Consider the following 72089-nt stretch of genomic DNA (forward strand, 5'->3'; position numbering starts at 1 on the left):
TAAATTTAAGAAAATTGAAATCATATCAAATATCTTTTCCAACCACAACGCTATGAGATTAGAAATAAATCACAGGAAAAAAACTGTAAAAAATACAAACACATGGAAGCTAAACAATATGCTACTAAATAACCAAGAGATCACTGAAGAAATCAAAGAGGAAATCAAAAAACTTAGAAACAAATGACAATGAAAACACGATGACCCAAAACCTGTGAGATGCAGCAAAAGCAGTTCCAAGAGGGAAGTTTATAGCAATACAATCTTACCTCAAGGAGCAAGAAAAATCTCAGATAAACAACCTAACCTTACACCTAAAGCAGTTAGAGAAAGAAGAACAAAAACCCCCCAAAGTCAGCAGAAGGAAAGAAATCATAAAGATCAGATCAGAAATAAATGAAAAAGAAATGAAGGAAACCATAGCAAAGATCAATAAAAGTAAAAGCTGGTTCTTTGAGAAGATAAACAAAATTGATAAGCCATTAGCGAAACTCATCAAGAAAAAGATGGAGAAGACTCAAATCAACAGAATTAGAAATGAAAAAGAAGTAACAACTGACACGGCAGAAGTACAAAGGATCATGAGAGACTACTACAAGCAACTATATCCCAATAAAATGGACAAGCTGGAAGAAATGGACAAATTCTTAGAAAAGTACAACCTTCCAAGACTGAACCAGGAAGAAATAGAAAATATGAACAGACCAATCACAAGCACTGAAATTGAAACTATGATTAAAAATCTTCCAACAAACAAAACCCAGGATCAGATGGCTCCACAGGTCAATTCTATCAAACATTTAGAGAAGAGCTAACACCTATCCTTCTCAAACTCTTCCAAAATATAGCAGAGGAAAGAACACTTTCAAACTCATTCTACGAGACCACCATCACCCTGATACCAAAACCAGAAAACAACATCACAAAAAAAGAAAACTACAGGTCAATATCACTGATGAACATAGATGCAAAAATCCTCAACAAAATACTAGCAAACAGAACCCAACAACACATTATTAGGATCATACACCATGATCAAGTGGGGTTTATCCCAGGAATGCAAGGATTCTTCAACATATGCAAATCAATCAATGTGATACACCATATTAACAAACTGAAGGATAAAATCCATATGATAATCTCAATAGATGCAGAAAAAGCTTTTGGCAAAATTCAACACCAGTTTATGATTAAAAAAAACTCTCCAGAAAGTGGGCATAGAGGGAACCTACCTCAACATAATAAAGGCCATATATGACAAACCCACAGCCAACATCATTCTCAATGGTGAAAAACTGAAAGCATTTCCTCTAAGATCAGGAACAAGACAAAGGTGACCACTCTCACCACTATTATTCAACATAGTTTTGGAAGTTTTAGCCACAGCAATCAGAGAAGAAAAAGAAATAAATGGAATCCAAATTGGAAAAGAAGAATTAAAACTGTCACTGTTTGCAGATGACATGATACTATACATAGAGAATCCTAAAGATGCTACCAGAAAACTACTAGAGCTAATCAATGAATTTGGTAAAGTAGCAGGATAGAAAATTAATGCACAGAAATCTCTGGCATTCCTATACACTAATGACCAAAAATCTGAAAGAGAAATTAAGGAAACACTCCCATTTACCATTTCAGCATAAAGAATAAAATATCTAGGAATAAACCTACCTAAGGAGACAAAAGACCTGTATGCAGAAAACTATAAGACACTGATGAAAGAAATTAAAGATGATACAAACAGATGGAGAGATACACCATGTTCTTGGATTGGAAGAATCAACATTTTGAAAATGGCTATACTATCCAAAGCAATCTACAGATTCAATGAATTCCCTTTCAAACTACCAATGGCATTTTTCACAAAACAGAACAAAAAAGTTTACAATTTGTATGGAAACACAAAAGACCCCGAATAGCCAAAGCAATCTTGAGAAAGAAAAACGGAGCTGGAGGAATCAGGCTCCCTGACTTCAGACTATACTACAAAGCTACAGGAATCAAGATACTATGGTACTGGCATAAAAACAGAAATATGTATCAATGGTACAGGATAGAATGCCCAGAGATAAACCCACATACCTACGGTCACCTAATCTATGACAAAGGAGGCAAGAGTATACAATGGAGAAAAGACAGCCTCTGTCTTCAATGAGTGGTGCTGGGAAAACTGGATAGCTACATGTCAAAGAATGAAATTAGAATACTTCCTAACACCATACACAAAAATAAGCTCAAAATGGATTAAAGACCTAAATGTAAGGCCACACACTATAAAACTCTTAGAGGAAAACATAGGCAGAACACTCTATGACATAAATCACAGCAAGATCCTTTTTGACCCACCTCCAGAGAAATGGAAATAAAACCAAAAATAAACAAATGGGACCTAATGAAACTTAAAAGTTTTTTCACAGCAAAGAAAACCATAAACAAGATGAAAAGGCAACCCTCAGAATGGGAGAAAATATTTGCTAACAAATCAATGGACAAAGGATTAATCTCCAAAATATACAAGCAGCTCATGCAGCTCAATATCAAAGAAACAAGCAACCCAATCCAAAAATGGGCAGAAGACCCAACTAGCCATTTCTCCAAAGAAGATGTACAGACTGCCAACAAACACATGAAAGGATGCTCAACATCACTAATCATTAGAGAAATGCAAATCAAAACCACAATAAGGTATCACCTCACACCAGTCAGAATGGCCATCATCAAAAAAATCTGCAAACAATAAATGCTGGAGAGGGTGTGGAGAAAAGGGAACCCTCTTGCACTGTTGGTGGGAATGTAAATTGATACAGCCACTATGGAGAACAGTATGGAGGTTCCTTAAAAAACTAAAAATAGAGCTACCATATGACCCAGCAATCCCACTACTGGGCATAAACCCGGAGAAAACCATAATTCAAAAAGAGTCATGTACCACAATGTTCATTGCAGCTCTATTTACAATAGCTAGGATATGGAAGCAACCCAAATGTCCATCGACCGATGAATGGATAAAGAAGATGTGGCACATATATACAATGGAATAGTACTCAACCATAAAAGGAAATGAAATTGAGTTATTTGTAGTGAGGTGGATGGACCTAGAGTCTGTCATACAGAGTGAGGTAAGTCAGAAAGAGAAAAACAAATACCGTATGCTAACACATATATATGGAATCTAAAAAAAAATGGTTCTGATGAACCTAGGGGCAGGACAGGAATAAAGACACAGATGTAGAGAATGGACTTGAGGACACAGGGAGGGGGAAGCGTAAGCTGGGATGAAGTGAGAGAGTAGCATTGACATATATACACTACCAAATGTAAAGTATATAGCTAGTGGGAAGCAGCTGCATAGCACAGGGAGGTCAGCTCAGTGCTTGGTGACCACCTAGAGGGGTGGGATAGGGAGGGTTGGAGGGAGGGAAACGCAAGAGGGAGGGGATATGGGGATATATGTATACATATAGGTGATTCATTTTGTTATACAGCAGAAACTAACATAACATTGTAAAGCAATTATACTCCAATAAAGATATTAAAAAAAAAAAACAAACCTACAATGTGATACCACTGCACACTTATTAGAATGGCCAAGAATTAAAATGACTGTACCAAGTGTTTGTGAGAATGTGGAGCAACTGGTACCCTCACGTACTATTAGTGGGAATGTGAAAGGTTACAATAACTTTGGAAAAATATTTTGGCAATTTCTTGAAAAGCTACACATTAGCGTACCATATGATCTAGCCATGTCGTTTCCAGGGAGAGAAATGAAGGCATATGTCCATACAAAGCATTTTACATAAATGTTCATAGCAATTTTATTTGTAACAGTTCTAAGCTGGAAATGGTCAAAATGTTATCAATAGAGTTAAACAGGGTGATTAAATGGTTAAACAAACACAGTTAGTGGTATATTCATACAACAGAATACTACTCGGCAGCAAAATACATAAACTCTTGTTATATACGGATGAATCTTAAAACAACAAAGTTGAGTTAAAGAAGCCAAATAGAAAAGATTATATACTGTATGATTCATTTATATAAAATGCTAAAAAAAGGCAGACTATTGTGACACAAAGCAGATCATTGGTTACCTGAAGGTAAAAGTGGGTTGGGGTGCAATTACAAAGGGACATGAGAAAACATTTGAGGGTCATAGATACTATCTTGACTGGGGTAATGATTTCATGAATATTTATTTATTTGTCAAGGTATACCCTTTAAATAGGCACAGTTTATCATATATCAATTACACCTCAAAAAAGCTGTTAAAAAAAAACCCTCAACGTTCAATTACCATACAACCTACCAGTTGCTCTCTTGAGCATTCATCTCAGAAAAATGAAGACTTATGTTCATACAAAAACCTGCACATGAATGTTTATAGCAGCTTTATTCATAACAATCCCAAGCTGGAGGCAACCCATGTGTCCTTTAGTGGGTGAAGGGTTAAGCAGACTCTGGTACATCAAACCACGAAGTACTGCTCAGCAATTAGAAGAACAAAGCATGGATACACGCAAACTTGTATGTACAAGTGAAAAAAGCCAATCCCCGAAGGTTATAGACTTTTGTACATATGATTCCATTTATACAACATTCTTGAAATGACAAAGTTATAGAAATGGATCAGTGATTTCCAGGTGTTAGGGAAGGGACTGGGGGTGAGAGGTAGGTTTTGCTACAGAAGAGTAGCACTAGGGATCCTTATTATAGATCTGTTTTCTGTCTTGACTGTGGTGGTGGATACATGAACCTGCACGTGTGATAACACTGTATAGAACCACACACACACACACTCACAAGTACAAGGAAACTGATGAGATCTGAATGAGATGGGTGGATTGTATCAGTGTCAATTTCCTGGCTGTGACATTGCACTTTAGTTTTGCAAGATTTACCCCTGGAGGAAATGAATAAAGGCTACATGGGATCTCTCTGCATTATTTCTTACAACTGCATGTAAATCTACAATTATCTCCAAAGAAAAAGTTTAATAAGAAAAATATGGTGAGGAAGCAGTAAAAGCAGGAAACCTCCAGAGAGGCCCCAATGACTCATTTCTCCTGCTGTAAAACAAGTTCCTTGGGCAGAATCAAGGTGTCAGTAGATACCTGTTTGACGTGTGAATGAATAATCATGGCATGCTTGCACCTACCCTGCCCAATGTGTGTCTGAGTCAATCTGATGACCTTGCCTGCAGAGGGATCTTGGTTGGTCTGCCTGAATTCTAAATTTTAAATAATTTAAATTTAAGTTATTTTGACAAAATAAAAACATTTATAAAAGGTTAAAGGTAAAGAATTAATTGTATGTATGAAGTTATTATATGATAATTTTATATCCTGCTACCTTAATGCATTATCTTATGGTTTGCATTTCTTACTTAGATTTTTTTAATAAAAAAAGTTTGTATGAAAATAATAGTGTGGCTAGTGGGGATATAAATTTATATAGTTTTCTTGGGAGGTAACACAGCAACATATATCAAAAAAAGACCTAACACAACAATAAAAACCCTAGTCCAGCATCCAACTTTTATGAATTCACCCTAAGGAAATAATTGGATAAGTGTGCAAAGACATATGTGCAAGATCATTATCTAAAGTATTATTTATAATAGTGAACAAACAGAAACAAGCAAAATGTCCAAAACAACAAAAAAAGACTGTTTAAATAAACTGTGATGTTGCAGTTTGAAACAACTGGCCAGGATCTAGCCATTCAGAATGATGCTGTGCGTCTACATTTACTACAGTGAGAAACTGTGCCAGGTACCTTAGGTTGACGTCAAGGGTTTCGCACCAGCATCCTGCAGTAATCCATGCTTATTTACAAAACACCAAGGCTCTGTGTGGAGGATCACATAACACACAAGCAAGGCATCATCTGGAATGGAAAAGACCCAAAGCTTAACTGTGCTAATCTGTGTGTGGGAAGAGCTCAGCTAATTATATGTTTAAAAGCACTTATCCTTTTGGGCATTTGTAATTATTTTCCATAATGATTACTTATATACATAAAAATAAAGTCTCCTGAGTTACCTACCACATTATGAGAAATTTAAATTTTATCACGTATATTTTCCATTTTTAATAGATATAATTTAATTCATGGGAAATCTGAATAAAAATGGCAACAATTATTCTAGATCTGATTAAGAAAGACAAAGTAGCTCTGATACAGAATGAGCCATGCCGCTAACATCTAGCAGAAAGGATGAAGCATGGGTACTCAGGAGGGCACCGTTGAAAAGACGGGGTTGGCATTTGGTCCTAAACGCTGGACATTCATTGAGGCCATGAAGAAGGGCTTGACCATGAGCTCCTGGGAGGCAGGGAACACTCCCTCATTCATCTCCAGGTTCCCTGTACCTGGCCAATACCTGCCACTCCCAAATATTTGTTGAGCAAATAAAATAAACTGCTTTTGTTAACTCAGGAAGGATTTCTGGCTGCCTGCCTATGCTGGATCTTGTTCTTTGCACTTGGGGAAGCAGTTATGAACTGGGGAGCCCTAGTCTTGGCTTCGAGTGAGGGCAGATAGAGAATAAAGAGGTCAGCAGAGAGGGGAGCACATGAGGAAATTATCAGGTCATGAAAGAGAATGTGAGGCCCCTGCAAGAGAGGGCACATCCAGAGCCAGGCAGGAGTCAGGCCAGTGGGATGACTAGGTGCTTTCCCACCAGGAGGGCAGGTTTCAAAGCCCAGAGGCAGAAGGGAGCCTCAGGGCCCAGGAGCAGAGAAAAGGCAGGCGAGGTGCCAGGATGGGGGACGGAGCAGGATGCAATGATGTGGGGCTTAGAGGGCACAGTGAAGAGCTAAACTTTGTTCCAGGGGCCTTGCGAAGGTATCGCAGGGCTTTTAAAACAAACTCTTAATTCTACCCTCTACTCAGGGTAGAACAGTTCTAGATTTACAGACATGTCTTCAATTTACAGAAAAGAGAGTTCCTTCATATCCCTTTCCCAGGTTGGCCTTTCGCTAATATCTTATATTTCTCTGGTGCATTTGTCACAATTAAGAAACTAACATGGAGTATTGCTGTCAGTTAAACTCAAGTCTGACTCAGATTTCACAGCTTTTGCACTATTGTCCTTTTCCTGGTACGGGACCTCATCCAGGCCGGCACAGCACTTGGAGGCCTCACATCTCTCAAGGCTCCTCTGGGCTGTGATGGTGTCACAGCCTTCCCCTGTTTTTGATGACCTGGACAGTTTCTAGGAGCAGTGGCTAGGTGTTTTGTAGGACATCCTTCAGTTTGGACTTGTCTGATGTTTTTCTCATGGTTGGACGGAAGTTATGAGTTTTGGGGAGAAAACCAGAGCGATGAAGTGTACTTCTCATCACGGGGTGCGTGCTGTCAACATGCCTTGGTCACTGATGATGTGAACCCTGGTCACCTGGCCAAATACTGGAGTGATTTAGTATATGGGAGGTGACCTGGTCTGTCACATCATTTCAAAAGGTCACTTGGACCAGATGAATGGGGTCATGTGAGTACAGGCACAGTAGGACGAGAGCCAAGGTGTGCTGGGGGACGGTGTGACCAGCTGATCCTGAGGCAGATCATGTGGGGGGTTGTGGTGAGGCTCTGGGGGTTCTAAATGCCAGGGGAGGGGGGTTGAGCTTTATCCTGGTAGATTTCAAAGGCTGGCCCCCAAGTTCTGCCTTCAAATAGAACTTTATCCAAAAAAAGTGAAAAACAATCTGGAATCTAATAATGAGTACCCTGTGACAAAGGGGACACACTGAGTTCAGAGTCAACGGAGGCCCCTAGGACCCCTGGATGGAGCCCCCTGGGCAGCTGAGGGCAACTCGTCGGCAAAGCACTGCTTTGGGCAAGGTGAGCGAGTGGGGGGTTGGCTTGGGGGTCATCACACGAGCGAGGCTCCTTCCCTTGTCCAGGTGGGAAGCATCTGTAGCTGGGTCAAGTGGCCAGAACAGAAAGGAATGCCCAGCCTCCAGGAGTGAGAGGAAGGAAGCCAGCAAGCAAGGGAGGGAGGCAGAGAGCCTGCATGCCTGCTGATGGGGATGAGGGGCTGGAGGATGCTGACACTGAGGAATCAGAGGCCAGCCCACCCTCTTGGGCAAGAAGGCATTGGGGCTTTTTTTAGAGGCAAAAGTGGGACAACTACTTTCCTGGGGTCCACAGATGTCATTTCCCCTGGCCCTGGTCTCATGGAGTAATTCAGGCAGGACATCCAGACTGCAGAAGACACCATGGATCCAACTTCATTTGGGGTTTGGCCACTGGTGAGCAGAGGTGTCCCTGAGCTTAACTTGAGAGGCTCTTTCCCAGACCCAGGTTTCTCGCTTGCTTGAGGGATTTTGTGATGTGGTAGACAGAGCAGGGTAATGATCACAAATGACTGCCCAAGAGGAAATCTTGTTTAATATTTAATGCGCAATAAGAACTGTTAGCTGTAGTGCCCCTTGTCCTCAGGGGCTGAGGCAGGTTTATTGGTTGGGAAGTTCCAGTCTAGTAATGAGACCATTATAATCCTGGCTTCCTCGGAAGGACCCTTCACACCAGAGAAAGCACTTCTCTGAGCCCTCTCCCACTGTTTCCAGCAGGAATGCCCACGCCCCGTGTTTCTCCCCTGCTCCTCTCTCATCCCACTCCTCTTCCAGAAGCTGCGCCATCCTTCCAGGCTTCCTCACGGTGCCTTCTCTCCATCCCACAGATCCCACAGATCGAAGGCTGAGCACCTGCTGTGTACACACACTTGCTTTGTGGGGTGACGGCATCAGTTCTAGGGTGGCTTCAGCTCATGAGGAGCTCACAGTCGTGCCCTGTCCTCAGAACACCTGAATCAGAAATAGCTGAGTTGCTTGTGAACATGCAGCATGTTCCAGGCTGCACCTCAGACCTTCTGGATCAGAAACTTGGGGTCGGGGGAATTCCCTGACGGTCCAGTTGTTAAGATTCGGCACTCTCACTGCCGTGGGCCCGGGTTTGATCGCTGGTCAGGGAACTAAGATCCCACAAGCTGCGCAGCATGGCCAAATAAATAAATAAGCAACAAGGATATATTGTATAGCACAGTGAGTATATCCAATATTAAAAAAAAAAAGAAACTTGGGGTCAGAGTCTGGCACTCTCTTAACACACAGTGTGATGGCTGGCATGGCCCAGGGTTCTCTCTGTACTGAACTCCCAGCATGTTTGGTTATTTAACCTCCTTAAAGAATCCAGAACAGAGACTTACTTTGCAGGTGCATTTCCTTTCTCACTAGATTGCTGTGTCTCCTAGGCGGTAGGCACTGGTCTACATTGGCTGGATGGAAGAGTGTGTAGGTGGGTGGTCACACTTTACAGAGTGGGAGGCTCTTCTGGGGTGAGGGGTTAGTGTGTGCGCCACGAGTCTCCAGGGACAACTTTAATGAGACCCCCAGTCTAGCACATGGAGTGGAGTTTGTGTCCAGAAGTGGCAGACAGGCCTGGCTCTCACTGGAGTGATGAAAACCATAATGCCCATATGCCTGTGCGGGGGGTCTGCTGTTTGCCAGACACGGCATGGGCACCTCACATGTTTTATCCTCAGTGCCTTCTGAACCCAGCAGAACAGACTCGGCAGCCCCACTGCACGGGAGACAAATGAAGACCTCAGGAGATGGCAGTCACCTGGAGAGGGACCTGGGAGGCAGGCAATCCCAGTGCTCAGAGCAGGCAGACACCCTCTCCACGGTGCATGAGGTCAGCCTGGGAGGCGCAGTGCAGTGAAAGAGCTAGGATGCCAGCAAACATGATCTCTCAGACCCTGGACTTCCCTTTGTCCCCGTTCTGCTCCCAGTCAAGTCAACCCGCGCTGACTGAGCACCAACAATGAGTCACGTCTGTGAAGGCGGCATGGCCACATTCCTGAGGAGCTCAGAGTCAGCAACTGTCACTTTAACGGGTTTCACAGGGGCAGAGTGAGCGCTGCTCCTGTTACAGTAATTGCCCTGCACTGTACAAGCAGTCAAGGCCCTCGGCGTGTGTGGGCATGTGCGCCCCAATTAGTTATGTCCTCTACCTAATACAATGTTAATATTTGACAGGAGCCCTAAAAATTAAACTTAAATAATTATATAAACTGAATTAAGATAGCATAATATTACCAATTGGAGTAACGTGGCTCCATAATCCAGTGCGATGTCATATGAACCTACCAATCAGGCAGCACATCAGAGTGTAAGACCACATCCTTTATTGCTTTGCCTTAAATAATTTAACACTTCTCTGGTTCATGAGCAAACAGCTGTCTCTCGCGTTTGAGAATGCTCCTTCCCCCCAGACTAGGCTAACTCAATTGCGCTGCCCAGTGTGCCTGCAGGTACCTGGTGCCAGGGCAGAAACACGGGGGATGGCGGGAGGGGAGACCAGCAGTTGCTAAGGAGTTGATGGTCACAGACATAACCTTTCAAGTGCTCTGGGGACAGGTGGGACCAGGATTTGCTGAATGCAGTGCTCTAGTGAGTTCTAAGATGGCACAGAAGATTCTTTCCTCCAGAGGGCCAAGCCCTGTTACCCACTGATCAGCAGCACCTGTGTGCCAGGAGGACAGGTGCGAGCAGATGTGGAGCAGAGTGAACTTAGATGTCTCCAATCTGTGCTGAGTAGGGAAACAAAAGAGCAAAATGAGGAAAATGAGATGATTATCACCAAGATTCATGTCTTAGGTTTTCTGATTCAATTTTTCATGAATTTCATTAAGTAATCAAAATGCTAGGCATGAAGTTTAGGTACGCTGCCACCAAGTGGCAGCATTCACTCTTTCAAAAGTACACTTTGTTCAACACCTACTATGTGAAAGATACTCTGGGCACAGAGCAGGGATCAAGGCAGAGAGAGTCCCTGGCATTGTGGAGCCAGGAGGCTCATGGGATGGCAGGTTCTTAATCATCTGTGGTGAGGTATAGCTAGCTTTTAATGACATACTGATAGTTAACAGAGAAAGAAACTGCTTAATCTAACTCCAAGCTATAATTTCTTATTACAATAGTTATTAAAGTAACTGGAAAATAAATATTAAAATACTTATTAAGTAAATGAGAAATAATATTATGTTTAGTTATAAAAATTAAGTAGAAGTTTTCAAATATCTTTAAGCTTTGAGCAACCAAAATTATATGAGGAAGGAAAAACCATGAGTACAGAAAATAAAAAGAGTTTTTCTGTTTGAAATGGAAATGGGAAGATTGGGGCATCCCTTCCAACAGTGTCAGACGTTGGGGGCTCAACAGAATGTGGCCGGAAAAGCGTGAACCCAGGGCGAGTGCTTCCCTGCCCCACCGCCCACACACCCAAGTTTCTGTTTGCTACGATTCAGTCTCAAGCGCAAACTTCAGAAATCCATCCTGTTCCTTTTTTCTCTTTACTGACATCTGGTCAGACAGTCCCCCCTCACCCACACCCCCTGCTTCAGTTCCCTCGGAGACTATTTTTCAGCACAAGAAAAGGAAGAAGGAAGATAGTCTCGTAATTGCTAATGCAACTGAGAATGAGAAAGCCCTGTGACTACTTGTATTCCCCCCTCAACCAGAAGGAGGCGATCTTCCACTCTCCTCTCTCTTGCTCTAGTATTTTCTATTCTGTTAAGTATTATATACAATAAAATCTTAGAGCATTTAGAAACTAGAGAAAATAAAGAATAAACAGCCACGATCCTCCATCTTAAAGAGAGCACTCTTATTTTGCTGTAATTCCTTCTGGTATTTTTTCCCCAAGGTTTACTATTTATTAGATATTTGCAAACATACTTAGTAAAATTTGAGTCATGATTTTTAACATATCTTAAGATTTTTATTTGCAGGTGGCTGAATTTCTTCAGAAAAAAAATTTAAAGGCCACTAACCGCTGCATCATTAGAATCAATTTACATAACCATTTGACATCTATTTTGATTCCACTTGTTTGCAGACGAATGCAGTGGTAAATAGCATTCCCTTTCTATTTAAAACAACATCCGTTAGGACAGATTTCCACATGTCTGACTGCAGAGCCCAATACACAAAAATTTATAATAGCTCCTCAGGTGTGTTAACTGGTACTTTCCAATTCAGATATTATCATATTTATTATTCCCGTTTGCTGGTTTACCAGATGCTTCCAGAGATACACAAGAATGCCAATTTCATTACACTGTTGCCAGCACTAGGTATTTCCACTAAATACATTTTAATGTTAGTTTAAGAGGCAAAAGGGACCTGTTGCCTGCTTTAACTTCCATTCCTTTGTAGAACAGTCAGGTGGTACATTCCAGTCCCCTGAAGAGGGCAGAAGCATCGGATCTCCAGGGAGACCCCCCATGGCAGCTGCTCTCCTCCCCAGCTCCTGCAGGAAGCTGCCCCTGGCCTCCTGCTGTTGGAACAGCCTTCCTGTCTGTGAATCAGTCCCAGCATCACACACGTGCCTTTGTCCGGACATGTCTGTTCCACACTCCACTTCTTCACGAGGCTGCCTATGCCCTTTCTCTGCCCTTGCCAGAGACCCAGCTCTGGGGAGGGGGATGGGGACGGAGAGGCTCTCTCTTAACCCCTGACACTGTCCAGCACAGCACCGTGCACGCAGCAGAGGCCGAATCGAACCTTATGACGAAACCAGAAATGAATAAACTAGAAGTATGAATTGAGGAAATAATTCCATCATGAGACCTCAACATTTGGAAGCTTGTTGAGTAGAACCAAGAACTGAAAAACTGGAAACTTAGTTCTAGTTTCCTTCTGTCCCTGAATCATCAATGAAGTGAATCACATGGCCTTTCGGTCCTGGTTTGAAACAGGAGACTGGGTCAGATCCCCTCAGCCCTGTGCTGGGGAGTCAAACCCATGATCCCCGTCACTAGGTTCACAGGAAGGAGACATCATACAGAGTAGGCTGAAAGGATGCCTCCGGATCTCCTCCCTTCCTCGCTGGGTCAGCAAAGTCGACGGAAAGAGCTGTGATCCTTGGGGATGCCTGTACAGGGTTCATTTTATTAACTGATTCACTCATTTGATAGGCAGTTGTTAGCAATCTACTATGTGCCAAACTTTGAGCTGCATCTGAGAAAGTAAAGGGTGCTCAAGAATGACCAGAACACACATGTTTCAAAATGCTGTTGTCTGAACTACTTGGAGATGTTAGAGCTTGATTTGAAGGAAGTCTGTGGATCAGGGTTTCCAAGCCAGGAAGCCCTTGTCAGTGTTTGGCATCACTAGTAATTTCTCAGTCCTCTAAGGCAGCGGTTCTTATACTTCAGCAAGAATCAGCATCACCTGCAAGACTTGTTAAGCCACAGATTACTGGGCCCATCCCCAGAGTTTCTGATTCATTTGGTCTGGGGTGAGGGCTGAGAATTTGCATTTCTAACATGTTCCCAGGTGATGCTGATGGTCTGGGGACCACAATTTGAGAAGTGCTGCTCCTTCTATCCATAGAAAATTTACCATGTGCCAGGTGTTCTGCTAACCACTTAGCTTGCATTATCTCAGTCTTCAGAGCAACCTTATAAAGGAGCTATTGATAGCTAAATTTCTGAGATGAGGCATCTGGGGGAAAAGAGGGTAAAAACTTTTTTTTTTTTTTTGCGGTACGTGGGCCTCTCACTGTTGCGGCCTCTCCTGTTGTGGAGCACAGGCTCTGGACGCACAGGCTCAGCGGCCATAGCTCACGGGCCCCGCCGCTCCGTGGCATGTTGTATCTTCTCGGATCGGGGCACGAACCCGCGTCCCCTGCATCGGCAGGCGGACTCTCAACCACTGCGCCACCAGGGAAGCCCCAGGAGGTAAAAACTTCTTTAAGCTGCTGTGGTTGATGAATAGCACAGTGGGGTGGGAACTCACATGTCTTTGGCTTCAGAGCTGAGCTCTGAATAACTCTGCCTTCTTGGTTCATCCACTCACAGCATCAGGAACCCTTGTCCTTGATAATTATTGAATCCAAGTCCACCTTCAAATGACACTGCCCCGCTCCACAGACAGCACAGATTCCTTACGTCCGGTTCCTCCCTCACACTCCGGTGACATCATCCCTGCCATTCACTTCACTTCCCCAGGGGCCACAATCACCCAGCACGCTGTTCACATTATTGCTTTAACAGTCATCTTTTGCAGATCAATGTAATAGAAAGACAGAAGATTTTACTTTCATTGATTCCTTCTTGATGCTTTTCCTTTCTTTACATAGATTCATGTTTCTGGTCTCTTCCATCTTCCTTCTGTCTGAATAACTTTTTTTTTTGCAGTATGTGGGCCTCTCACTTTTGTGGCCTCTCCCGTTGTGGAGCACAGGCTCCGGACGCGCAGGCTCAGCGGCCATGGCTCACAGGCCCAGCTGCTCTGAGGCATGTGGCATCCTCCCGGACCGGGGCACGAACCTGCGTCCCCTGCATCGGCAGGCGGACTCTCAACCACTGCGCCACCAGGGAAGCCCTGCCTGAATAACTTTTAACATTACTTGTGGGGCTGGTCTACTGGTGACAGATTTCCTCCATTCTTGTTTGTGGGAGACTTATTTCTCCTTTATTTCCGAAGGACAATTTTTCTGGATATAGAAAGTTTTTTTTTCTTTTAACACTAGACATTTCATTTCCTTCTCTCCCAGCATGGTTTCTGATGAGAAGCCCACCGTGACTCTTACTCTTGCTCTCTTATACGTAAAGGTTTTGTCTTTTGTTTTCCCTCCTCTTTCCGCTCTGTTTTGTTTCAAGACTTTCTGTTTGTCTATGGCTAGGTGTAGGGATTTTTTGGTATTTATCAATTCTCTGTATCTCAGTTTGGTGTTTGTCATTTATTTTGGAAAGTTCTTAGCCATTATTACTTCAAATTCTTCTGCTCTGTTCTCTCTTTTCCAGGTATTCCAATAATGCATATGTCAAAACTTTTGATGTTTTCCCACAGTTCTTAGCTATTCTGTTCTGGGGTTTTTTTTGTTCATTCTTTTTGTCTTTTCAGTGTGGGAAGTTTCTATCAATGTATTTTCAAGTTCCCTGATTCCTTCCTCAGCTCTATCCATCAAAGGCATTCTCCATTTTTTTTTCTTTTTAGTTTTAAAATTTTTAGTGTTTCCTTTTGATCCTTTCTTAGTGTTTCCATCTCTGTTTACATTGCCAATCTGCTCTTGCATGGTGTCTACTTTTTCTATTAGAGACTGTAACATATTAACCAGAGTTGTTTTAAATTCCTGGCCTGATAATGAGGTAAGAGAGACTGGGAGTAGGAAGTCAGGTAAACAGGCTTTAGGGTGAGGGTTTATGTCACCTGCCTCAGTCAGGCTGTGTTTCACGTCTGCAGTAGCCATAGATGTGGAAGGCTGCAAATTTCTCTAAGTGTCCTTGTTTTTGTCTGCTCTCTTGATTTTGAATTTCTCTAAATCCTCCTCCTCAAGGACAGCCTGTGTCTTGCGGCTCCTGAAGCTGTACCCCAGCTATTACACTGGAGCCCTGTTGGCACTGTGGAGATGTGGGGCTGGTGGGAGTGTCCTACAGTCTTCAGGTAAATCCCAGTCTTTTAGTGGGTCTGTGCGTCTGGCACTTCAGAAAGTGTTTCTACTGCACTTTCTTCTCTGGCTACAGCATTCCCAACCTCTTCCTTGAAGCCTGCCCCTGTGCCTGTTTCTTCTCTATCAGGTGACACTGGAAGGTAGAAGGCCTTATCCCTGTGGGGATAAGTCTGGGGCAGAGTCTTTCCCTCGTAGAGTGGACCTTTGTTACGACCCTCGGGTATTTCATGGATTATTCTTCCCCTCCCCCTGCGAGAACTGGGAGGGGACCTTTTTAGGATTTACACCACGAGAACCCGGCAGGGAGTGTTCCTGGAGATAAAGTCCAGGAGTTTCTCCCTCTCAAGCTAGCACACATTCACCTAACAGCTATTTGTCAAAATTGCCATCTAAGCGTGTCTCCCAGTGAGCAGAGCTCAGCTGAGCCTCTCAGGATTCATCTGCCTTTTCAGCTTTCAGGCTGATGGTGTGGGAGAAGAAAAAGGGTATGAGGTAAGGGCCTGTTTGTTGGGATTCATCTCGAAGTTCTTACTCTTTGGAGATAAGGATGCTCCTTTCCTCAGGTATAGGGAGGGAACCTCTCATGAGGGTTTTGTGACCTGATCCAGGGGAGAAGGGCGAGGCAGGGAGGGGGTCAGAGTGACCTTCCTGCTTCTGCCATTTCTTCAAATTCATTTAGCTTTAAATATTCAGTATGCTAAAGTGCTGTATTCCGATTCTGGTGGTGTGTCCTGAACCCCACCACTGGTTTACCCTGGGAACTCAGTGCTCTGACAGGTCCAAGAAAAGTCATTAATTTTCAGTTTGTCCAGCTTTTTTCTTGTTGGAAGGATTGAAGTGATGACTTCCAAGGTCTTTATATGTAAAAACTTGAGAAGTCTCTTCTTTATAATTAAAGGGCAAATTCCCACTTTCATGAATATCTCATAATATATCACCCATCATCTCTTTCAGATGATAATTCCATGTGCTCAGAGATATCCAATTTTTAGCATTTTTCAAGTACCTAGAGACTCCTGGTTTTCTCCTAGGAAACACTGCATTACTTCTCCATTACTTGCATAGTGAATGAGAGATGGAATTAATTCATAATAGACTAGTGGGGAGCATTAAGGAACAAGGGTCATAGGAAGCTGGGGAAATCACTTCTTGCTGGGTCATATATTTGAAACACTCTCATGAAGAAGTCCCCAGATACTTTCATATTATTTAAATGATGTATTTCTAGCTACTAGTTTCCATCCTCCCAGGGATGCTGTATTAAAACACATTGATGCAAACATGTTTGTAAATTGATGTATTTCCTCAACACATGGAGATTAAGATACATTATCAAGAATGTACTAAGGATTTCTTTCCACTCCTCCCCCTTCCCTTCCCCTCACGGCAACCTCATCCCTGGATCTATAATAGAGCCTTTGCCGTGAACAGACCTAAGATCACCAATGCCTGCAATCCACAATTGATGCGCAAGTTGTAGGACGGTGCCTGGAGGCCCTTATCAGCCTGTTAAGGCTTAGGCATGTTTTGTTTGGTTGAGAGGAATAAAGCAATTAAAATCTGGATGAGTTCTGTTTATATTCCATCTATTGTCACAACATGGGTGCTTCCTCAACATGGGACTGTCCAACACTGAGAGAGGAAAGGGGTGGACCCTTCCTGAAACCCCTGCTCCAGGTGAGGGGTGAGACCGTGAATGGAGTTTGGAAGCCTCCCCTCCGGTCTCCCTGAATCATGCTCTGGGAGGCATGAGCCTTCAGCTGATTCACCTAAGCAGCTATGTGCAGTAAGGAGGCAGACTGGATTACAGGGTATTAAAAACCTGGTGTCTGAGGAAGAAAAAGGAGGCAATTCCAGGTGCCGTGGACTTAGTGAAACAGACTCAGATGGTGACAGCAGTATTTTCTTTTTTAAAAAATTTATTTTATCTGTGGCTGCGTCAGTTTTTTTTAATTAATTAATTAATTTATTATTTTTGGCTGTGTTGGGTCTTCGTTTCTGTGCGAGGGCTTTCTCCACTTGCAGCGAGCGGGGTCCACTCTTCATTGCGGTGCGCGGGCCTCTCACTGTTGCGGCCTCTCGTTGCGGAGCACAGGCTCCAGATGTGCAGGCTCAGTAGTTGTGGCTCACGGGCCAAGTTGCTCCACGGCATGTGGGATCCTCCCAGACCAGGGCTTGAACCCGTGTCCCCTGCATTGGCAGGCAAACTCTCAACCACTGCGCCACCAGGGAAGCCCACAGCAGTATTTTCCGATGCACAACTGGCCACTGGGGATGCCCAGGAAACACCTGTCCAGGACTCTGGCTTCCCAGACAGGAAGACTTTGTTTTGACTGTGTTCTCTAATGAAACCCCAAACACATGTCCTCTGGTAAGCCACGTGCATGGCCTTGAAAAAAAAATCCCAAACGCTGGTGCCGACATCCCACCTGGTTGCCCAGGTGTGCCTCCCAGCTTGTTCTCCATGTTGCCCCACACCAAGGTGGCTTGTTCTACACCAGCCAAGCATTATGGCAATGACCCAGACGGGGCAGCCACATACATTTACCTTGGGTATCTGTGATGAATGTGCTTTAGGAGGGAATGAACAGTTTGACTTACTGTGGAATTTTCTGCTCTTTTATTCAACTGTTTAACTGATCTATACATGTGGATGTCACGTGAAGCTCAAATTTACACCCGAAATAGATCGCTGGATATTAATCCCTACAACCAATTTCTCCAGCATTTTCTCCATCTGCTTGCCTACTGTTTCTCTCTCTGCAGTGGGCTTTCCCCAGAGTTTCAAATGACAGTGTCCCTTCCATTCTCCAAGTCTCGCTATAAATATCACCTGCTCATACAGTCTTTTCTTGACCACCTGCTATGGACTGTTGTAAACAAAGGGGGAGTTTGCTCTCTCTGAGTGGGCTGGGAGATCGGTCTTCTCCTACCCGTGGACTCAGACTGGGATTTAAACCACTGGCTCCACGGATTCTCAGGCCATCAGACTTGGACTGGGACTAACCACTGGCTTTCCTGGGTCTCCAGCTTGCTGATGAAAGATTAGAGGACTTCTCAGCCTCCATAATCATGTGAGTCAATTCCTTATAATAAATCTCTTTACATATCTATATATACTAGAGCATCTATCTATCTATCTCTTATTGATTCCTATTCTGACTAATACAGTAATTCAGGTTAAATAAGGTCTTAAAGATGGGGTCCTAATCTGATAGGATTGGTGGCCTCAGAAGAGGAAGAGAGATTTCTCTCTTTCTCTCTCCATGCACATAAACCGAAGAAATGCCACATGAACACACAGGGAGAAGGAGGTTGTCTACGAGCCAGGAAGAGAGATCTACCCAGGAACCAACCCTGCTGGCATCCTGATCTTGAATTTCAAACCTCCAGAACTAGGGGAAAATAAATTTACTTTGTTTAAGCCACCCAGTCTATGGTATTTTGAATGGCAGCCGAGTGGACTAAGAGACCACCTGATATGAAATACCCACTATCTTCCTCATCCTAGCACCTCGTGTCTTCCTTTACGGCATCCACTACAATCTCGGGGTATTCTGCTTATGGTCTGACTAGATCGGTCTCAGGAGGGCAAGGACAGTGGCTCGTCCTTGCTTCATTCATCTCCTAGGACCCCTCCCCTGCCCCTGGAGAGCAGTGCTAGGCTAAAATAGGGAGCAATACATGCTTATTGAAAAAAATAATAATTTGAGAATGTCAATCCAGTTTAGATCATTTTAATGTTAACACTTCCTTATTTGCATAAGGTTGGACAACATTCCAAATGCCCACATGATCTCGGTAGATCCTCTCAGAAGCCCTTTGAAACGGTAGGCAGGGCATCAGGGCATCCACAGTTCTGTCTAATTTTGGGAGGAGAACGTTCAAATCAGCTCAAACTCTCAGTTTTCTGTGTGAAGAGGGAGCTTTCAGGGTCTGTTTCATAATTAATAGACAAAGAAAGAGAAAAACAGGTAGAGAGAAAGAAACAGGTAAAGATACAATGAGCAAGAGGAAAGAAAAGGAAAGATGGTGTTAGAAGTGAGGTAAAACATACAAAATCCAGAAGGCAACTGGCAGAGAGGTAGCGATCGGGATGGAGAGTGAGGATATCAGTGGAGGTGGTGTGGGAAGTTCAGAAACCTGCTGTGGGAGGGAGTGGGGACAGGGCCTCTTATACCAGAATGTCTGGGGCATCAAGCAGAGCACAGTCTCTGGAGGCAATCTCCACACTTGTCCACTCTGCTGCAATGATGGTCTGGGGACCATGGCCTTGGTCGTGTCTTCACCTTGGGCTGGATATTATGTAAGCACTTAATGTTTGTAGAACGGCCAACTGGTGCCATGCCCGGGCCCTGAACTTCACGACCACAAGGATAATTCTGAATTAAACAGCTTTCTCTTCGCACAGTGGACAACTCTGGGAAGAAGACGCTCCAAATCAGTTGGCCTCCTGTGTTTGGGAGCTGAGACACTTAGCTCTGTTCACCCAGCTCACTCACAGACTGAACACAGACATTCAGAAGCTGTGGTGAGCTGCAGGACATCCTCCTGTTTACACACCCATTGCACGTGTTTTAGTCACTCTCTCCATTATCGACAAATACTTTCTACCTGGCTTCACTGGACGATGTGCCCAATCATGGAGATTAAACAGACTCCCTAAATGTTTAATATTCAGTGGGTGCAGGCACGTGCACTCACTGCCTAGATGTATGACTTCACTTTATGAACAGTGACAACACCCATTCTCTTCCCTTAGCTTGACTTCCCAGGGTAATAATTTTGTAAAGCCGACATAGTCCAAAAGTAGCCTTCTAGGGGGATTCCAATGATCCGGATAATTGACATCAAGGTGATCCTTCTGACATTAATTAGGAGGACACTTTAATTTCTAAACCAGGATAAACACTTATTATGAAATCACCCGTGTGTGTTCCCACTTCTTTTTGTTTTAAAAAATGAAGAGAATTTGATCTCTCTTTCTTTGGGCATATTTGCAAGTTATCCAAAAACAGAACATCTTCGAAAATTCTCCATGCCGCCTATTCCCTGTTAGCCATAATTTGCTCAGGAAATGAGTCTGATGATTGGCTCCCACTTGGCATAATGTAGAGGTGGCCAGCAGGAAGGAAAACAAAGCGAAAACAGACCCTCTTTGTTGATGCTGCAACTCCACGGCATCAAGCCATCTAAACTTTCTTTCTGATTTTTAAACCAGAGCTTGAATTAAAGAGTGAAGCAAATGAAAGAAAACCATTAAGCCAGATTAGTATTGAACTCCAGTCAAGACCATCACCCATGGTCATTAGATTTGCCTGTAGGTAGAACGAAAAGTAAAATAAAGTCTGGTTTCTGCTTCTCACGTCTACATTAATCTAAATTACCTGAGAAGATTAAAAACAATCCTTTAAGTGGCGTTAGACAGTGGACCTAAGATGGAAGATATAAAGCAAGAACCATCCACCATGCTGTCTCGACAAGATAGAGTCAAGAGCCCCAGATGCCTTTGTTCTGAGGATTGAAAGGGACTTTCAGCTGAGCCGAACTGTCCTTAGAAACCCACACTGGAGGTGGTGTGGCTTAAGCGAGAGGACCATTGGAGAGGGTCACAGGGATCATGATGTTAGAGAGTATGCTGTGACTGCTGAACTAATTAATCATGACAATTGTGAAAGGCCGTGAGTGGAGTATTGAAGAAAAAAGGAAACTAATATTTAAATGCCCCACAATGCGTGATGCTTAATTCCAAGAGCAAAATCCAATCTGTAAGCAATAGATTTCACGTGAAATGAACTCAAATTGGAATAGGACTCAGTGGGTATTTCACTTTGCCTTGGTTTTGGATTAAGTAATTAAAATCAGCATCAGATTCTGCCTGGAAGCTAGGACAGCTGAGCAACAGCTAATTGTTACAGCAGCAAAATTAGCAGATGATCAAAGAAAATTGTAGAATTTTTTGCACAGAATGAACATGCATGAAATTCTATCCTCTAGTCCTAAAAAATGCATACAGGGTAAAATTAAATTTAGCTAATTAAATTAAGTATAAATTAACCCATATTTTTTATTTACTAGGCTGTGTTAACATTTATCGAGGACTTATCCTAAAATTATAGATTATATGAGGACCCTCCTGGCTGGTCTAGACTCCTGTTTAAGTGCCTCACTCTCCCTGTTTTTAACTCCCTGGGCATATCATTAACCAGTCTCTGCTTGAAAACTCCCAGAGACAGGGACCTCACCACTCCTCCTCTCACCCTCCGAAGTAGAGGTGGGAAATACATTATGTTTCACGAGTAAAAAGAGAATGAATGGTAAGTTGTCAAATTCAAGGAAGACATTGGAAGAAGAAAAAAATTACAAAGGGAATTGCAGGATGGGCACGTTCTAGTGATTACAAGTGGGATAAGCTAAGCAAACAGTTGTAATGTGAAAAAAAGGAGTACAGGGTATGGCCACACTTAGAGCATCACTGCCTGGGAAGGGGCTGAAAAGAGGTGGACCTCAATTTTTGAAGGGTTGCTTTTTTAGCAGTGATGGACTTCTTTTCCTTTGCTTTCATCAGAGAGGTTGAACTTATCCCCAATGGTAAGGAGGATGAAAAGCTGAATATCACAGAGTTTGCATTATTGAATGGTTTGTACCACTGTAGCAGTCTCCTACCTTGTCTCCTCCCATCAATTCCACGATCTCTGTCTTAAATTTTATCCACTTAGCACCTAGGGGATAGACATTTTAAAATATTTTTGTAACCAAGGATTACTTTATAAATATAATATGCACAGAGCTCAAGCTCAATGATTTTGTCAGTCGTATACATTCATGTAATTGTCACCCAAAACACAATGTGCAACATTTTCATCACCTTCAGTTGATCCCTTAAAAGGCAGGAACTTTCAGGGACTTCCCTGGTGGTCCAGTGGTTAAGACTTCACCTTCCAATGCAGGGGGCAAGGGTTTGATCCCTGGCCGGGGAGCCAAGATCCCACATGCCTGCTGGCCATAAAACCAAACCATAAAACAGAAGCAATATTGTAACAAATTCAATAAAGACTTTAAAAATGGTCCACATCAAAAAAAAAACTTAAAAAAAAGGCAAGAACTTTCTGATTTCTGTCAATATAGATTAGTTTAGCTTTATTCTTAGATCTCATATAAATGGAAACACACAGCATGTATTTTTTTGTGTCTGACTTTTTTGTGATTCATTGGTGATGTTTTGTACTAGCAGTAGTTCATTCCTTTTTACTGACAATTAGCATTTCATGTTTTGAATATACTGCTATTTGTTCAGCCATTCACCTGTTAATGAACATTTGCATTGTTTCCAGTTATGGGCTATTATAACTAAGGCCATTATGAACATTCTTGTACAGGTCTTTTTCTAGACACATATTTTCACTTTTCTTGGGTAAATACCTAGGGGCAGAATTGCTGGGTTATAGAGGAGTTGTATATTCAACTTTATACAAAACGGCCAAAAAGTTCTTCAAAGTACTATTCTACATGCCTACCAGCAATGGATGAGCATTCCAGTTGCTCCACATCTTTGCCAACATTGAGCATTGTCAGTCATTTTAACTTCAGTCCTACTAGTGGATGTGAAATTGTATCTTGTTTTAATCTGAATTTTCTTAATGACTAATGATGTTAAACATCTTTCATGTGCTTATTAGCCATTTACTTATTCTCTTTTGTGAATTGTCTGTTCAAGTCATTTCCCCACTATTCTAATTGGAGTATTTTTCTTTTTAATATTTATTTTATTTTTAATTTTTGCTTTTTACACATTTTATTTTACCTAAAAATCTTGACCTACCTCAAGGTTGTGAAAGTATTGTTTCTTCTGGAAGCTATATGGTTCTGGCTTTTACCTTTAGGTCTAGAATCTATTATTATTATTATCATCATATGGAACAAGGTGGGGTCAAGGGTTCATTCTTCCCCCACCCCACCCTGCACACAGCTATACAGTTGTTTCAGCATTACTTACTGAAAACACTTTCCTTTCCCCACTGAATTGCCTTGGTACCTTTCTCAAAAATCAACAAGAGTGGTCTATTTCTGGACCTTCATTCTACTCCACTGATGTGTGTTATATTCATATAATTTTGGTGCTTTTTTTCCTTATCATTCCATTAATCTGCTTTCTATTTTCCCCTATGATTTATTCTTTGACTCGTGCATTATTTGGAGGTCTTCTGCTTAATTTCCAACCATTTTGGGACATTCTAGATGTCATTGTTTTATTAGTTCATACTATTTTGGTCAGAGAACATATTCTGTATGTTTCAGTCCTTTGAAATTTATGAGACTTGCTTTTATGGCCCATCGTTGCTCTACCTTGGTGAACGCTCAAGGTATACTTGAATACTCCAGGTGATTGGTAGTGTTGAGTGAATGTTGTATGTTCTTATAGGTTTGTTCTTCACTTTTTTAGTAATTACTGAGAGAGAAATGTTAAAATCTCCAACTAAGACTGTGGATTCATCGATTTCTCTCATCTCTCTGACAATTTTTACTTACATTTTCTCAATCTCTTCTTATTTGCATAACATTTAGAATAGTTATATCTACTTCATGAATGATACTTGAATAATTATAAAATAGCCCTCATTGTCTCCAGCAATATCACTTGTCTTAAAGTATTTTTTTCTTAAAGACAATATTACTTGTCTTAAAGATATTAATGTAATTTTCTTGTTATTTTTTTGCCTGTTTTTTTTCCACCTATTTACTTTCAACTTGTCTACTTTTCGAATGTTTCTAGTAAACAGCGTACAGTTGTGTCTTGATTTTTTTCCCCTGAAATTTGACAATCTCTGTCTTCTACATAGAATGTTTAGTCTACTAACTTTTTTTTTTTTTTTGCGGTACGCGGGCCTCTCACTGTTGTGGTCTCTCCCATTGCAGAGCACAGGCTCTGGACACGCAGGCTCAGTGGCCATGGCTCACGGGCCCAGCCGCTCTGCGGCATGTGGGATCTTCCCGGACCGGGGCACGAACCCCTGTCCCCTGCATCGGCAGACGGACTCTCAACCACTGCGCCACCAGGGAAGCCCCTAACTTTTAACATAGTTGTCAATATAGCTGGATTTAAGCTGGCTATTCTGTCAGTTTTTTTCTATTTGCTGCATTTATTCTTTGTTGTTCTCTTACTACTTTCCTATCTTCTCTTGGTTTAACTGAATATTTTTATAGTATTCTTTTTATCCTTTCTTTTTTTGGCTATATCTTTTGTATTATTTTAGCTGTTGCTTTAGATATTATAATATTCATCTTAAAGTTAGCACAGACAGCTTCAAATAATATTTTACTTCATGAACAATGTGAATATCTTATAACCATGTAATTCCATCTATTCTCAGAACACTCCGTGCTTGCACTGTCAAATATTTTACTTCTATGTATGTTATAAACCCTTCAATACTTTATTATTTGTGTTTTAAACCGCTAAGGGTGGGTATCATTTCCTATAAGCCTGAACAATGTCCTTTGGCATTTTTTCGATAGTGAATATCTGTTGGATATGAATTCTCTGTTTTCGTCTGTCTAAAAAAGTATTTATGTTTCTTAATTTCGAAGTATATTTTAACTGTACAGAACACTCTAGGTTGAGAAGATGTTATTTATTAGTTGTCCTTAGCCCTTTAAAAACTGGACAGCTACACGTAAAAGAATGAAATTAGAACATTCTCTAACACTGTATATAAAAATAAACTCAAAATGGATTAAAGACCTAAATGTAAGACCAGATACTATAAAACTCTTAGAGGAAAACATAGGCATAACACTCTTTGACATAAATCGCAGGAATGTTTTTTTGGATCTGTCTCCTAAAGCAAAGGAAATAAAGCAAAAATAAAGAAACGGGACCTAATTAAACTTAAAAGCTTTTGCACAGCCAAGGAAACCATCGACAAAAGACAACCTAGTGAATGGGAGAAAATGTTTGCCAATGATATGACCAATAAGGGGTTAATATCCAACATATTTAAGTAGCTCATACGACTCAACATCAAAGAAACAAACCACCTGATTAAAAAATGGGCAAAAGAACTGAATAGACATTTTTCCAAAGAGGAAATGCAGATGGCCAACAGGCACGTGAAAAGATGCTCAACATTGCTAACCATCAGGGAAACACAAATCAAACCCACAATGAGGTATCACCTCACACCTGTCAGAATGGCTGTCATCAAAAAGAACACAAATAACAAATACTGGCAAGGATGTGGATAAAAGGGAACCCTCTTATACTGTTGGTGGGAATGTATCGATAAATTGGTGCAGCCACTGTGGAGAAGAGTATGGAGGTTTCTCAAAAAACTAAAAATAGAACTACCATATGTTTCAGCAATTCTACCTTGGATATATACCTGAAAAAAAACCCCCACTAATTTGAAAAGATACACACACTCCAATGTTCATAGTAGTATTAGTTACAATTTCCAAGATATGGAATCAACCTAAGTGTCCACCAACAGATGAATGGATGAAGAAGATGTGGTGTATATACACAAAGGGATACTCCTCAGCCGTAAAAAAGAATGAAAATCTGCCATTTGCAACAATGGATGAATCTGGAGGGCATTATACTGAGTGAAATAAGTCAGACAGAGAGGGAAAAATACTATATGCTGTCACTTATATGTGGAATCTAAAAAATACAGCAAATTAGTGAATATAACAAAAAAGAAACAGACACAGAGAACAAACTAGTGGTTACCAGTGGGGAGAGGGAAGGGGGAGGGGCAATAAGGGGGCGGGAATTAAGAGGTACAAACTATTAGGTATAAAATAAGCTAAAAGGATATATTGTATAACATGGAGAATATAACCAATATTTCAAACTATAAATGGAGTATAACCTTTAAAAATTGTGAATCACTACAACTATGATTCACACCTGAACTTATACAGTATCATATATCAATTAAAAAAAAAATGTTGCTCCACTGTTTTGGGCCTCCATAATTTCTGCTGAGATGTCAGCTTATATTCTTTCCAGTGCTGCACTGTACGTAATGTCTTTTCCCCTGTGGCAAAGGGGGAAGAGAAGGAAGAAGAGGAGGGGAAGGAGGAGAAAGAAGGAGATGGAGGGAGGAAGGAAGGGAGGGAGGGAGAGAAAAAAGCTCAATATCCAAACCCCTAAACCAGCTATGTCTGAATACCAACCCCCTGGGCTTCTCAGTTATGAGTTCATGAATCCCCTATTTCCATTTAGCTGGTTTAAGTTTTATTCCCATTTTGCAACTAAATAAATTTTGACTTCAAATTGATAAGCTTTTGCTCAGTGACTGTCTTAATCTATTTTTGTATCTGTTTAAAGCAAAAGTTGACAGGCTGAAACCAATGAGCCATATCTAGTCCAGTGTTTTTGTACAGCTCATGAGCTAAAACTAAGAATGACTATTGCATTTTTAAATGGCTGAAAAATTTAAAAAATAATATTTCATGACATGTGGAAATTGTATGAAATTCAGATTTCCGTGTCCTAAATAAAGTACTATTGGAACACAGCCACTTCCTTCCACTTATGTATTTCCTGTCTATGGCTACTTTATGCTTCAATGAGGAAGAGTTGAGAAGTTTGACTGAGAAGACACAGCCCGCACACTTAAAATATTTACTGTCAGGCCCTCTACAGAAAAAGTTTGCCAACCCTGGTCTAAGGCATGCAATGCAGAAGCATTGACATTCAGTGGTCATTAAGGACATGACCTGCACTTAGGGAGGAGAGGGGGCAGGAAGCCCCTATGTTATTCCAGGATTGCCCCTCTAACCCCTGGACAGTTTCTCTGTCCTCCATTTTCCTTCTCCAGTGTGTTCCAGGCTCTTCCAGGCATTCTTGAGTAGAAAGAGCACTTGGCAAAGGGTCCAAAAACTGTTTACCAGCTACGTGGCCCCAGGCAACCCAGCCAACCTCTCTAACCTCTGGTTTCCTCACTAGTGAAGTGGGGTTATTTAATAAAGCCCATTTCTTAGGTTGTGTATGAGAATTAAATGAAATCATGGCATGCGTGCGGTCTGTTGAAATAGCCAACAAATGCTTTCTCACACTTGTTTATTGTGAGAAGCAAATGAGACAGGCTTTGGTAAAGTGCTGGGAAGCACAGCTGAAGGAAAATAAAATGTTTTAACAACGTCCACATGTCCAGTTAGAGCCTAAATGACTCTGGATTCATTATATTTACCACCACCCCTCCACCGCCAGATTAACTAATTTTTAACTTACTCACACCCTTGGGAAAATTTAAAATAGTACAAAAATATAAACAGTGAAAATTAAGGTTCCCCTTGTCTCTTAAACATTCTTCCCAAAGGCAGACATGGTTATCACTTTATATACTTCAGAAGGGGTCTCTGTAAACGTCACTAGTGAATACATGATGTGTGAGTGTGGTGTATGAACCTTTACCCCCATCCCTTTCACCTACATCCCCAGACCAATGTAAATGTACCGTAACACTCTGATCTGTACCTGACTATGACTACTTTGAAAAGACATGTTTTCACATTCATCAGAGATATGTACAAGACTTTTTAAAGCAATACTATTTGTAATAGTTAAAAGTTGGAAAGAACCCAGATGACCATCAATGGGAGAAAGAGTAAATGAACTGTAATGTATTTATACAAAGAATATTACCCATTAATGAGCACACACGGGCTACAGCTATAAGCAACAAGGCGGAGGGATCTCAGAGACATCAGCCCTGGTGGAAAGAATCCAGGTGTGAAAGGTGGATGGCTCCAGCACTATCTCTGATGTTGAGGTAGTGGATCCACTGGGTGGGAGACATCGCGAGGGGCTCTGTGGGGTTGTAATGTTGACACTTGACGTGAGTGCTGGTTACCCACGTGTGTGTACACTTTGTGAAACTTATGGTTTTGTGCCTATTTCCATAAGATTTTCTTCAATAAAATTCATGCTAGAAATTTAAAAAACTCTTATCTTGGAAATCGATTTCAGACCACATGGGTTCACCTCCTTCTCTTTCCTAGCTGTGGAAACCTGTGCTGTATGGACGGTCAGCACTTTCCTTTTGCCATTGGCCCTCTGATGCACAATTACATTGTTTCCAGCTGTTATTTTCTGAGCTATTTTCTAATCACCTTCTAATGGCAGCAGGTTGTTATGAACACAGACAGATGATAACTTGTTGCAGAATCAATTCTGCCCTGTGGATGCCACGAGGCAGGGGAATGGGTTCCAGACCAGCACACAGGTGTGTGGGGCCCTGACCCATGCTGAACCCACACAGGCATCTTGTGGGAAAACGCGCCGATGGCACTGCCGAGTTGCTGCTAACGGGTATTCCCAAGGCATGGTACTGTTAGTTAAGCTGCATTTTGTCGTTGTCACAACGCCCAAGTGTTCTGAATATTAATGAAATCATTCACAGCCTCCTTTGCAGGCTTAAAATATTCAGCATCGGACATACTGTTTTGTTCCCATTTTAGCCAAGTTTAATTTCTCTTAACCAGCTTTGTTTTTGGAAAGTAAAATTAATGTATAATTTCAGTGTTTAAATCTCAATTCTCAGCAATTCGTGACAGACGGCAAGTGAATATGATTTGTTCGTTAACACCTAATGGGTTGAAATAATTTATTGCACAAACATTCCCAAGAAACCGACGCCACTTGAGCAAAAGCAAATCAGGAAATGTTACTTGTGTATCTAATAAACTACCCTAGGGTGAGTGAGAACATTAGCATTGCACAAACTTTGTGACTTATTCATCATCACTATGTGTTATTAAAGCTTTATCTGTTTCAACTTAGCGAATGGCTGCCTTGGGATACACTGCCTGCAGCAACAACAAAATAAAGTTTATGCAATTTGCATAATGTTGTACAAAGAATATTAGCTCAGAACAATATGAAGCCCCGGATCACTTGCACAGCCCTTTGGTGTTTAATGCTGGTAAATATTTAAATAACAGCAAGCCTGTATAATTATAAAGATTTCTCTTTCTAATCTGCCCAGGATGCACAGCTGCCATAAATCACCTCGATCACATGGTTTAGCTGGGAGAGTGTTAGGGGGATGATGAAGAGACACCTGTTGCTGATGTTGGCAAGAAGGATGGAGACCTGAAGCACGTGCTCAGGAGAGGCGTTTGAGACAAGATGCTGAAGTTTTGCTCTTTCTTCTTTTCTACCCCTTATACCAGCATCCATGTGCTTAGAACAGGCAGGCAGAAGATGCGTCCCTGGACTTCCGGATCCTCTTTCATGAATGGGGTATTTGCACATTAAGAAAAACCTGAGTCATACCTCAGGGCCTTTGCATGTGTGATTTTCTTTCTTTGGGTTGTTCTCCCTCCACATCACCTGCTTGTCTCCCAGATATAGCATACCCATCCTTCGGTCTCAGTGTAAACCTCTATATTCTTCCTGACCACTCCTGGCCCCACCCCATGTAGCTTGGTCTCCCTATCATGCGCCTTCTTGATGCCTTGCATTTCTCCTCCCCAGCTTCCTTATTCAAATGTCTTTCCTTTCTTCTGGACTCTGAGCCCCACGAGGGGAGGGACCAGTCTGTGATGGAAGTCCTGTGTCCAGGGCGTGGCAAAAGGTAAATGCTGAATTACAGTTTTGTTGAATGAAAGAGTAAATAAATGAATACCTATAGTCATCCATTTAAAGAAATGTCTACAATCAACAATCACATGCTATACTGCCTTTCAAATTAGACAAATTAAAAAATGCATGATAATGCCTAGCGTTGCTGAGAGTTTAGGGATGTGAGAACTCTCAAATACTTCAGGAGAACGATTTAGCTGCAGGAAGTAAAAGTCTTAAAGTGATTATTTTATTTTTTATTTTTTTGGTTCGGCAAATGCATTCATGGGAATTTATCTAAAGCAGTAATTTGGAAACGTTTGCACATATTTGGTCCCAAGTATATTCATCACAGTGTTGTTTAAAACTGTGAAAAATTGTCAACAGCTTAAATGGTCAACAATAGAGGATTAGCTGAGAGAGCTGTAATTCATGTAAGTGACAAAATACCATGAAGGTGCTAAAATAGTGATTTAGAAATATTTTAATGACATGAGAAGAGGTTTACGATATACTCTGGAGTGAACAAAGCAAATGTAAAGCCTTCTGTAACTAGGATTCCATTTTTGTCATAATATTCACGTACACAAACGACAAGAAGCATGTATGTTAAAATGTTAAAGAAGTCATGTGGGTGGTTTGGTGAGATTTTGCTTTTAATGTGACCCTTCCTCAAAATCAAAAGCAAAATGAAAGAAATTAACCTATGCATTGAGTTGTTGGTTTAACCCACACAGAGAGAGTAATGTAAGTGACTGTAAAGAACAGTAATTTGGCTGTACATCTTATTGGGATATATGTTAAGGACAAAAAGAATAGCTTTTCTTTTCAGTAACTGCATTGTTAGTTATCACATTGGTATTTCTATTTGGAAGCTACTTAAGTAAATTACAGGAGAAACAACGAACTGTGTTCATGTCATCAGTAAATAAGATATTCAGCTTAAAACAGAGAAAAATATAAAGGAATTTAAATAAAAACACTGCAACCCTATTTTGAATTGGAAATATCAGTATAGACTCACGATGTGTCTTCTCTTAAAACACCCATTTCCTGCATCTGTCCACTGCACAAGCCCAGAAACCAGGAGTAATCTAGTAGCAAGGGACGCTCCTAGCATCCAGACTGTGATCGCTTAACAACACTTCCCACTGAAACAAACCAGATCTCCTTGGATACACGGCTGATTCCAGACGTGTACAGGGAGATACTGGATCATCTTAGCTTACCAAAGGAAACAAAAAAGAAGGCTCTTGGGTCAGGTCAGAGGGCTCAGTGGCTGGCTTGAACAACCTTCCCAGCCAGAGGTGGCACACTCGGAGCATCAATAAGAATGATGGCAATGGTGGATTGAAACACACTAGCTATGTTAAAATACATGCATAAAACAACAACAACAACAACGATTTGGGTTCTTCTGAAGGATGGAACAACTGTTCTGAAAACTAGCAAGTACAAGTAGAGCAATGAGCACTTTTCCTGCCATTATTTTACAACCGTACCTCAGGGTAACCAAATGATTTACTTGAGAAGGTTTCTCCTTATACTGACGAATTCCAGCTCAGGAAAGATGACAGAATGGTAGAACAGAAATCACAATTTTTCAACCTCAAATGTAGTCATTGAGTCACCTCCAGTGACTGCTGGGATCAAAAAAAGAAACAGCCAGACACTGTGTGCCTCGTGATAGAAATATATGATACCATGTAAGGATTTTTTTTTTTGCCAAAATATTGAACCTGAAGACAGAGGAGGGAGAAACAAATATAATGTCATCACAGGGATATGATCAGCAAAATTAAGAATATGGGAAACCCTATGACATCATTCACAAATTAATTGCAAAGAAATTAAGAAGAGAAGGGGAGAAACTATATATAAAGAGATTCCAAGGTACAGCCTTGTGTGGATCTTAATTTGAATAAGCCAGTTGTAAAAAGAAAAAAAATTAGTAAGAGGCCATCTGGGAATTTTTTTTTTTTTGCGGTACACGGGCCTCTCACTGTTGTGGCCTCTCCCGTTGCGGAGCACAGGCTCCGGACGTGCACGCCCAGCGGCCACGGCTCATGGGCCCAGCCACTCCGCGGCATGTGGGATCTTCCCGGACTGGGGCACGAACCCGTGTCCCCTGCATCGGCAGGCGGACTCTCAACCACTGCGCCACCAGGGAAGTCCCCATCTGGGAATTTGTAACACTCACTGGATATTTGGAGATATTAAGAAGTTACTGTCATTTCTTATGTGTGATAATGATATTGTGATTATTTAAAAAAAAGTTTATTTTTTGGAGATATATACTAAATTATTTCCAGAAAAAAGTGAGCTCCCTAGAATGAATAACAGATATAGGCCTCTTTTGTACTTTCACTCATTTTTTTAGGTCCTTGGAACCCTTTCATTTTGAAGATTCAACATGAGATTTTCGTATTTTCAATGCTCAGAAATGTTCTTCTATTATTTTATTGATTCTTGCCAGAACTTTATTTACTCTTTTCTCAGTTCATAATTCCCTTGGGTATATATGGTAACCTGGACTAACTCTTTATTTCTCTTTTCTTTTCTTCTCCAAATTCATCATTTCAGAATAACTGAATTACTTTGAATTAATTGAAGTTGATCCAAAGCAACTTATATCCAACACGCGATATGCCAGCAACTAGATATTACATCAGCTAGATATTACTACAACTGAGAGGCCTCTTTCAACATGAAAAAAAAATACAACAAACACCTTATATGTTTTAAAGAAGCAGTATGAGCAAAGAGCCTCAGAATCACTGGAGACAATATTAAGTATCTGAATCAATTATATGAAGGCAATAAAGAATAATTCTATTTTCTTGGGCCAACCACTAATTGCACTATCATGTTCTAAACACTTTCATCTGTCATTGCAGGGAAATATTAATGGAATGCTTCAGACCGGGAATTTGAGAGAACTATTGGTTAATGAAGACACAAATCCCCATGCCTACCTAAATGCATGACATAGGAACAGGCTAATTTTAGAATGGGGATGGTGGTTTCAGAACAATACAGATAAATACCTCTACAATGTTTATAACTGTAAGACATCAGACTAAATTGAGTTTGTTAAAAAGGATTGCACCGAAAGAGCCCAAACTGTATCCCTGATCTAATTAGCTTGTTTACAAAGTTTAATTGATTTATTTTCCCTAAAAGACCTTTCTCTGGACTTCCTACAAATACTGTTTCTCGCAAAAGTCTTCCAGTTACCTGTTACTGAAACTCAGCTTAATAAATAGGTTTTCCTTTTAAAAGGGAATATATTGTGTCATTGAATGGAAAAGCCAGAGGCCAGCTCCTTGGGTGTGGCTGACCAGGTGCCCGGCAAGGTCTTCAGGAATCTCTCTCCCGCTCTTGGTCTAGGCCCTGCTGCCTCCTGCATCAGCTTCCCTCTCCGGCAGGCTCTTTCCTTTACCAAAAGGTGGTCACCAGTAGCTTCAGCCACATCTTACCAGTTCAGCAACCCCACTGGCAAGAGCTCGAAGCCTCTCGTTTGCCGGTTTCCCTCACACTGGCATCCCTACGCACACCACGTGGCCTGAGGCACGCTGCCCGTTGGCCAAGCTTGGGTCCTACGTCCAGCTCTGGAGCCACGTTGTGGGTTCAACTCCCACATACACCAAACGGGGGAGGGTGGTTCTTTGATGGGAACTCAGACTCTGCTACTTCGAAAAGGAGGAACAGATGCCTGGCAGCCAAAAACGCCATCCGGCATCTACAGCAGAATTTTAAATAATTTTAGATTTAAAAAATCACTATGTGGTGAGGCTGGCCTGGTCATTTCCAGGTTAAAGGAATGGCAGCAAGGCCGACTTTGGAAGTTTTGCTGTTCTGTACTTGGGGATAGAAGGAGGAAGAGTTTTATGAGAATGCACAATGTCTAACTCTTGATCTCATTTTTCCCTCTAAGGATGCAAAGGCAGTAACTGTCAGATGTATGTTTACTGGCAGATCATCATTTTTTTAAATGTCTTATGAAAAAGCAACGTTTTATTCTTTGAGAATTTAGGAATGATAAGGTAAATCCCTTCTAGATATCTTCTCTGAGGGGAAGTATTTAACAGTTGCTTATTTATTTTTGCTTTAGCATTGTCAAAGGTCACACGATGGAGTAACTTTATTGGAGAACATGAAAAATGCTGTCCAAGAACTTCCTGGTTGGTCAATGGTGGGACACAGCCACAAACATGTGCTCATCCACCCAGGAAAGGTCACATCTCATGATATTTGGGGACGGATGTTCAAACAGTCAAGGGTCTATACAGGTGGGTAGCTTAAGGCTCACAAAACTTTAGCCCACAGGAATTGAACACTGATTGTATACTACATGATTTGCTGTGCACTAGAGAAACAAACAGAAATACATGAAGGTGCATTGATGTGATATTGTGATTCATATAATAAGAAATATATATTTCTATGCCATTTCTGGCAAAGCGCTCCTAAAACCCTTGGAACTTCCTAAGAGATGAGAACAATAAAGGCGTCTTTTGTTATGTTAGTGAGTCGACTAGCAGAAAGCTCAGAAAGGTGTGAGATGTGGGCTGGCTGGTAAACATGTGGAGGGGAGGGGAGGGTGGTGCTCCAGAGGACCAGGAAGCCCTGAGCGCTTTCCCCATGGCTTGCCTGTGTACTTCTTCACCTGGCTGTTGATTCGTATCCTTTAATATCCTTTGCAATAAACGGGTAATCTAATAAGTAAAATGTTTCTCTGAGTTCTGTGAGACACTCTAGCAAATCACTTGAACCCGAGGAGGGAGATGCTGGAACCTCCAATTTGCAGAAGCACAGGTTTGGGATGGGCGTCTGAAGTGGGGTGGGGGGTAGTACAGTCCTGAAGAACTGAGCCACTACCTGTGGAATCTGGTGCTACTGCTGCATATAGTGTCATAATTTAGTTGAATTGTAGGACACCCAGCTGGTGTCCCAGAGAACTGTCTGGTGGTGTGGGGGGAACGCCCCGCACCCCACGCACACCTGCACTGGAAATTGGTCTCAGAACATGCAAATAACTGGGGATACAAATACAAATATATGGCTCCTGGTGTCAAATATATTATGACTTGCTTATAACAGGTGACTCATCAGAATATGTCAAATAAAATGAGGGACAGGGATGAAGTTGTGAAAAGTCAGGAAATATATGTGTTTAAAGAAATGGAGTTTTTATTCCTAGATCTACCAATAGAGTGACTAGAATAAAAATAACATTTGATTTTAAGATTTTTGTCCCAAAGCTCCTTAGTCCCAAGGAGTATAGGTGGAAATCTCTGAAATGGGTGAGTTTATCTTGTTGGATGTCATGTACCATCAGAATACTCTTTAATTGATTGCTGTTTCTTTCTGCTTGACTAAAGACTGAAGTTTGCTGATATTTCTGCATATCTGATATGATTTCCACTTGGTATTTGGCTTGCTTATGTACAGAAATACATATTCAATTGGGTTGAGAAAGACCAGAATGTGACTGTTCAAAACCCTGGGGATGTGGCTTGCGCTTGTTAGCACTTAGCCGTCTCTGGTTCCTATACACCAAGCTCACTGTCAACCTTCAGCATAGAAATCAGCACAAAAATATTTACACAGGTATAAGGACCAGTTGTCTTAACATCTATGGCTGGTGCAGGGGAATCACTCATCAAAAGGATTAGAAGACCAGGGCCAATTTAAAATTCTTTATAAATGCCAGATTCTAATGAGCATACCAACCACTGTGGGTGATAGTAAATGAATGTAAACAAGGTCTTCCTTCTTTTATTTACTCCCTTAAATCTCAGTGGGAGATATTTAGAATTGGTCCCTACTGCTATCACCTCAGGTTCACAGATTTCTGCATGTGTGGGGTGGAGCTGGGGATCTGATGCCTGGGCATTTCAGCCCATCTCAAAGAAAGCAAGTTTCCAAAAGTGTGTTTACGAAAACTAAGGCACACTGCATTCCAGCAAGAGAGTTTTCAAGCATGTGGTTTCTGAGCTGACCATCAGTTGCATCAGCACAAACAGGACCTCTCTGTGATGAAGGAAGTCTGGGGTCTCATTCTTGAGGCTCCCAGTATATTGAAAAATGAAAGGATCTTGAATCAAGGTTATAAAATTTGGTATATATTTAAAATATTTGTATTGAACAAATTCATGCTTTTTCCACAGCAAATTGCGATGACTACATGTATGATTGTCCTTGATAGTGCATCTAGCAATTACTGGTTGGACATGTGTGAATGTGAGGGTGATGCAATAAAAGGCAGAGGGCACAGAGAGGGAGGCTGGGTTCTTGATGGTGTCACTGAGCCACTGAACCACACCTCACCTGAAATCTTCTGGTAGATGCCCTACTGCCAGACCCTTCACAGTTGAGCCAATAAATTCTTTATTTATTTTCTAAGTCAGGACTAAGTGGGTGTTGGTTCCTTGCAGCTGAAATTATCCTAACTGATGTAGACTTGGTTTTGCCCACTGCTCCCACCCTTTAACTACTCTCAGCTCATACACAATGCTAAGAATGTCTTGATTTAGTTGAAAAGTTAATTATAGGAGGAGGTCTGTTGTATAGTAGGTAGTGATTTTGGTCTCTGTAACAGTAAACACATCTGACAAGTCCTCTTACTGACCCGACAAAATGGATAGATTGTGGATATGACATAATTCTAGCTATTAGCTGTCAATCTTTTCAACCTTAAAGATGCTGTTTTCTCTTTTCTTTACATTGGTTTGACAATTTATATAGTTTGAAATGTTTTCCCATGCATTATCTCATCTGATCACAAACCCATGCTTGGGGCTTATAGGATAGCCAATACCTACTTTGTTACAGAGAAGGAGCTTGAGACAGGAGGCTGCACAAGGCCAGTGTGAGAAAGGGATCCTGGACCCCCCAGGAAGACTGTTTGCTCTCTATAGCTCCATGTGGGTTGACCAATCCTGTTAGTATCCGTGTTGGTTGGTGTGCATTAGGTTCCAAGTGATAGAACACCAAGACTCAGGCCACTCCAAACAACAGGGACATTTATGATGCTGTGCAACAAGAAACCCAGAGGCGAGTGGGATCTAGGTGTGGACATCAGGCTCTGGTGCCTTTATCTGCATTTCTTGAAGCTCCCTTCCCCTGAGGGCTGGCTTCATCCTCAAGTGGACAGCAAAGTAGCTGTAGCTGCTCAGTTATCAACAATGTCCAGAGGAAGAGGGACCTTCTCTTCCCCCAAACTTTTCCCATAAGTACTCTCAGCAGATATTTCCATTTTGTCCAGCACTGGGTCTATGCCCACCCCTCGGGAGGGGAAAGGGTGTCCATCATCCACTTAGAACAACCAGCTGACTGGAATCGGATGTTGGATAGTGAGCTGCAGACCACTGCATCCATTTAAAACATATCTATTTCAAGTATATAGCAGTTCAAGAGAACTGACCTGGGGTCTGGTGGGTTGTTGCTGTCACGGTCCCTCATTTGTTCATTCCTTCCTGTATCCATGCACAGGGGTAGTCCCTCCCACACTGACTCAGAGCTTGGCCACAGGATTTGTCTTGGCCAATGAGAAAAGAGCGAATGTTACACAGGGAGCTTGCCTTCTGGTTGCTCTTGGGACCTGTTATGGACTGAACTGTGTACCCCCCCAAAATTCAGAGGTTCAAGCCCTAACATCCAGTGTGATTCAATGTGACTATATCTGGAGATGAGGCTTTTAAGGAGGAAATTATGGCTAACTGAGGTGATAAGGGTGGGGTCCTGATCCAATAGGACTTTGTGTCCTTATTAGAAGAGGAAGTGACAACAGAAGTGCTCACACAGTGAGAAGGCAGCTGTCTGCAAGCCAGGAAGGGAGGTCTCACTGGAAACCCACTTAGCCAGCACCTTGATCTTGGACTTCCAGTCTCCAGAACCACGAGAAAATAAATTTCTGTCGTTTAGGCTACCAGTTCGTGTTTTCTGTTACGGTAACCTGAGGAGACTAATAGAGGAGCCCTACCACCACCACCACAGAAACAAGCCTGGGCTAGTGTGCTGGGTGAGAGACACAAAGCTCAGTTACCTTCGTTGTCTCAACCTATAGCCAGCCAACCTGCAGCCACGTGAGTTAGGCCACTGACCACCAGCTGACGACAGATGCATGTATGAGCCTAAATGAGACCAATACAAGAGCAACCTACCTAAGTCCAACCCAAATTGCTGACCCACAGACGCAGGAGCCAAATAAATGATTGTTTTAAGCCACTGAGTTGTGGGGAGGTTTGTGACACAGCAACAGATAACTGATACGTGTGGAATATGTGGGGTTTTCAGTCACAGTCACATTTCAGTCAAGTTACGCTCCCTGGAAGGACTTGATTACATATGCTCCCGTTAGTCAGATCTGGAACGTAACTGGTCTACCCCATGTCGCAGCCATATTTATAGAGATAAGGCAAAGCAAATAAGCAAGGCAGACTAGGTATAAAAGTAATCACAGGCTCTTTCAGCTTGATTTTTATTTTCCATCTTTGATTAAAGACAGAGATACAGAAATACTCTTAGACAATAAGAAAGCAACAGTGTAGGTGAGATGCCTTGATGAAAGCTGCACACACAATCTCAATGATGGGGACACTATAGGGAGCGGTGGGGCCTGTGAGGAACTGGACATACCCTACTGAAGAGGATCGCCACTATTTGGCACTGGTCCTTGTTGTCATGTCAGCTCAGAGCTCAGTGTTTTGTTAGCAGACCTTCAAATTTTTCAAGACAAACCAGAAATCTGGATTTTTACACAAAATCTCTAATTTTAAAACATTAATTCCATTCAAAATAAAATATCCAGAGGGCAGACAGCAGAAGCAAGAACTATAATCCTGCGGCCTGTGGAACAAAAACCACATTCACAGAAAGAGAGACAAGATGAAAAGGCAGAGGGCTATATACCAGATGAAGGAACAAGATAAAACCCCAGAAAAACAACTAAATGAAGTGGAGATAGGCAACCTTCCAGAAAAAGAATTCAGAATAATGATAGTGAAGATGATCCAGGACCTCGGAAAAAGAATAGAGGCAAAGATTGAGAAGATGCAAGAAATGTTTAACAAAGACCTAGAAGAATTAAAGATCAAACAAACAGAGATGAACAATACAATAACTGAAATGAAAAATACACTAGAAGGAATCAATGGCAGAATAACTGAGGCAGAAGAATGGATAAGTGACCTGGAAGACAGAATGGTGAAATTCACTGCTGTGGAAGAGAATAAAGAAAAAAGAATGAAAAGAAATGAAGACAGCCTAAGAGACCTCTGGGACAACATTAAGTGCAACAACATTCGCATTATAGGGGTCCCAGAAGGAGAAGAGGGAGAGAAAGGACCCGAGAAAATATTTGAAGAGATTATAGTTGAAAACTTCCCTAACATGGGAAAGGAAATAGCCACCCAAGTCCAGGAAGCACAGTGAGTCCCATACAGGATAAACACAAGGAGAAACATTCTGAGACACATAGTAATCAAACTGGCAAAAATTAAAGACAAAGAAAAATTACTGAAAGCAGCAAGGGAAAAATGACAAATAATATACAAGGGAATTCCCATAAGGTTAACAGCTGATTTCTCAGCAGAAACTCTACAAGCCAGAAGGGAGTGGCATGATATACTTAAAGTGATGAAACGGAAGAACCTACAACCAAGATTACTCTATCAGAAAGGATCTCATTCACATTCGATGGAGAAATCAAAAGTTTTACAGACAAGCAAAAGCTAAGAGAATGCAGCACCACCAAACCAGCTCTACAACAAATGCTAAAGGAATTTCCTCTAGGCATGAAACACAAGAGAAGGAAAAGACTTACAATAATAAACCCAAAACAATTAAGAAAATGGTCATACGAACATACATATCAATAATTACCTTAAATGTAAATGGATTAAATGCTCCAACCAAAAGACACAGGCTTGAAAAAAATAAATAAATAAAAATAAAATAAAATATCCTACAGGTTAAATAAAACTCACTGTAGCCTGACCAGCCTTTCTGGAATGTTCGGTGTGCATACATGGCTAACACAAAAGTTAGAAACCAGTGATGTCACATAACTGGCTTTACAGAGCTTTTGCTTGCCTATTTGTTTGGGATGTGCATATCTGCAGTAGACAGATGCAGATGGATGACTGCAGAAAAGTGGGTCCCGAATCCAAAATATAGTAAGAGAAAATGCAACAATGAAAAAATTACAGTCTGTGATTGCAGGTCTTTCCCCCTTCTAAGCTCAGAAAACAACAGATAAAACACAAAAACCTAATATGGTAAACTCAGCACAAAAAGTTTTTCAAATTCAGAAAACAAATGAATGAGGATTTGATCCTTTGCATTTCAAAATGATTCTCAGCCAGATGGTGAATTTCTTGAAGTAAGGGACCTGATTTCATTTATCTTTGTATCCCTTGCAGCTGGAAGCACCTTATCAAGGTTAAGTGAATAAATAAATGAATGAACAAGTGACTAGTCCAAAAGGACTCACAGGTGATTAACATATGGGATGTGTGTTGGGAAGTGGCATAGTATGGGTTACGAGCCTGCAGTTAGGAGCCAGTTGACCTGGCTTTTTTTCGACCTGCTCTTCCATCTTGGAAAACTAGTTACCTAACTTCTCTGTGTCTCCATTCTTCATGTGTAAAATGAGGATAATAAAAAATGCCTACCCGATACTGTTATAAAGATGAAATGAAACCTGCTTGCAGACTGCACAGCACAGCCTGAAATGTAACACGGGTCTCCTAGACATTGTTACTAGGGTTGATGGCTAGTTACTGTAAACAGTGGATTACCAGGTGAGTCGGTAAGGGGAGAGACAGCATATTTAACTCCTCTCAATGACATAGCTTTTGAATAAAGCAGCATTAAGTAAAATTAAGTAATTTTACTTAATTAAAAGTAAAAGTAGATTTTTAAATTAAGTAAAAGCATTAAGTAGAAGCATTCTTTATATGGCTTCTGTGAGAATCAGCTCAGGTCACATCTTGGGCAGAGGCCTAAGGAATCTGGGAAAAAAAAAGAACAACAACAAAAAAAACCCAATGCTGTTTCCAAAGCATTTTCAGCAGCAATGTGGCCCAGATGCTTCTCCGGGGAATGATTCTTTGCTATAGAATTGGCCATTTTCAGCAGCACACACTGACGTTGTAATGAGGGGGATAAAACAGGCGAGTCCACAGCTGGCTGTTATGGAGTACTCCGTATAGCCTAGTTGTTCTTGGATGAGCAGAGAGAAATTGCCTTCTCTACACCAGCAGAAGCTTGTGGCTTTTTATTTTCTGCCTCTTTTTGGGTATTGTTGCTTTCCTTTTCACTTTGCCCTAATAAGGAATGTTCTCTCTAGAGCAAAAGAGACGCCAATCTTCAGCATTTCTGAAGGAAGAGCTATTGTAGTTGGAAATTACTGAATAATTCTCAGAGTACTATTTCGCCATTACTATGGCACTTTCACTCTTATGCTCCTGATGTTGGCTGGGACTCCCTAGTCCTCCGAAATGTGGGCAAGGACGGTCAGTGCCAGCCCCCATCGCGTACTCCGTCAAAGGAGAGACAAGTCCTCCCGACCTCCTGCGGGGGAGGGGTGGTGAGTCAGCAGTAGGGCCTCCCGTGCCTTTGCATCCTGGGTGGGCGGGGCAGCTTTCGTGAATGTGGGCTGTTCTGCTCCATGTTGTTTCCTTTAGCAGTTAAATTAACTCCTTTAGCAGTCCCATAAATTGATCCTATTCACACATAACTCATGTGAATACAGAAAACTCTTTTCTGTTTTTAAACTGGAGGTGAGAGTGGTGAGAAAGGGGGAAGAAAAACCAACTTGCACTGGAAAAAGGTGAAAAACTAAGAAACAACTTCAAGTGGAAGCGTACATAACAGCGCTCTGTTTTTTTTTTTTTTTTTGCGGTACGCGGGCTTCTCTCACTGTTGTGGCCTCTCCCGTTGCGGAGCACAGGCTCCAGACGCGCAGGCTCAGCGGCCACGGCTCACGGCTCACGGGCCCAGCCGCTCCGCGGCACGTGAGATCCTCCCGGACCGGGGCACGAACCCTCGTCCCCTGCATTGACAGGCGGACTCTCAACCACTGCGCCACCAGGGAAGCCTGGTAACAGTGCTCTTATTGAGCCCCTTTGAGTCCCCACCCCATCCCTTCACCGGCGACCCTCTGATTCACTCCGTATTTCTTGCCCCTTCCCCAGATGGGTCCTGGAACTCCAGCCTCTGGGAGCATCTGCGTTCTCTGCCGAGGCCACTCTGAGACCTCACAGCGAATCCATCCAGACCCAGGAGGCAGAAAGCCAGCCCCTCTCCCTTAAAAAGCAGTGGAAGTTAAAGAGTGAGCTTTAAAATATCTGTTACGTTTTCCGCGCTCAAACTCCCTGACTTTGATTACCGAGGGGAGCATACGCTCTCTGGCCCCGGTGTCGTTTTAAGGACGCCTCCTTGCCCTGCACAGACTGTGCTGGCGGGATCAGCACAACACACGGTCACCCCGTAAATCCGCTGTCCTCGTGGTCTGTCTAGAGCAAGGCTCCACAGCAGAAAGGGAAGGGCAGCCCCAAGCGTCTCGTACACTTCGCTAGCAGCCCCACCCAAACACAGAGAGGTGAAATTCATCCTAATCACGTATTTTATTAACCCAGCATGTCCAAGTACTATCACTGCAACGTGTAACCGATATAAAAAATGCAATGAGGCGTTACCTTTATCTTGGTCTTCACAACCCGAAGGAGCATGTTGCCCCGCAGCGCACCTCAGCGTAGGCCAGCGCACCACACAGGACAGGCCGGGCAGGGGCTGGGGGCCAGGTGGCGGAGGAGGAGCTTGGGGGCCAAGGGCAGTGGTCGTGTGCCCAGCACTGAGGTGTCTCCAGGGCTCCCTTGGTGCCCTCCTCAGACCTGCTTTGGCGCCCGGTGGTCAGGTCGCCCCAGCACCTCAGGTCCTCACGGGCTCGCCACGCCGAGAAAGCTGGTCCGTGCACCCCAGGGCGAGAGTCACTCTGATTGGCTGAGAAGGATCATGTGTCCAGAAATGAGCTGAGCTGATTGGCTCATTCTCCGCTCCATCTTGGGAGTGGGCGGAGCTCGGCGGCTGGGAACCCGGGGCCTTCCCGCGGGAAGTTGGAGGCAGGCTCCGGGCAAGAGAACCAGGACTGAGGAAAGACGAGGTCCGCTGCTCCGGATGGGTAGGTGGCGGATTTAACAAGCGAGGAAGCTTCTTTAGGGCTTGTCTGGGGACGAGAGGAGTAGATTTGTGCACCCCGCCCGCCAGAACCGTACAGTTTATGTGGAGGCTTTAACCGGGTTCGGCCAGTCCGCCGTCCACACGGTGCTGCTTCTTGAAAATGGTTCCCACCGTGGGGCCGGAGGGCGCGACCCACATTCCAGGGACACGGAGAGTGAGGAGCCTCTGCGTGTCCCGGCCAGCTCGAGGGTCGTCAGCCAGTGGTCGGTGACCTCCTCCATAACAGCTGCACGCAGACTGGACCGGGTTGGGCAGCTAGAGCACAAGTGGAAGTCGGGGTCACCCAGGGGAGGGGAAGTGGGGGCACGCCGGCGCCGAACGCCCGTCATGGAGGTTGTAGAAGGCATTTGCATCTTAGGTCAGCCTCAGGGTCACATTTCCTTTTGAGCTGTGTTTTCTTTGCGGGATGTTAAGAATATTTTGCTTCTCACAGGGAGAGAGGCGCGAATCGTAAATGTTCTCAGTGCCTCACCTTTCTATCTCTTTAACTAAACTAGTCAATGAGATGAAAAGAGGAGCAGTAGGAACGGGTTTCACATATGAATGACCAGTAATCGAGATGGGTACATGCTTTTTGGGACCCAGTGCAAAACCAAACGTGGAACCTTGTGCAAAATTTATTAAGGTCGTGAAAGAGAATAGACATGTGTAGTTGAATCACTTTGCTGTGCAGCAGAAATGAGCACAACCTTGTAAATCAACTATACGTCAATACAGTTTTTTAATTTATTAAAATTATCAAGATGGTGAAAGTGGAGAAGTAAGCCAAGATGGGGGCGGTGTCCAGTGTGTCTGTGCACGTTGCACCCCATGAAGCCAGCCCTGCCCACAGTAGCTATAACAGTGTGCACTCCTTTTCAGGGAGCACCCTAAAATTGCAGGTGCTAAAATATCTGTGCTATGGTTTGACCTCCAGATGATGTATCCCTCGAAATGGCACCGTGTAGTTGTTTAGACCAGATTCTGCTGATGCTTCTGTTGTTTTGCTCTCCCACTAACTAGCTGTGTGGTCTTGGGCCAGTTACTTCATCCCTCCTCACCTCTGTAAAATGGGATCATGACACCATCTACCTCGCGGGATTGTTTTGAGGATTTAGATGAGATGATGAAAATAATGTGCTCAGAATGGGCCTGCAGAGTGGCCACTCAACAGATTCTGACTAGTATCGAGGTTACGAGCATCACTGCAGTTTTACCTACAGCGTAGATGTACAGTGCATCACGCACGCAGACGTACTGCAGCACGGTACTGCCACGTGCCCTGCGAGGTGCTTCCCAGTCTTGCCTGAATGTGGTTGAGAAGCACGGCCTAACGTGCTCACTTTTATGATTTTATGTAAGTGGAATGCAAAAATCACTGAATCTTCAGAATTTGCAGTGCAGAGCTTCAGCCTCCTTAGCCAGTGAAACATGTTTAAGGAGATTAAATCTTGCACAGAAATTGTGGGAAACTTTATTCCAAGGCCTGCACGCAGTCTAACCTGTGTTCTGATTTGTTATATATGACCTGTAAGAAGGCATGTTGCTCTTTCTAATATGGGTTTTTTTGGGGGAATAGTTAAAATACATTTTAAGAAACAGAAATTTGAATTAACTTGGCAGGTCCCTCAGACTCTGGCTCCTGTCCCTGCAGGGCCTTTTGATCCTAGGATACTTGGCCTCTGGCAAAAGGCCTCATAAGTGACTTCACTGACAGTGGGTAATGGATTTTTGTTATTTAGCGCTTAAAAAAAAACCCTAAAAACAAACACAAAAGCTTGATTGAACAAAGTTTCATCTTAAAATAATGAAATGAAAATTATGAAGATAATTTTATCTTACATTTATGATTTAGATCACAACTATAAGCTAATTTTAAAATGGAGAAAGAAGGAGTCAAGTGTTGATTTTTCCCATTTTTTTTTATTGTGGTGAAATATACATAACACAAAATTTACCATTTTAACCATTTTTCAGTGTCCTGTTTAGTGGCATTAAGTACATTCACATTACTGTGCTACCGTCACCACCATCCATCTCCAGGACTGTTTTCATCTTCCCAAACTGAAACTCTGTCCCCATTAAACCCTAATCCCCCATTCCTCCCCTCCCCCAGCCTTCTGTCTCTATGAATTTGTCTGCTCTAGGTACCTCAGATAAGTGGACTCATACAGTATTCATCTTTTTGTGACTGGCAAGTATTGCTTTTTTTCGGTATAATTTTCCTAACAAGGTTGGATGACAGCGCAATCGAATGTCCTTCACTTTGTGCTTGCTTTCATAGAACCATCAGGAAGAGGACATTTTTGAAGTCATTCAAGGGCTTCATCACTTACACAGAATACGCTCAAAAATTTTTAATTGAAGTATAACTTACAGTAAAGTGCATACGTCTTAAGAATTCAGTTCGATGACCTTTTCTATCTGGCTACATCCAGATCCAGATGTAGAACATTTCCATCAGCCCCGAGTTTTCCCTTGCGCTCTTCAGAGTCAGCAGCTCCTCCCCAGCAGGAGGGCTTCCCTGACCGTAGACAAGTTTTCCCTGCTCCCAAACTTCATGTAAATGAGATCACTATTATGTGTTCTTTCGCATCTGGCTTTTTACTCAACACAGCATCTGCGATGTTTGTACAGATTGCTGTTCTTTGCAGTTCACTTCTAGTTATTACTGTGTACTATTTCTTGCTTTGAATGTACCACAATTTATATACCCTTCCTGACAGACGTTTGGGTTGTTTTAATTGCCCATTATAAATAAAGTTGCTATGACCGCTCTAAGAACATTTCCTAATTTAAACAATTTTTCTTTTAAAATGCCTGTGTTGTCATCATTCTTGTAAATTTTCTTTTCAGTTCTTGACTCTGCCATGTCCTCATTTGTGAATGACTCCACAACAGATTCTGTGTTTTCCAAAATCACATTATGACTTCGTAAAATCCTGCATCATTTGCAAGATTTTCACGTTTCCTTTGAAACCAATTTGTCCTGTCCTTCTAGATTATGCCCGCATCTGCCCATGGAAGGAACTGGCTAATGAAGACATTGGCGTAGTGGGCGAGGGCAGGAGCTGGAGGTAAGTGAACTGGGACGTTTGAAAGGCTAATATTCTGACAGTCACATATAGGGGAGTATTTTTTTATGACAGCTCTCTCTTCCCTCTGCAACCTTGCAACTGGGGGTTGGGTTAATGTGTACTTGGCTAAGAAGATCCTCTTGTGTTCAGTTGAAGCCGACCGCTGTAGAGAGTCCCTGAACTTGCCACTTTGGAAAATCATCTTCCCATTCTTTGACCCCGTGCCGCAGTCTTTGGTTAGTGGTGCACGAACGTGCGAAGGGGACAGTTGTCACTGAAATTACAGACAGCTGAATGGCAATTTGAATTGCACGAGCATTAAGTTAGTCTTCCTTAAGAGAGATATGCAAAACCTGCGATTACAATGTTTTTATTCAAGCGTCAGGAAGTATAGATAAATCCCCCTGACATCAACATAGCGGAGGCACTCTGAGAACCTAATTTTAATGAATATACATTTTGACTTTTCAGCTACAGGGGAAGTAGGGCAGAAGATTTATTTAGATCATCCTAATTAATAGCCCTGTATATTAGGGTTACTGTAGGGCTATTCTCTTTCTCCCCAGAAAAAGAACCAGTAGGTTTTATATACATATACACACATATGTATATGTATATATATGTACACACACATAACAGACTATACATACATATGACATATACACATAATAAATATACATACATAAACATATATATCTTTATATATGTGTGTGTATAAAGATTTACTGTAAGAATTGGCTCATGTGCTTATGGAGGCCCAAACTCCCACAGTCTGCCATCTGCAAGCTGCAGAACCAGGAAACCCTGTGGTGTAATTCAGTCCGAGTCTGAAGGCCTGAGAAGCAGGAGCACCATTGTCCAAGAGGAGGAGAAAACGGACGTCTCAGCAGACACAGGAATTCACCCTTCTTCTGCCTTTTTATTCTATTTAAGCCCTCAGTGGATTGGATGGTGCCCACCTGCCTTGGTGAGGGCCGTTTTATTTACGCAGTCTACTGATTAACATGCTGATCTCTTCCACACACACACACTTATCTCCTTAAGAGGGACCTGGAAATTGGTTGCGTTTTCCACTCTCTGGTCAACGTATCTTCTCTTGGACACTGGGACTCCTAGTGTTCTGGGTGGGGCTGCACTTAGATGCACATCAGATGTGATGGACCCGCATCTGTAATGAAATGGGACAGTGCTCTGTGCTTCGTTCATGGTGTTCATGGTGTTTGGGCAGTGTTTGATCGTTTCGAGGGACTCACTCCCCTTACTTAGCGGGTGTCCATCAGAAATGCGGGGAGGAAGTCGGGCCATCTCAACCGTGTTGGCTTGGAGAAGACTTTGTGTGGGTAGTTGAAGGGTTTCCAACAGGAATGAAGCCTCTTGGGAGCGGTCAGAGGTGGCTGGCTGAGGGGACCCCACGGAGCCCTTTGCTGGCTGACAGACTGTGCTCAGTGCTGAGTGAATATTAGGTGAACCCTTATGAAATTGAAATTCTGCAGGTCACAAAATTTCAATCAAGATTGAACTAATGCTTTGTAGAACGTAAGAAGCTCGCTCCCAGCTACCCTCACTCTGTCTCCCTCTCAGCTAATGGGTGGTGGCGTCCTGCTCTGCGTGTCCTGCTCTTCCTGGTGTTGCTGCTGCCCTGGGTGCAGAGAGGATTCCTACACGCAAACATGGGGATCTGAGAAATGTCATATTTCTTTATTTTCTTCCAACTGAACTGGATATGAGTCTGAGGCAAAATCCTGGCAGGCTGGAGGGAAATTCAATCACAGACATTTTGGAGACCATTTACTCTCCTTTTGGGGCATAAAAGTTCTGGAGGTTGAGGTGGCATCAGGGGAGACCTCTTCTTCATTCTGGGGTGCTCACTGCTAATATCCTGGAGGGTGATTGCAGATTATCTTTGGGAAGGAACCAAAAAGGCACAGTCCTTCAGCAGCACCTGTTTTCTATTCTATCACAAGTTATTATCTCAAAGGATTATCCTTGTGCAAGTGTTTTTAAATAAACACTTCTTTGTGCTCCACAAGCCTCTCAGGTGGATGGACAAGTGATGGACTCCAGATAAGATCCTTGCTGGGTGGTAAGCTCCTTGAGGGCCATGTCTGTCTTATTCACAGCTTCATCCCAGAGCCCAGAACAGTGCCTGGCGCCTAGTGGGTGTTCATTGACTCTCTGCTGGATGAATGATCGAGATGGGAAAAGCCTTGAGGCTGAACGAATGAGAAAGTAAACCTGCAGTGCATTTGTATGATTTATTACTGAATATATAAGAATGTGATTTCTCTTTTTATAAATGGACTTTATTATAACGTAACATACATACATAGGTGTCTATAAATGACACTTGTAGAGTTAACGAATATGTACCTACGCAGAGCAAGAAGGAGGACGTAATCAGCATCTCAGAAGCACCCCTTCTCCCCCCTCCAATTACTACTTTCTCAGAAAGTGGCCCTTCTTAGAAGTCCTGTCATTAGGGTTCACTCTGATTGTTTTGAGGTTTATATAAATAAGCAGAGAGTATGCTTTCTTCTGTGTCCGACTTCTTTCCCTCCTCAGTTTGTTTGGGGAGGCATGCATGTTGGTGTAGTTGCAGTGTGTTCCCTTTCATTGCAGTGGAATATTCCACCATGAGAAGAAACTGATGTATTGTTGATGGACATCTGGGGTGCCTATTATGACTGGCTTTGCTGTGAACATCCTTGCTTGGTGTGGGTGCACGTAGGCACACATTTCTGTGGAGTACTTCTGAGTGGCTTGAGTCGCATGGCCAGAAGCAGAGCCCGAGATGAGTATTGCTGGGCAGGTGATTTACAGAAGGAGCACTCTCTGGAGCAGCCTGCAGTGAGGCGAGGAGGAGCGGGCGGGGAGGGGAGGGAACCAGGCCAGCTAGCACATTTGGCTGGAGTCCAGGCAGCCTGATTCCACGGGGCTCTGGGGGTGAATGGCAGTGTAGAGTTACCCCCCGAGGACTTCAGTAACTTTTAATCAGCCCATCATTGGCCGTGGGCCACCCCGGAGGGTAAGCATAGCATTGGGGGTGTTTCCAGGTGAGGCAGCCCCTATCAACCTTTCCCCATTCTCTGGAGAAGGTGTGACCTCTCAGCAGCCAATGATCACAGAAGCTGGGAAATGAATACCCTGGCCTGTAAAAGTGATCTGGGTGGGTCCCCAAAATCAACTCCTGCACAAGAGCCTGGGGAGGGTACAGTTTCAGTGAGCGTTGCCAGGTAGTTTCCAAAGTGCTTGTGTCAATATACACATCCACCAGCATCGTGGGAGTGTTTCAGTTCCAGATCCTCTCCAACATCAGGCATTGTCCGACTTTTCCATTTTAGCCATTTTAATAGAATTACAGTAGTATCTCGTGTGATTTTAATTTGCATTTTTATGATGACTAATGAGGCTGGGTCCCTATTCTTACGTTTATTGCCACGTGAATATTTTGAGAAGTGTCTCAAGTCCTTTGCCAGTTTTTCCTGGGTTATCTGCCTTTCCTTATTGTGTGAGTGCATTATTTATTCTGGTCAGTAGTCCTTGTCAGATATTTGTATTAGAAATATTATCTCCAGCACTGTGGTTTGCCTTTTTACTCCATAATGTGTCATTTGCTGAATAGAAGTTCTTACTTTAATAAAGTCCAGTAAATCATCTTTCCCCCTTCGTGGTTTGTGCTGTTATGTGTCCTTTTTAAGAAATCATTGTCTGGCCTAAGGCTATGAAGATATTCTCTTATATTGCCATCTAGAAACTTTGTTTTAATTTTCACCTTTTAGATCTACAGATCATTTGGAATTGAGTTTTGTCTATTGTGGGAGGCAATGCCTTTGTCATGAATCAAGGAACCATAGATGTGTGGTCTGTTTCTCATTCTCTATAGTTTCATGGGCTCTATTTGGCTATTCCAGTAGTTCTCGACTGGGGGTGACTTTGCCCCCTCCAGGGGCATTTTGCAATTTCTGGAGACATTTGTTGTTGTCGTGTGTGTGTGTGTGTGTGTGTGTGTGTGTGTGTGTGTGTGTGTGTGTGTACTACTGGCATCTAATGACTAGAAGCCAGGGCTACTGCAAAACATCCTACATCACACAGGACAACTCCATAATAAAGAATCATCCATCCCGAATGTCAGTAGTGCCGAGGTGGTGAAACCGGGGCTATCCCCGTGCAGTGCCACACTGCCTTAACTACTTAGTGTCATGGTGTCCCTACTTCTGGTCCTGCGAGCCTCCAATTTCCCGCATTTTTCCAAGCCTGCTCTGACTCTTCTTTTGCTTTTTTCCCCACATACATCTTCGAACCAGCTTATCAGTCTCAAAAAAAATCTGGGATTTTTATGAGATTGCATAAGACCTATATTGATTTGGGAAAATTGACATCTTTCCAGTAACAAGTCTTATTGATAAAATCCATGAACATGACATATCCTATTTGTCTAGCTCTTTAAAACTTTCTGTAATTTTGTTAATTTTTGTATTTTCCTCCTTAGATGTCTCACATGTCTTTTGTTAGATTTATTCCTAGATATTTGATATTTCTATTGATATTGCAAATATTTCTACTTTTTTCCATTTCAGTTTCTAGTTACTCATTATTGGCATATAAAATGCAGTTGCTTTTTGTATTGACATGTATGTGGCAATGGTACTGAATTCTCAATAATTCTATTAGAGTGTGTATTCTTTTGGATTTTCTATATATCTGTATTAAATATGAGAATTTACTTTTTCTTTTTCAATTGTTGTTGTATTTATTTATTTATTCTTATTGCCTTGGTCGGGACCTCCAGTACATTTTTTTTTTTTTTTTCGGTACACCGGCCTCTCACCGTTGCGGCCTCTTCCGTTGCAGAGCACAGGCTCCAGACGCGCAGGCTCAGTAGCCATGGCTTATGGGCCCAGCCGCTCTGCGACATGTGGGATCCTCCCGGACTAGGGCACGAACCCGCGTCCCCTGCATCGGCAGGTGGACTCTCAACCACTGCGCCACCAGGGAAGCCCCAGTCCAATTTTGAATAAAGACTATCATAGTCTTGTTTCCAGCCTTGGTGGAACGTTTTCGCTATTTCACCATTGAGTTATCCCTGATAACTTTCCTTGCTTTGATGTCTGCTACGTCTGAAATTCATATAGTTGCTCTTGCTTTCTTTGGATTACTATTAGCGTGGTATATTTTTCTTTATATCTAAAGTGGATTTCTTGCAGACATCACAATATTGGGTCTTGTTTTTTGACCCACTCTGACAATCTCTGTCTTTTAATTGGTGCATTCATACCATTGATGTTCAAAGTGATTATCAATATAGTTGGATTAATACCTACCATACTCGTTACTATTTTCTATTTACTACCCTTGTTCTTTGTTCCTGTCTTTGTCTTCCATTATTTTTCTGTCTTTTATGGTTTTAATTGAGCATTTTATATGATTCTGTTTCTTTCCTTTCTTAAAATATTAGTTATACTTCCTTTTTTACTTTTGTTAGTGGTTGCCCTAGAGTTTCCAATATATATTTACGACAAAACAGGTCCACTTTCATAACACTGTATCGCTTCCTGAATAGTGCAAGTATGTTATAATGACAAAAGAAACCCAATTCTCTGTCCCATCCCTTATACCATTGCTGTCATTTATTTCACTTGTATATAAGCATACATAAGCATATATTCATATGTTATGTAAAATGCATACAAATGCATTATTATCAAATACATTGTTGCTATTATTTTGAACAAACTGTTAATCTGTTAGATCAATTAAGAATAAGAAAAATAAAGGTTTTTATTTTACTTTCACCTATTTCTTTTTCAGTGTTCTTCCTTTATGTAGATCTGAGTTTCTGATCTATAAAATTTTCCTTCTCTCTAAAGAACTTCTTTGAACATTTCTTGTAAGGCAGGTCTACTGGCAAAAAATTCCCTCAATCTTGTTTGACTAAGGAAGTCTTTATTTCTCCTTTACTTTTGAAGGACAGTTTCCCAGAGTATAGAATTCGAGGTTCAGACCATTGATGTTTCAGCTCCTTTCTTTCTTGTATACATTTAAAACCATAAATTGTCTTCTAAGCATGGCTTAGGTGCATGACACACATTTTGATATGTGTTTCTATGTATGTATATGTATGTGTGTATATATATATATATATACACACACATATATATAAAATGTTTCATGTATATTTGAAAAGTATGCAAATTCTGCAGTTGTTGGGTGCAGTGTTCATGTAAATTAGGACAAGTTTGTTAATCATAGTGCAAAAAGCTTTTGTATCCTTTTTGGCATTTTGTCTGCTTATTCTATTATTTCCTGAAGAGACACGTTAAAAGCTATCAAAGCAATTGTAGATTTTCTGTTTCCTTTTTTATTTCTATCAAGGTATACTGTACACATTTTGAATATATGTTAATTAGGTACATGCAAATTTCACATTGTCACATCTTCCTGATAGATTTTTTTCACCACTACAAGAGATCCCTCTTTATTTCTAGCAATGCTTCTTTCTTTTTAATTGACTTTGCTTGGTATTAGTAGAATAAACCTCCAGCCTTTTGATTAGTGCGTGTATGTATATCTTTCCCATTCTTTGATGTTCAACTTGTCTGTATCCTTATGTAGAAAGTGAGTCTCTTTCACAGCACAGATTTAAAAAAAAAAAAAATCTAATCAGACATTTTTTTTAACTGGAGTATTTAGTCGATTTATATTTTATGTAAGTAGTGACATAATTGAATTTATACCTACAATTTTACTATTTGTTTTCTCTTCCAATATTTTACCTTTCTGTTTCATTTTATCCCCTTTCCTGCTTTCCTTTATGTTAATCCATATTTTTTATTGTATGTTTCCCCCTTTAAGCTTGTCATTCATTCCATTGCTATTGTTTTAATAGTTAAACTAGATGCTATAACATGTAAACCTTAGTCCTTACCGTGTATATGTCTAATGTAATTATCACTTTCACCACTTCCAAGACGACTCAATTACCATAGAACACTTCTACTCCATTTAACCTCTCACCTTTCAGGTTACTGGTATATTTTATTTTAAAATATGTTTTAGACACCGCTAGACAGTATTATTATTATTCTGTACCCTTAATAATTCTTGAGATTGACCCATTTATTTACACATTTCTTTTTATTCCTGAGACTGTGCTTCTGAATGGGATCATTTTTATGATACCTACAGATATCTCTTTCATATTATTTAGGTCTGCTGATGTTTGTTTGTTTGGGGAAGTCTTTCGTTAGTTCTCACTTTTGAATGATAGTTTCACTGGACAGAGAATTCTAGGTTGGATATTAGTTTTTTTAACCACTTTACAGGTAGCATTCCTTTTTCTACTGAATTCCACTCTTTCTGTTGAGAAGTCAGCTGCCATTCTTACTATTTGCTCCTTGAAGGCAGTACCTCTTAGTTCCAGGCAACTTTTCTCTTTGTTTTAAGAACCTAGATGTGGCTTTCATTTTATTAATCCTGCTTGTCAGACTTACTGTTACTCCTTTGAAATAATATGGTCTATTTTTTCTGGTTGCTTTTAAGTTTTTTTCTTTGTCCTAGATTCTCAGTGGTTTCATTAAAATGTTCCTGGGTGTGACTTTCTTTTTATTTAATATTCTAAGGATTCATAAAATTTTTGCATAAATGATTTTATATTTTTATCACTTTTGGAACATTCTTGGTCATTACTTCATCAAATTGGGCTTCACCCCCCCCTCCCCCCATTCTCTACCTCATCTCTTTTGGGACTTATGCTTAATCTTATAATCATGTATGTAATTTCTATTCATTTTTCCCCCTTTGCACTTCAGTCTGGTGTTTTCTGTGCTCTTATCCAGTCCACTTTTCCTCTTTTCAGCTGTGTCAAATCTGCACTCAGACTCATCTCTTGCATATGTAATTTCAGTGATTGCATTTTGAGTTCTGGAATGTCCAGTTTCAAATGTATTACAGATTCTAATTCTCACTAAAATTCTCCCTTTTGGGTTTTTTTGTTGTTATTATTTTCTTGAACACATTAATCATAGTTATTTTAAAATCCATAGCTTACAATGATAATAAATGGATCATCTATAGATCTGTTTCCATTGTCTGCATCTTATTTCATAGTATACATGATATTTTTTGAAGTATTGTTTGAATGATGGAGTAGAGCCTCTCTATGATACTATATTCCTCTAGAATATCATTTTATTTTAGCTCATAGCAGGCAGATACATTAGGGGAAGAACACTTTAAGCCAGTCAGAATTTCTTTTGTCATTTCAAGGCTTGGTTCCTTCCTCCCTTTGCCCCTTTTCCTAAGGAGCCCTGAGCTCCAGTTTTATTAGCACCACGAATTGGAAGTAATGTTGTTTCTCTGACATGTAGAAGAGTTTTATGCTTGTTTTCTTATTCTTTCTTTCTTATTCTTTCACTGTTTCCCACTTAGCCATCAGCAAACATCTCCAGGGGGAAACAGAGCAGAATGTGAACTTGTATCTCTGTGCCTGACTCCAAGGTCCTGGATCTGTGTGTCCTGAGGGCTTTGGCATGCTAGGATACCAGCTAATTTCCCAGCCCTCTGACACCACCCAGGGCTCTGCCTAGCTCCCGCCTCCAGCTTGGCTCTCTGCCATGTTCTCAGCCTGTGTCCATACTCCTTTCAAACTGGCAGAAACTCACGGGGAAAGCAGTGTGGTAGACTGACCTCATCCAACTGTGTTTTCTTTTTCTCTGGGACCTTTGGCCATCCATCTTTGTTTGGTAGTTCTCTCTCTAATCTTGAAAAAAAGCATAGTTTTGTAAAATTCAGCTTTTCTATATATGTATTTTATCTAGTTTTTCACTAAAAGATTTATCTTGCTGTATACTAGTCCTTTACACCTTTAACCAGATGATGAAATGTATCCTCTTAGTCACCTAATAACCCTACTATAAAGTAATATCCTATGTTTAAGTCAAAATTTTTGTTGTTGTAAGCAACAGAAACTGACCCTGGTTAACGTAAACAAATACAAAATACACCAAAAAAGTACCCTCTGGGATAGACACCACCTTTACTCTCATTGTGCACCTGAAGGTCTGAGACTGTGAAAGGTTAAGTGACAGATCGCACAGATAGTAGGTAGTAGGGTGGGATTCAAACTGATGCTCTCTGGCTCTGAAACACTACTGTGTACAGTGACTCCCTAGTAATAATGTAGATTCCCATGCAGTTGTAAGAAATAACACAGGGAATCCTGTATATTCAATTTCCCCTCATGCTAACATCTTGAAAAACTGTAGTACAGTGTGAAGATGAGGATATTGACATGGATACAATCAACGGACTTTATTCATACTTCATCAATTTCATATGCACCCATTTGTGTATGTCATCCTATGTAATTTTATTACATGTGTGGATTCATGTGACCTCCACCACAGTCAAGATAAAGAATCTCTATCACAAGGACTCCTATGCCACCCTGTTATAACCACAGACACCTCTCTTCCCCTACCAACCCCTGGCAACCACTAATCTGTTTTCTATCTCTATAATTTTGTCATTTCAAGAATGTTATATAAATGGAATCATACACTATGTAATCTTTTAAGATTGACTTTTATCACTCAACGTAATTCCCTTGAAACCCATCCAGGGTTTTGCGTGCATTAATAATTTGTTCCTTCTTATTGCTGCGTGGTATTCCACATGGGTTTACCTTTAGAATTGAATAAGATACCCTATGTAAAATGCTTAACACAGTGAGTACCACATAGCAAGGCATCCCATATTGGGAGCTAGTGCTATTTCTCTAAGCAGAAACATGATGTAATTTCTAAAAGTTAAGCTCAATTACAGATGCGGCTTTAGAACTTGAAGTGATCCAAGCACACTTACACCATGCTAAGTGTTTGGAGGCTGGATTGAAGCACCCTTCTGGTCCTCCAGGACTTAGAAATACTGACATAAGTTGGCTTTGGAGAAATAGAACATCACCAAATTCCCTAGGATTGAGAGGCGAAGCCAGCTGAGGAGGCAAACAGGAGACTGGCTCTGCTGGGGCCTGATTGAATCTATTAACATATCTAAGGAGAGCTTTGTTGTTCTAGGAAGGTTTGGTCTGTCAGGAAAGCACAGCTAAGTAGGAATCCTACTGGCAAACACTGGAAAATGATCCGGAGCCTCTCGGAGGGGTAGAGAGAGCTTAGCCATTGGAGCTACTTCTGCCCAGAGCAGCAAAACCTGTTATGTGAGGCTGATGCATCTTCTCAGCCTGATGACATCAACGATTCAGTGCCCCCAACTCTCCCTGTTTCTATTCCAGGCTCCCCAGGTTAGTTGCTGATTATTTTTGATGGCCCCCCTGTCGGTCTGTCTACAATGAGATATTGCAGGAGTCCCGGGAACTGTAAGCCTTCAGTTCTCAGTAGGACTTCCTTCTCATTGTAAAATCAAACAAGTGATATTCTGAATATGATTTGGCTTCTTATGTCTGTGGTGAGGGACAGGCTTGGTCATGCAGAGACAAATTTTCCGATTACCATGATATCAGGCTTCCTGTGGAACCTTTTGTACGCATTGTCTTGTGCTGAACCTCACTTCAGTGCTGTGAGGTCTGATTATCCATGTTTGAGGATCCAGAGCACGGTTAGATTTGTCTGTGAGCATGGCTCCCTCCGTTCAAAGCTAGCAAGTGGCAGAGCTGGGATTTGAACCCTGGGCAGCTTGGCTTCCAGCCTGGGTCCTTATCCACTAAACTACAGAGCTGAGTTACCACAAGTCGAAAAGTTGGCATTTGGGTCTTTTGCTTCAGCTGTAAAAGAGGGATCAGCTCTTAATGAGCTGGCAGAATCAGTGTTTGATCTGTAAACCATGGCCACAGCCTGAACCAGGGTGAATTTGTAGGCTGAAGGGGACAATAGGAATAAAGATAATAATCACAGCAGTAATAAGAGTAAGAATAAAATTGCTAATGCTTATCGAGTGACTGTTTGGACCCAGTACTCCTTATTCTTTATACATGTTAACTCATTAATCCTCAAAACAAGCCTTTTAGATAAAATAAGATTTTTAGCTACATTTTACAGATGAGGAAACTGAGGCACAGAGAGATTAGGTAAGTCACCCCAGGTCATACAGTGGTGAGTAACAGAGCCGGGATTCAAACTGGACAGCCTTGGTCCAGAGTGATGCTTGGTCCTTGAGTTGTCCCGTCCTCTCCAAGACCAAGGGCAGCGCTTGGGGATCTCCTGCCACCCTGTGCTGGGTGCTAATCCAGGCATCCTGCAGGGTGGGCACCACAGCCTCTTCTTGCAGAGGAGGGAGATGAGATACCCTGAGGGGTCCCAGAGGACTTCCAGCTGCTTCTTCCCAGGCAGGAAGGAATCCTTTGACCTGGCAGTATGGGTTTGGGGTCATTGAGGGTTAATCAGGTCATAAACTCTGGTTCTGCAGAAGAGGGATCTAGTGGGAGCATGTTTCATGGGCTTAAATACTCAGTGGGGAGGCTGGAGAAGCGGGGGGTGGGTGGAGGGCGAGGGTGTAATGCAGGGCAGAGCTGGGGTCTGGGAATGCACATCATTCCCCTCAGCTGAGCGCACCTGATGTGAATCAGGCTGACTCTTTCCCCATCTTGTGTTGTTCTGGTTACCAGTCAAAGCATGGAGGGAGAGAAAGGGAGAGAGAAAGAGCTAAGATTGTCCCAGCTAGAATTTCAGTCCCCCACCTGCACCCCACCCCACTAGGCAGTGGCAGGGCACCTTGCTTATAGCCAGCCCAGGTTGCAGACAGTGGGAGAGAACTAACTCCCACAGTCTTCAAGGAGAAGGGGGTAGAGGGCGGTGACCTCAAACTCTCCGTGTCCCATGGTCCACAGCCACCATCTTGGATAAAAACGGAGGAGAGGTGAATACTTCAGGTGTGGCTGTAGAAGGACATAGTGGTCTGCAGTGTTGCCACCAATTTATCTAATAAAAGGCTGTGTCTCTTTAGTGAATTCTTACGGTCCCTGGGGAAACTCAATTTTCCATAAATAATTTGAAACAATAAAAGCGCTTGACTAAACTTTGGGCATATAAAATTTGGCTGCTTTTGGGGCTTCCCTGGTGGCACAGTGGTTGAGAATCTGCCTGCTAATGCAGGGGACACGGGTTCAAGCCCTGGTCTGGGAGGATCCCACATGCCGCGGAGCAACTAGGCCCGTGAGCCACAACTACTGAGCCTGTGTGTCTGGAGCCTGTGCTCCGCAACAAGAGAGGCCGCGATAGTGAGAGGCCTGCGCACGGCAATGAAGAGTGGCCCCCGCTTGCCACAACTAGAGAAAGCCCTCGCACAGAAACAAAGACCCAACACAGCAAAAATAAATTAATTAATGTCAGATGCAGGCTTGTGACATCCTCTGTCACATAGGGGAGGACGTGAGTCAGGCACCAGCGGATAAGCAAAGCTTTCACTTAAAAAAAAAAAAAAGGCTGCTTTTAGAGTGAAGAAAAATCTAGAATTATCTGTTTCCCCTCCTGTTACTTTTACTTTCCATACCATCCTTTGTTTCAAACCAGGTAAAATCCATGAAAAGGTCAGTGGAAATGAATGGGTCCTTGTTGGACAAGTCAGATCAGACAAGGTCCCTTCATGTGGAAATTGCCTTAAAATTTGCCCAAGAATTTACCCTAAAAGTTGGGTTGTCTCTGAAACTTTAAAAAGGTACAGTTTTGCCAAATAGAAAGGTAAAAAGAGATGAAACAAGTTCAAAGATATTTCAGAAGGAGAGGACTTCAAGTAAGATTCCAGATGAGTCCTTTGCGTCCTAAGGAAAGGCTATTTTGGCGGGCGGTAGTCTGCTGGGGGCACTTGTGCCCTGGCTTTGCTGTGTGGAGGTGAAAGGTGAGCACTTAAGGAGAGAGAACGTCACTGTGCCTATTTATATCCACCGAAGACCAGATGTGTTATTGGGAGCAGCTGCTTTTAATTTTTATAAGGCTTTGAAATCACCAAAAATGGGATGTTTTTGCTCGCCATGAAATACCCAAACTTTTGCAGGAAAGGTGTTCTCCCAGTAAAGCCCCAAAGAGAATGAGTTAGGGCAACCCCTCTCTGCTATACTCCCCTCCCTACTGGGAGCCCTGACAGGTCTTGGTGGAGACCGCTGGGGCTGCGAGTGGCTGAGAGTTGTAAGAGGTAGAACTTCTAGGAGTCTTGTAAAAGGAACTTCTAGTACACTCGTCCCCTGCATAATGTTTTATTAAAAAAGAGGTGTTCAGTGCTCAGGTAACTCATTTCACCCTCTTGTAGAGTTGCATACATTCATATATTGAGTTCTCTTAGAAACCCTGCACAGAAGATACTTTATCAACTTCGTGAAACCCAGTGTTTTTCAGATTTATTGATCACATACCTTTTGTTCCAAGGAATGTGTTTTGGAGATGCTCTTTCCCTAGATTTTGCATTACTGGTTGGGCCCCCATCAAGGGAAAAGTGCTGGGGTGCTGATGCCTGTGGCAGAAGACTTTCAGCTGAGAGCTCTCACCACTTTGCTGAAAGGAAGTATTTCCCCAATGCATTGTGCTTCCTTGAAGGACTGAAGGGCTCCTGAGTCCACTTGGTTTCAAGCAGGATGGTATGGTGTGACATAGCAGTGGTTATTGTACCTATCTTGCTTCCGTTTTGACAGTACCATCAAAGTAAGTACATTTGGCAGGACTTTTTAGATAAAACAAACAAACAAATCCAGCTCAAACAGGATTAGGCAAAGAAAAAAGGAATTAATTTGCCAAAGGCCCCTGACCCAGGGGCCATCATGCTTTTCTTTCTCTCATGCATGACATTGGTTTCATTTCTAAGATGCCTCATACAGTGGGTTCTCTAAGTAAAAACAAAGGTGGCTGCCCACAGCTCCAGGCTCACATCCTACCAGCTGAGCACCCTTATCAGAAAAAGAGCACAGATCTGGCAAACCCCTAGAGAACCATTTAACTCTGAACTAATTACCGTCATTGGCTGTGGGACATGGGACCCATTCGTGGAACTGGGCTGTGGGTCAGTTCCATCCAAAAGACATGGTCTGAGAGTAGAGAAGAGATGGGATCTTCAAACAGGAGGAGGAGGTGCATCCAGAAGAAGGGGAATGCCTGCTTGGTGGTGACAGGGTTGTCCCCTACATTCAGGCTGAGAGGTGGAAGGTGAACGAACGGTGCTCCAGGGAGTTGGAGAAGCAATGATCAAGATAAAGTTTTTCCTACTGTCTATCCGATTGGAATGTCACTGAGGTTGGTGCTTAATAAATCTTCGTTAAATAAATTAAAGGAAAGAAAGACTTGGGAAAAGAGCCGATGGCAAACCACTGGAAAGAGGCACAGGCGCTGACTGCCTTCCACCCCACTGGTTTGAAAATCAGATGCTCTGAAACCTGAGCTCCTTGGAGAGAAAAGGTGCCACAAAGTCTGGGCAGAATTAGGTCAAGTTCCTACAAGACCTGCTGCAGCCCAACACTGAAGCCCCAAGCTGATGCAGCCTTCAGTCCCCTGAGGGCCTGCGGCTCTGCTGGGGGGAGGGCCTGTGTAGACGGGGCTCCCTGCGGTGCCTGGGTAATCCTGATGAGGAGGGACGGGCACTGCGCGCAGGAGCCTCCTGCCAAGGCACACAGCTGTTCCAGGCAGATAACTGCCGTCGTGACAAGCCTGCCTGCTCGCGAGCCTCTCCAAAGCCAGGGCCTGGGCTGCTGCGGGGACCTGACTTGCGCTGGACAGCCGAGGGCCTTTATCTCAAGTGCTCTGTAGACAGGCAGGCTCTGGGTCTCCCAAACTGTTTTGGCCTGTGGATTGCTCTTTCCTTCTCCCAGGTCCTTTCTCCATCACAATCTTCCACTTAAATGCCTTTGCAGACCCGAATCCCAGCTGGAAGGACTGCGTTCTCCAGCTTTTCCTCTTCTAGGCCTGTAATTAAACAGTAATAGCAGGTGTGGCCCAGCCTGGATGGAATGTGGGCTCTCTGGTCACTGACAGGTGGGTCCGAACCAGGGCTCTGGTTTATGCCAGCTGTGTGTCTTTGGAGGAGAGGGACTTAATTCCTTCCCCCCTTCCTTCCCTCCCTCCTTCCCTTCCTTTCTCTCTCTCCCTCCCTCCTTCCTTCCTTTCTTTTTTTGATAAACTTTTAAGTTTAGAACAGTTTCTTTTAGAGACAAACCACTAAGATACTACAAAGAGCTCTCATATACCCCAAACCCAGTCCCCTGTTGTTAACAAGCTACACCAGTATGATACATTTGGTAGAATCAATGAATCAATATTGATGTATTATCATTTACTGAAGTCCATACTTCATTCAGACTTCACTAATTTTTGCTTCATGTCCTGTTCCAGGGCCCTATCCAGGACTCATGGTTTTTAATCTTTGTGTTTCCTTCAGTTCCTCTGGGCTATGACAGTTTCCCAGACTTGCCTTGTCTTTGATGACCTTGGCAGTTGAGGAGAGCTGGTCAGGGATTTTGCAGAATGCCTTCGGTTGGGATTTGTCTGATGTGTTTCTCCTGATTTCACTGGGGTAATGGGGACACTTTCATTTTTGATCCCCTGTTTCTTTTCCCACTGCGAACACTTCCAGAACATGTGCTGAGCCCGCGCAGTGCTAAGCAGTTTCCCTGATGATCTCACATAATCCTCACAACACCTAACACCAGCTGGGTCCTGTTGTTAACCCATTTTATAGACGTGGAAAGTGAAGCACAGCCAGGACCAGTGACTGAGCCGAGGCTGACAGCTGGGCAGGTGTGCGGCTGGGATGGCGTTTACCTCAGATTCAGAGAGAATCAGAGATGGGGTGCTACGTTCTCCTAGGACACCTGCCATGATGGAGAATTTCTCAAAGCAACTTAACACTGCCCTCTGTTCCGGCAAGATTTATGAGCTCTAGTTTTGAATTTATCAACTTCTAAGGTTCATTCAGGATGGTTCACTCGAGGTCTAGAGCTTTGCTTGGTAGCTTGAGCAGCGTCCAAGGCAGGAAGCCTGGAGTTGTGTTGGAAAGACGGGCTGAGTAGGGCAGACCTGGAGCAGTGATGAACTGGCAGTGCCCAGCCCCAGGTGCTGAAGGAGTTCGCGGAAGAGCTGGAGTGACAGCGGGTATTGCTTTAAGGAGTGAGGAATGTCTGCCAGCAGGCTGTGTGGGGTGAGCAGGAGGTGGGAGGGGAGAGGGTGAGGAGGACAGCCTGAGGCTATTTCATTCCCAGAGCAGTGTGAGTACTGGCCGGGCTCCAAGCCCACCGTCTACACTTGGCTTTGCCCTGCTGTGGGGCTCTGTAAGCTCCGTTTCTCCTCTGCCGGCCCCTTCCTTCGGGCCCTGACAAGCTGGGCACTCAGGGCTGGAGGAGGAAAGGACTTGCTGCTTCCTGTTTGCCGTTTCTGCCCCCACAGCTGGGGCGGCAGCTGCTGGCTTCAGCTTCTTGCCTCACACCAGGACCAGCCTCGCGACGTCCCGGCGGAGGTTTCAGCGCCCCTCCTCCATCCTCCCGGAGTCTAGGTTCTGGTGGCAACCAAAGAACGTTAGCTTAGTTTAGTGTTGGCCCAAACCCAGGCACTTGTGGACCATCTATGGATTTTTTCCAAATCCTGTACCAACAGGTTATGTATTTAGTTACTTAAATAGAACCATTTTAAGTCTATATATATTTATTTTAAAAGAACATTTTGTATTTATTACCGTCAGTAGACGGTGTCATTCCACCGTTAGTAGACAATCTTGCCATCCGTTTTTTAAATGAATGACAGTTTGTCCTTGTAGCACCTAAAATCTCTCTTCTACCATCAATGATGGGTAACAGCCTTTGGGAAACCCTGCGGTGTTCTGTAAATAGTATTTACTGTGTGCCTATTGATGCAAATGCTTTTGTAATTGCTCTGAGGAGGTTCTACAAAGGTGACCTGGACCCAGAGCAGCATTAAATCAGGCTTTCAAACCTTCCTCTCCCACTTCCTTTCCACCCACAATGACCACTAAAACACACGGATTTGGAATCCTTTGAAACACCTCTGGTGGCACTGGCTTTTGTCTCTAATGAGTGTGGCTGGTGGGAAGAACTGGGGGCCCCCAGCGAGAACGAAGAGTTGAACTTGAATTACTCGTATCACACATTAGCCGAAAACTCCCAGAAGTTTAAAAGGACATTATTTATTGTAATTTATGGAAATATATTAGAGAATTTCCTGATGTAACTGAAAAGGTCTAAATTATATTCAAAGGAGAATATTTAATGACATGTTAGAAGGTGCTATGTTTGAGAGCTATTTGTTAAAGTGCTCCCAATTTTGACAAACATTTGTAGAAGTGATCATATTTTTTATCTTGAGGGAACAGAAGTAATATATGGGTAAAAACTTTGAGTAATATTCACAAATGACATGGGGAAAAATAATTCAGCATCTGACATATTTTCTCTTGCTTGCATAATAAATCAGGCTTCACTGGCTTATGTACATAATTATCAGAACTCATTTTTATAAAACCAATAAAGAATGTTAAATCAGGAATTTTGTTAAGATTTTAAGTTAAACAGATGGTAAAGGACTCCTACTAGTGCTGATTCACCTAATACGAATCTCAGGATAAATTCATCTAATTTCATAAAATTAAGGCAAATAGAGAAACTGATATATATACATATATATGTTTATATAATATATAAATGTACACTAAGTTAAGTACACTCACAATGGTGTACAATCATAACCACTATCCATTTCCAGAATTTTTCTCCATCCCAAATAGGAGTTCTGGGCCTGTTAAACAGTAATTTCCATTCCCTCCTCCTACTCAGTCCTTGGCAACGACCATCTACGTTCTGTCTCTGTGAATTTGACTACTCTAGGAACCTCATATAGGAGGAACCATACAATATTTGTCTTTTTTGTAAAGGTTACGTTTTGAGAAAGTCACTTACTCCACTTAGCATAATGTCTTCAGGGTCCATCCATGTTGTCAGAACCCCATTCTTTTTCAGGGCTTAATAATATTCCAGTGCACATATATACATACACACACACACACACACACACACCACATTTTGTTTGTCACTTCATCTACTGATGGACATTTGGGTTGTTTCCACCTTTTGGCTATTGTAAACAAGGCAGCCATGCACATTGGTGTACAGGGGTCTGTCTGAGCCCCTGCTTTCTGTTCTTTGGGGTATTTATGTAGGAGTAGAACTGCTGGATCATATGGTGATTCTATGTTTAACTTTTGAGGAATGCTTTTGCCATGTTTTTATGCCCAGTGAATTGTCTGGAAATCAAATTTACCAACAGTTATGAGGGAGACTCCCTTTTTTGTTATTTCATGAAATAACCATTGTTCACTGACAGTGGCCAGCAGGGTGCTAGACATAGGACTGATCAAGAACCAAGAACAAAACGCAGTCTTTGTGCTCAAGGAACTTACATTCTAACGTGCAAGACAGAAAGCAAGCAAATAAGTAGATGAGGGCAGAGAGTAAAGAAGTCCCAGAGGAAAAACAGACCAGGAAGGGGAGCTGGGGAGTTGATGGGAGTTCCTGTTATTGCTGAGTTTGTGTGTGGGGTGTTGGGAAGGGCCCTGCAGGGGTGACATGTGAGCAGAAACCTCCACGGGGGAAGAAGTCGTGCTGGTGAAGGTCGGGGGGAGGGAGTTCTGCGTGTGGGAGCCCTAGGAGAGATCATGGCAGGATGTCTGAGGAACTTTAGGAAGACCAGCGTGTGGCTGCAGCCTTGTGAGGGGTGGGGAGGTGTGGGAGGCTGGAGGGGAGCTGGGGCCAGGTCACGAGGGCTTTGTCAGCCACGTGAGAATGTTGGGTTTCATCTTACAGGTGATGGGAAGGCTTCGTTGGTTTTGGGACTGGGACTGACAGGATCTGGCTCACATTTTGAGAAGGTCTCCCTGCTTGTTGGGTGGGGAATGGCCTTGAGAGGGCAAAGAGTGGGAACGGGGAGCAATCTGCAGTCTGGTCTTGCCTACTACGGGGCACTTCTTCCAGGCTTAGACAGTGAATGCAGGACGCACATGTTGGAACTGGCATTTTAATCTGGCATTCAGGCTGCTTTCAAAGAAATTATACTCTTTCAATATCTCTATCAGAAGGACTTCTTTCAGTATCTATAGTAGTGGACCATTGACCTTGCATTTTCAATTGCTTGCCAAGGTCATTGCCCAGGATACTCCCATGGTTATGCACCGATGACCAGATAAGAAGCAAATGGCATCATCGTCTTCTTTATCATCCCAACAGCTGGTGTCTGCTTGGTGCCCAAAGATGCTGAGGATGGACGGCTAGGGTGACGAGCCGGGAGAGTAGCTCACAGCTTGCTTTCTGTGAGCTTCTCGTATGCCGTTTGAAGAATGTTGAATGTGAAAGAGGAATTTAATAAGAAATCTGAAAGATTTCCCACACAGAACTCTGTAGGATGGTAACCAAACCCAACTTTTAGGTTTAACATGGAGAATACCTCGGGTTGTGATAACAAAAAAGGACACTTAGGTTTTTAAATACTTTTGTTCAGCAAGGTTTTATAAACTTAGGATCCAGTTATTGTTCCCTACCATTTATTGCTGAAGAAATGAAAGAGAAAAAAAGAGGAAAAAGATTAATTGGTTCATTTTGAGTATGTTTCTTTTTTTTTTTTTTTTTTCTGTACGCGGGCCTCTCACTGTTGTGGCCTCTCCCGTTGCGGAGCACAGGCTCCGGACGCGCAGGCTCAGTGGCCATGGCTCACGGGCCCAGCCGCTCCACGGCATGTGGGATCTTCCCGGACGGGGGCATGAACCCGCGTCCCCTGCATCGGCAGGCGGACTCTCAACCACTGCGCCACCAGGGAAGCCCGAGTATGTTTCTTTTGACAGATGAAGAGTTATTGCCAAATTTGATATAAAAAGGTTTTATGACCTGACATTTATCATTTGTATTTATTGAGAGTAACTTATTTCCCCAAATTCAATAATGCCAAGAAGCAGAGGTAAGCTGAGTGATTCCATGGAACGATTTGTACATGTCCTTTAACCCCATTGGGGGAAGCTGACCAGGGACGCCACACTTTGCAGTCAGTGATGATGACTTTGTACATTTTCTCACCTTCCTTACTGATTCTTATTTTTCTTACATGTCAAATCCCATCCCATATCTTATGGAAAGACCAAAAAGATAATAATATTTAAAAAAATACACACAGAATTAAGTGACAGCAGAGGGCCAGAAAGTCTTGAAAGATAGAAAGCAAATAGAATCAGCCTTACAGGGAAACAAAAGTAGAGCCAACACAGGGGAAGGGAGCTGGGAAGGTAGAAATAAGCAGAAGATCCTGAGTTCTGAGTTAAAGAGCTGAGATGCAGGGGTGTGGGGAGGGGAGGCTCATGGGGACAATTAGGGGGTCTTATTTTTTTATTATTTAAAAAAAATTTATTTATTTATTTATTTGGTTGCACTGGGTCTTAGTTTCGGTAGGCAGGCTCCTTAGTTGCAGCTCGCCAGCTCCTTAGTTGCAGCATTTGGGCTCCTTAGTTGTGGCCTGTGAACTCTTAGTTGCGGCATGCGTGTGGGATCTAGTCCCCTGATCAGAGATTGAACCCGAGCACCTGCATTGGGAGCGTGGAGTCTTATCCACTGTGCCACCAGGGAAGTCCCGGGGGTCTTACTAATTTATTAGTGAGGAGGCCCTTCCCCTCTTCCTACTGTGTTGAGTAGGCTGGCATTTCCTGAGGCCAGAGAAGTTGGTGAGGGCTCTCGGGTCACAGGGCCAGGGAGTTAGAGGCCTTGGGAGGGACGGGTAGCCCTGCACCCAGGAAGCAAGATCTGTCAGCCTGTCCCAGCAGACCCTGCCCCTCCCCATACCATAAGAGCTCAGACACCCGGGGCAGGGGTGTCCCAGAAAGGTAGACAAATATTCCTACATCAACAAACACTCGAGGAGGGGTAGCACCAGGCATGCTTGACTCCAAATGTGACAAGCGGGAGAATCAAAACCTCGAAAAACGGGTAACACAGCAAAGGGGGAAAAAAGGAATCTAAGGGCACTCCAAGAGGTTCAGAGAGATCCAGAGTCTGCAATGTGACCGACCCAACCAGAGCACTGTTCCTGAAGTAGGAAGCTCCCTCCCTGGGCTGAAGAGCAGAATGGACACAGCTACCGCTCAGGGGATTCTTTGCAAAGATGGGCACGATAGTGAGAGAAAAGGGAAGAGGTGTGGAGGGTGAACCTACAAGTATGACATGTACTTAAAGGTCCTGGAGAAAGAGAAAAGGGCGACTACAGAGAAGGAAACGTAAAAAAACTAAAGCAAACAAAGAAAGATGTTGTGGAAACTTCCCAGAGTTGCAAAAAGACATGAGTCGTCATAGAGAAAGGACCCACTGCATAGTGAGCTGGAAAAAGGAGAAGGCCCACTGGCTGACACTTAGGAAAACCAAGGGTGCGCTGAATACTGGGAGCTTCTAGAAAAAAGAATGATGTTTCTTGCTAAGGAGCACAATTCAGACTGGCATTCGACTTCTTATTGCCAATATCAGATGCTAGGAGACAAGGGAGGAACATCTCCACAGATTCCAGGAAGCTCGTTTGCACCTAGAATCCCATGCTCAGCCACGATGGCATGAGGGCATGCACGGGTGAGGGTGAAATGAAGAGGTCTTCAGATATGCAAGGGCTCAGAAAGTTTGCCTTCCAGAGGTACTCACGATGACTTGGGAATGTCCTAGATCAACATGTACAATAAATCCAAAATTAGTACCTGTTTGCAACACAATTCAATTAATACAGAAATGTGGAAAGTAAAATTCCCCCATTGTCCCCTCCTCCCAGGCTAGTCACCGTTAGAAATATACTTGTCCAGATACTTCATATGTATATGCTAACAGTTCAGTTTTAAGTGTTACACTTTATATGAATATATATTTTTGCAAAAAGGCCACATTCTACAGAATGTTGGCAAAATTGCTTTTTGCAACTTGATGTTTTTCTATGGAAACCCGTCCTTGTGTAGTTCTCTTGTTCTTTGTCAAGTCTGTGCTCTAGTTTATTTAGCCAGTCCCTATTAATTTAGGGCCCTAATTATTTAACCAGTCTCTATTAATAAGTATTTAGATTGCTTTTATATTTCAATATGAAACGAATACTGCAGTGATTATTGGACTTTTATCTCTGTGTGTGAGCTGATATTTATACAGGATATGCCCCTAGAATTGGAGTAATTGCTAGATAGAAGGGAATGAGCAATTAAAAATCTGATAGATCTCGCTCACTCTCCCTCCAGCATCATCGCCACTGATTACTCTTTCGATGAGGGGGTCCTGCCTTGGCTTTTCCAGGGTGGTGGTGAGGGGCGCTGGCCCTGGAGCCTTTGAACCCTAAGTGTCTGGGGTTGGGCGGACCTGGGGTGTGAAGTTTCTCCTACAGATGGCGCCATTGCCTCGCTCTGTGTCTCTCCTGCCCCAGGGAAGCATCGTAATTACAAAACAAAAAGAAATTAAGCTGCGCACACAGGCGGACTGCAGGGTTTTTAATGTTTGTGCCCAGACAGTCCAGACCTATGTTTTCTTACCTTCCTGGCTGTAAAACTCAGATAACTTTGTGATCCACTGTTCTTCAGAAGGAAGAAAGAAAAGATTATATTTGACCATCTTTTTTGAAATCTTTAGAATTGCACCCTTTGAAAATAAGTCTGAGAATTTCCAACGATGCGCATCCACTTAGTGCATTTTAGGAGAGAAGAAATAATTTAGGTTTCAGTTTAATATATATATTTTTTAATTCTCTTCCTCCTGAAAGAAAGAATCCTCTTGATCCCAAGGGAACAAATGGAGAGCTATATGATAATCTTGCAGAATTAAGTGTTCCAGGTGGCATTTGCCTGCGCACACTGGCACTTAAATCCCAGGAGATTCAGTGTGTCGGGAAGGGATGGAGTGTCCTGTGAGGAAGAGAGCCTTGTCCCTTAAGAACATATTCCCGGGCTTCTGGGTGTGTCTCCTCAAGGTCCTGGGTGACAGACCCTAGTTGGTAATGAGCCATAGTGCCTCTCCACCCAGTCAGGAATCAGGGAGAAAAGCAGGTGGGAGCTGTGGGCAGTCAGGCTTCCTAGACTGGGCACGGCTCAGAACATGCTCGGGGTTGCGTCACGAGTGTCAGCAGCAAACACAAAGCAAAGATGATCATTGTAATACACAGTGGCCCATTTGTGCCTTGGATTGCCCTCATCCAACTTGAAACAAGCACCAGGCCTCGCTATAGGTTCAGGATTCAGAGCTCTGATGAGCCCCGCTTATTCTGCCGAGGATGAGAGAGAGAAGACATGCACTGGGGGATCAGCAGAGTGTGCTTTGCTTTTAGAGAATTTATTTCATGAATCCTTTTAGAAATGAAATGCACCACCAGGTCCTCTCAGCACGAAAGGTTCAGGGATGCAACAACCTTGATGAATCTCAGTCAAGGCTCTGAATAATTTAGGAGTAATAAAACCAGCCAGAGAGCGCACTCCCAAGCAGTCTGCCGTTTTCCTGGATGTCTCTAAACGGGCAATCCCAGCTTTTTCCTGTCTCTGAGGCTTCTCTTGTCCATGAGAATCAAAAGTAGGGCTCTGTATGTTAGCTAAGAGGCACTGTTAAAAGTTAACATGTTTCTTTGTGTAAGTTGCTCATTCCACTGAAATAGAGGTTTTTTGTTGTTACTGTAGCCTTAACATACACATAAGGAAGCAAACTGTCAGAGTACTATGGAAACATGATGCTTGATATTTCTGCATGTCTTAAAGGAAAGTCAGAAAATCTGACAGGTATGAAGGTGGGGTGGGAGAGCTGGTGTTTGCAGAGCTTCTGGTGGCTAAGAGAGGCTGAGCAGGGTGGGCCTGTGTTCCAGCTGTGTTTTCAGTACAAGGTCATAGATGGCAAAGGTGGAAACTTAAATACTTGATCTTGGAGTACCGTGCTACAATGTGAGCTGCAGTGAACTGGGGCTGGGCAGAGGGGACTGGCCGCATCGGAGGAACCTGGGCCTGTGTCAGGAGTGGAGGGCTTGAGGTCACACCCCAGCATGGTGGGAGGTCAGGAGCAAAGTGGTGTCCTGGGAGCCCAAAGTTCAAGGCAAAGGATTCTGTAAGTGCTGAATCTCAGCCAGAAGCAAACCCCAGGTTCTGGAGTCAGGAAGTCAGCAAAGCAGGAAGGAATGGGGTGGGGTGAACCCAGGTAGCAAGATTTTGGAGGCAGCCTGGTAACAAAGCCAGAAGATTGGACGGGTGGGAATATGATGGAGATGTCCCTCCTTGTTTGTGGGCCACGCGTCATGGGACACGACCCTTGTTGCTTCACATGTTTTCTAATTTACTCCCCACACCAACAGCCCCATCTGCACTCAGAGCTGGGGAGCTGGACGGCCTTGACAGGGTCTCATAGCTAGGCCGCGGTTGGAATGCAGACACCCCTACTCCAGAGCCTGTGTTCTCCTGCATCTCTGATTCTGCTCAGGGTCAAGCGGCCAGGAGCTGGTGCATCTGCCAGACGCCAGAGCCCATGCCCCTGCTTTGGCCTTGCTCTGCCTCCAAGGCTGGGATCGAGGCTGGGAGACGTGGGTTTGAACCTGCTCCTTCTCTGTGTTCACTGGCTCAGTTAAGGGCCTTCTTTTCTGAGCCCTCCCCCTTTTTCAGTCACTCCAAATCCTTCCCTTCCTACCTGTGAAGTGTCTTCTGGCCTCAGCTTCCATCTCTGCAGTGTTCCTTCCCTGACAGCTCTCATCAGGATGGTCTGGCTCATAGGAGTCCCTTTCTGCTTGTCCTCCCTGTCCTCCACCTCCCTTGTTTTCCCCCGCTTGCTTTAATTTATTCTCTCCATTGACCCCAGAGAGTTTGCAAAGCACTGATGGAAGCTAACCACCCTTCTGCTTAAGCAATGACTTCCACCTGCCCTAACTCCACAGTGTGGTCCCTGCTTCCTTCCCTCTCTGGTTCCAGCTTTTGTGGTGGAGGCTGCCTGGAGCGCCATCTGGAAAGGGAGTTCCACACTGGGTCAGAGCTCCCTGGGGCCCAGACTGTGATCGATTAGTAATGCCTGCCAGGGACCTGGACCTGGTGAGGTGGGGGGTGAGTCTACCCAAATCTCTGGCTGCTTGTGGTCACTTGAACATGCTGTATGTTTTTGGGAGTCTGAGTTTTGCAGACATTTCTTTCATTTCATGGGATGTTTTTATCCCTTTCAGATCACCTTGCAAGCTCTTAGTTGCCCTTCAGCTTTGTAGAATCATTCCTGTGGGGCTTTCACTGACCCCCACCGGGCATCTTATCCCCAGTTACTGCCATAGCACTTTGCACAGCTACCTCTTGGCCTTCCCTTCGCTGTATTATAACCATCTGTGTATACTGTCCCCACCCCACCCCATAGTTTCCTCTGAGTCCCTGAGAGCAGAGAAGGTTTTAGAAATTGTGTATTCCAGTACCTGGCACGTAATCAGTATTCAAAATTAGTGTTGTGTTTTGGAAATCTACATTCTTTATATCTGCCTTTAAAATCAGCACAGGATAGCATGATTAACAGGAGGTTTTATTTAGCCATATAAACAGAGTCTTTTACCTGACTCAACTTTCATGATAGAGTAAGGGGAAAGAAATTAAAAGAAAAAGATAGAAGGAATTTGGTTAAGGAAAAGAAATTAATTTTCAGTAGATTTTAAAATTAGCTTTGCTCCAGTTCACACCTGGTTACCAAGCACCTACCAAGTGTGGACTCCATGGTGAGTTCTCCTGTACTTTTGCAAGACTCTGTGTCTGCGTCTGTA

Source organism: Grampus griseus (assembly GCF_964374135.1).
Source record: "Grampus griseus genome assembly, chromosome: 14".
Classification (NCBI taxonomy): Eukaryota; Metazoa; Chordata; class Mammalia; order Artiodactyla; family Delphinidae; genus Grampus; species Grampus griseus.